The 61106-nt window shown below is 50.7% G+C and overlaps 1 protein-coding gene across 1 annotated transcript; it reads right to left on the bottom strand.

Annotated features, from left to right (window-relative positions):
- Positions 1-7566: 7566 nt before the first annotated feature.
- LOC145339442 (RING finger protein 112-like) lies at positions 7567-53179 on the bottom strand (the record flags this gene model as incomplete). Its single annotated transcript, XM_080183912.1, has 10 exons — positions 7567-7680; positions 13392-13522; positions 15889-16009; positions 16861-16947; positions 28381-28437; positions 31367-31417; positions 31880-31984; positions 40937-41074; positions 49452-49655; positions 52904-53179. Coding segments are annotated over 10 exons (1284 nt in total), but the record flags the coding sequence as incomplete, so codon positions are not given.
- Positions 53180-61106: the final 7927 nt, after the last annotated feature.

Raw genomic sequence — 61106 nt, 5'->3', positions numbered from 1 at the left:
GGTGTCTCTCAGTCCCCTCTCTGTCAGGGAGATATCTGTACACTGACTGGTGTCTCTCAGTCCCCTCTCTCTCTCACAGGGAGATATCTGTACACTGACTGGTGTCTCTCAGTCCCCTCTCTCTCTCTCTCAGGGAGATATCTGTACACTGACTGGTGTCTCTCAGACCCCTCTCTCTCTCTCTCAGGGAGATATCTGTACACTGACTGGTGTCTCTCAGTCCTCTCCCTCTCTGTCTCAGGGAGATATCTGTACACTGACTGGTGTCTCTCAGTCCTCTCTCTCTCTCAGGGAGATATCTGTACACTGACTGGTGTCTCTCAGTCCCCTCTCTCTCTCTCTCAGGGAGATATCTGTACACTGACTGGTGTCTCTCAGACCCCTCTCTCTCTCTCTCAGGGAGATATCTGTACACTGACTGGTGTCTCTCAGTCCTCTCTCTCTCTCTCAGGGAGATATCTGTACACTGACTGGTGTCTCTCAGTCCCCTCTCTCTCTCAGAGAGATATCTGTACACTGACTGGTGTCTCTCAGTCCTCTCTCTCTCTCTCAGGGAGATATCTGTACACTGACTGGTGTCTCTCAGTTCCCTCTCTCTCTCTCTCAGGGAGATATCTGTACACTGACTGGTGTCTCTCAGTCCCATCTCTCTGTCTCAGGGAGATATCTGTGCACTGACTGGTGTCTCTCAGTCCCATCTCTCTCTCTCAGGGAGATATCTGTACACTGGCTGGTGTCTCTCAGTCCCCTCTCTCTCTCTCTCAGGGAGATATCTGTACACTCTCTGGTGTCTCTCAGCCCCCCCTCTCTCTCTCAGAGATATATCTGAACACTGACTGGTGTCTCTCAGTCCTCTCTCTCTCTCTCAGGGAGATATCTGTACACTGACTGATGTCTCTCAGTCCCCTCTCTCTCAGGGAGATATCTGTACACTGACTGGTGTTTCTCAGTCCCCTCTCTCTCTCTCTCAGGGAGATATCTGTACTCTGAGTGGTGTCTCTCAGTCCCCTCTCTCTCTCTCTCAGGAAGATATCTGTACACTGACTGGTGTCTCTCAGTCCTCTCTCTCTCTCTCAGGGAGATATCTGTACACTGACTGGTGTCTCTCAGTCCCCTCTCTCTCAGGGAGTTATCTGTACACTGACTGGTGTCTCTCAGTCCCCTCTCTCTCTCTCAGGGAGATATCAGTACACTGACTGGTGTCTCTCAGTCCCCTCTCTCTGTCTCGCAGGGAGATATCTGTACACTGACTGGTGTCTCTCAGTCCCCTCTCTCTCTCTCAGGGAGATATCTGTACACTGACTGGTGTCTCTCAATCACCTCTCTCTCTCTCTCAGGGAGATATCTGTACACTGACTGGTGTCTCTCAGTCCCCTCTCTCTCTCTCAGAGAGATATCTGTACACTGATTGGTGTCTCTCAGTCCCCTCTCTCTCTCTCAGGAGATATCTGTACACTGACTGGTGTCTCTCAGTCCCCTCTCTCCCTCTCAGGGAGGTATCTGTCCAGTGACTGGTGTCTCTCAGTCCCCTCTCTCTCTCTCAGGGAGATATCTGTACACTGACTGGTGTCTCTCAGTCCCCACTCTCTCTCTCTCAGGGAGATATTTGTACACTGACTGGTGTCTCTCAGTCCCCCCTCTCTCTCTCTGGGAGATATCTGTACACTGTCTGGTGTCTCTCAGTCCCCTCTCTCTCTCTCAGGGAGATATCTGTGCACTGACTGGTGTCTCTCAGTCCCCTCTGTCTCTCTCAGGGAGATATCTGTACACTGACTGGTGTCTCTCAGTCCCCTCTCTCTCTCTCTCAGGGAGATATCTGTACACTGACTGGTGTCTCTCAGTCCTCTGTCTCTCTCAGGCGATATCTGTACACTGACTGGTGTCTCTCAGTCCCCTCTCTCTCTCAGGGAGATATCTGTACACTGACTGGTGTCTCTCAGTGCCCTCTCTCTCTCTCAGGGAGATATCTGTGCACTGACTGGTGTCTCTCAGTCCCCTCTCTCTCTCTCTCAGGGAGATATCTGTACACTGACTGGTGTCTCTCAGTCCCCTCTCTCTCTCTCTCAGGGAGATATCTGTACACTGACTGGTGTCTCTCAGTCCCCTCTCTCTCAGGGAGATATCTGTACACTGACTGGTGTCTCTCAGTCCCCTCTCTCTCTCTCTCAGGGAGATAGCTGTACACTGACTGGTGTCTCTCAGTCCCCTCTCTCTCCGGGAGATATCTGTACACTGACTGGTGTCTCTCAGTCCCCTCTCTCTCTCTCAGGGAGATATCTGTACACTGACTGGAGTCTCTCAGTCCCCTCTCTCTCTCTCAGGGAGATATCTGTACACTGACTGGTGTCTCTCAGTCCCCTCTCTCTCTCTCTCAGGGAGATATCTGTACACTGACTGGTGTCTCTCAGACCCCTCTCTCTCTCTCTCAGGGAGATATCTGTACACTGACTGGTGTCTCTCAGTCCTCTCCCTCTCTGTCTCAGGGAGATATCTGTACACTGACTGGTGTCTCTCAGTCCTCTCTCTCTCTCAGGGAGATATCTGTACACTGACTGGTGTCTCTCAGTCCCCTCTCTCTCTCTCTCAGGGAGATATCTGTACACTGACTGGTGTCTCTCAGACCCCTCTCTCTCTCTCTCAGGGAGATATCTGTACACTGACTGGTGTCTCTCAGTCCTCTCCCTCTCTGTCTCAGGGAGATATCTGTACACTGACTGGTGTCTCTCAGTCCTCTCTCTCTCTCAGGGAGATATCTGTACACTGACTGGTGTCTCTCAGTCCCCTCTCTCTCTCTCTCAGGGCGATATCTGTACACTGACTGGTGTCTCTCAGACCCCTCTCTCTCTCTCTCAGGGAGATATCTGTACACTGACTGGTGTCTCTCAGTCGTCTCTCTCTCTCTCAGGGAGATATCTGTACACTGACTGGTGTCTCTCAGTCCCCTCTCTCTCTCAGAGAGATATCTGTACACTGACTGGCGTCTCTCAGTCCTCTCTCTCTCTCTCAGGGAGATATCTGTGCACTGACTGGTGTCTCTCAGTCCCATCTCTCTCTCTCAGGGAGATATCTGTACACTGGCTGGTGTCTCTCAGTCCTCTCTCTCTCTCTCAGGGAGATATCTGTACACTGACTGGTGTCTCTCAGTCCCCTCTCTCTCAGGGAGTTATCTGTACACTGACTGTGTCTCTCAGTCCCCTCTCTCTCTCTCAGGGAGATATCAGTACACTGACTGGTGTCTCTCAGTCCCCTCTCTCTGTCTCTCAGGGAGATATCTGTACACTGACTGGTGTCTCTCAGTCCCCTCTCTCTCTCTCAGGGAGATATCTGTACACTGACTGGTGTCTCTCAATCACCTCTCTCTCTCTCTCAGGGAGATATCTGTACACTGACTGGTGTCTCTCAGTCCCCTCTCTCTCTCTCAGAGAGATATCTGTACACTGATTGGTGTCTCTCAGTCCCCTCTCTCTCTCTCAGGGAGATATCTGTACACTGACTGGTGTCTCTCAGTCCCCACTCTCTCTCTCTCAGGGAGATATTTGTACACTGACTGGTGTCTCTCAGTCCCCCCTCTCTCTCTCAGGGAGATATCTGTACACTGTCTGGTGTCTCTCAGTCCCCTCTCTCTCTCTCAGGGAGATATCTGTGCACTGACTGTTGTCTCTCAGTCCCCTCTGTCTCTCTCAGGGAGATATCTGTACACTGACTGGTGTCTCTCAGTCCCCTCTCTCTCTCTCTCAGGGAGATATCTGTACACTGACTGGTGTCTCTCAGTCCTCTGTCTCTCTCAGGCGATATCTGTACACTGACTGGTGTCTCTCAGTCCCCTCTCTCTCTCTCAGGGAGATATCTGTACACTGACTGGTGTCTCTCAGTCCCCTCTCTCTCAGGGAGATATCTGTACACTGACTGGTGTCTCTCAGTCCCCTCTCTCTCTCTCTCAGGGAGATAGCTGTACACTGACTGGTGTCTCTCAGTCCCCTCTCTCTCTCTCTCAGGGAGATATCTGTACACTGACTGGTGTCTCTCAGTCCCCTCTCTCTCTCTCTCAGGGAGATATCTGTACACTGACTGGTGTCTCTCAGTCCCCTCTCTCTCTCTCTCAGGGAGATATCTGTACACTGACTGGTGTCTCTCAGTCCTCTCTCTCTCTCAGGGAGATATCTGTGCACTGACTGGTGTCTCTCAGTCCCCTCTCTCTCTCTCTCAGGGAGATATCTGTACACTGACTGGTGTCTCTCAGTCCCCTCTCTCTCTCTCTCAGGGAGATATCTGTACACTGACTGGTGTCTCTCAGTCCCCTCTCTCTCAGGGAGATATCTGTACACTGACTGGTGTCTCTCAGTCCCCTCTCTCTCTCTCTCAGGGAGATAGCTGTACACTGACTGGTGTCTCTCAGTCCCCTCTCTCTCCGGGAGATATCTGTACACTGACTGGTGTCTCTCAGTCCCCTCTCTCTCTCTCAGGGTGATATCTGTACACTGACTGGTGTCTCTCAGTCCCCTCTCTCTCTCTCAGGGAGATATCTGTACACTGACTGGTGTCTCTCAGTCCCCTCTCTCTCTCTCTCAGGGAGATATCTGTACACTGACTGGTGTCTCTCAGTCCCCTCTCTCTCTCTCTCAGGGAGATATCTGTACACTGACTGGTGTCTCTCAGTCCTCTCTCTCTCTCTCAGGGAGATATCTGTACACTGACTGGTGTCTCTCAGTCCCCTCTCTCTCTCTCAGGGAGATATCTGTACACTGACTGGTGTCTCTCAGTCCCCTCTCTCTCCGGGAGATATCTGTACACTGACTGGTGTCTCTCAGTCCCCTCTCTCTCTCTCAGGGAGATATCTGTACACTGACTGGTGTCTCTCAGTCCCCTCTCTCTCTCTCAGGGAGATATCTGTACACTGACTGGTGTCTCTCAGTCCCCTCTCTCTCTCTCAGGGAGATATCTGTACACTGACTGGTGTCTCTCAGTCCCCTCTCTCTCTCTCTCAGGGAGATATCTGTTCACTGACTGGAGTCTCTCAGACCCCTCTCTCTCTCTCTCAGGGAGATATCTGTACACTGACTGGTGTCTCTCAGTCCTCTCCCTCTCTGTCTCAGGGAGATATCTGTACACTGACTGGTGTCTCTCAGTCCTCTCTCTCTCTCAGGGAGATATCTGTACAATGACTGGTGTCTCTCAGTCCTCTCCCTCTCCCTCTCAGGGAGATATCTGTACACTGACTGGTGTCTCTCAGTCCCCTCTCTCTCTCTCTCAGGGAGATATCTGTACACTGACTGGTGTCTCTCAGACGCCTCTCTCTCTCTCTCAGGGAGATATCTGTACACTGACTGGTGTTTCTCAGTCCCCTCTGTCTCTCTCTCAGGGAGATATCTGTACTCTGAGTGGTGTCTCTCAGTCCCCTCTCTCTCTCTATCAGGAAGATATCTGTACACTGACTGGTGTTTCTCAGTCCCCTCTCTCTCTCTCTCAGGGAGATATCTGTACACTGAGTGATGTCTCTCAGTCCCCTCTCTCTCAGGGAGATATCTGTACACTGACTGGTGTTTCTCAGTCCCCTCTCTCTCTCTCTCAGGGAGATATCTGTACTCTGAGTGGTGTCTCTCAGTCCCCCCTCTCTCTCTCTCAGGGAGATATCTGTACACTGACTGGTATCTCTCAGTCCCCTCTCTCTCTCTCAGGGAGATATCAGTACACTGACTGGTGTCTCTCAGTCCCCTCTCTCTCACTCAGGGAGATATCTGTACACTGACTGGTGTCTCTCAGTCCTCCCTCTCTCTCTCAGGGAGATATCTGTACACTGACTGGTGTCTCTCTGTCACCTCACTCGCTCTCAGGCAGATATCTGTACACTGACTGGTGTCTCTCAGTCCTCTCTCTCTCAGGGAGATATCTGTACACTGACTGGTGTCTCTCAGTCCCCTCTCTCTCTCTCTCAGGGAGATATCTGTACACTGACTGGTGTCTCTCAGACCCCTCTCTCTCTCTCTCAGGGAGATATCTGTACACTGACTGGTGTCTCTCAGTCCCCTCTCTCTTCTCTCAGGGAGATAGCTGTACACTGACTGGTGTCTCTCAGACCCCTCTCTCTCTCTCTCAGGGAGATATCTGTACACTGACTGGTGTCTCTCAGTCCTCTCCCTCTCTCTCTCTCTCAGGGAGATATCTGTACACTGACTGGTGTCTCTCAGTCCCCTCTCTCTCTCTCAGGGAGCTATCAGTATACTGACTGGTGTCTCTCAGTCCCCTCTCTCTCTCTCTCAGGGAGCTATCAGTACACTGACTGGTGTCTCTCAGTCCTCTCTCTCAGGGAGATATCTGTACACTGACTGGTGTCTCTCAGCCCCCCCTCTCTCTCTCAGAGAAATATCTGAACACTGACTGGTGTCTCTCAGTCCTCTCTCTCTCTCTCAGGGAGATATCTGTACACTGACTGATGTCTCTCAGTCCCCTCTCTCTCAGGGAGATATCTGTACACTGACTGGTGTCTCTCAGTCCCACTCTCTCTCTCTCAGGGAGATATCTGTACACTGTCTGGTGTCTCTCAGTCCCCTCTCTCTCTCTCAGGGAGATATCAGTACACTGACTGGTGTCTCTCAGTCCTCTCTCTCTCAGGGAGATATCTGTACACTGACTGGTGTCTCTCAGTCCCCTTACTCTCTCTCAGGGAGATATCTGTACACTGACTGGTGTCTCTCAGTCCCCTCTCTCTATCTCAGGGAGATATCTGTACACTGACTGGTGTCTCTCAGTCCCCTCTCTCTCTCTCTCAGGGAGATATCTGTACACTGACTGGTGTCTCTCAGTCCCCTCTCTCTCTGGGAGATATCTGTACACTGACTGGTGTCTCTCAGTCCTCTCTCTCTCTCAGGGAGATATCTGTACACTGACTGGTGTCTCTCAGTCCTCTCTCTCTCTCAGGGAGATATCTGTACACTGACTGGTGTCTCTCAGTCGTCTCTGTCTCTCTGGGAGATATGTGTACACTGACTGGTGTCTCTCAGTCCCCTCTCTCTCTCTCAGGGAGATATCTGTACACTGACTGGTGTCTCTCAGTCCCCTCTCTCTCTCTCTCAGGGATATATCTGTCCACTGACTGGTGTCTCTCAGTCCTCTCTCTCTCTCTCAGGGAGATATCTGTACACTGACTGGTGTCTCTCAGTCCTCTCTCTCTCTCTCAGGGAGATATCTGTACACTGACTGGTGTCTCTCAGTCCCCTCTCTCTCTCAGGGAGATATCTGTACACTGACTGGTGTCTCTCAGTCCCCTCTCTCTCTCTCAGGGATATATCTGTACACTGACTGGTGTCTCTCAGTCCCCCCTCTCTCTCTCAGGGAGATATCTGTACACTGACTGGTGTCTCTCAGTCCCCTCTCTCTCTCTCAGGGAGATATCTGTACACTGACTGGTGTCTCTCAGTCCCCTCTCTCTCTCTCAGGGATATATCTGTACACTGACTGGTGTCTCTCAGTCCCCCCTCTCTCTCTCAGGGAGATATCTGTACACTGACTGGGGTCTCTCAGTCCCCCCTCTCTCTCTCAGGGAGATATCTGTACACTGACTGGTGTCTCTCAGTCCCTGCAGTTTGTGCTGTGTTGATTTTTCTGCGATGAACACTGCCCATGACTCACCTGCAGTGGTGTTTCAATCTGCACTGAGTATTTCTCAATGGATTCGGAGAGAAGCTGTCGGCAAAAAGATGAACAGATCAGAATGAGCAGCAAATCGCATGATTCAATGAAACGTCACAGCAGTCCAAAGGATTGAAAGATTTCCTTGGAGCTTTCTCATCAGAAGCAGAGTCTCTGTCCTCTTACTGTGACCCAGTATCTCTCTCCCCTCTCACTGTGACCCAGTGTCTCTCTCCCCTCTCACTGTGACCCAGTGTCTCTCCCCTCTCACTGTGACCCTGTGTCTCTCTCCCCTCTCACTGTGACCCAGTGTCTCTCTCCCCTCTCACTGTGACCCAGTGTCTCTCTCCCCACTCACTGTGACCCAGTGACTCTCTCCCCTCTCACTGTGACCCAGTATCTCTGTCCCCTCTCACTGTGACCCAGTGTCTCTGTCCTCTCACTGTGACCCAGTGTCTCTCTCCCCTCTCACTGTGACCCAGTGTCTCTCTCCCCTCTCACTGTGACCCAGTGTCTCTCTCCCCTCTCACTGTGACCCAGTGTCTCTCTCCCCTCTCACTGTGACCCAGTGTCTCTCTCCCCACTCACTGTGACCCAGTGTCTCTCTCCCCTCTCACTGTGACCCAGTGTCTCTCTCCCCTCTCACTGTGACCCAGTGTCTCTCTCCCCTCTCACTGTGACCCAGTGTCTCTCCCCTCTCACTGTGACCCAGTGTCTCTGTCCCCTCTCACTGTGACCCAGTGTCTCTCTCCCCTCTCACTGTGACCCAGTGTCTCTCTCCCCTCTCACTGTGACCCAGTGTTTCTCTCCTCTCACTGTGACCCAGTATCTCTCTCCCCTCTCACTGTGACCCAGTGTCTCTCCCCTCTCACTGTGACCCAGTGTCTCTCTCCCCTCTCACTGTGACCCAGTGTCTCTCCCCTCTCACTGTGACCCAGTGTCTCTCTCCCCTCTCACTGCGACCCAGTGTCGCTCTCCCCTCTCACTGTGACCCAGTGTCTCTCTCCCCTCTCACTGTGACCCAGTGTCTCTCCCCTCTCACTGTGAACCAGTGTCTCTGTCCCCTCTCACTGTGACCCAGTGTCTCTCTCCCCTCTCACTGTGACCCAGTGTCTCTCTCCCCTCTCACTGTGACCCAGTGTCTCTCTCCCCTCTCACTGTGACCCAGTGTCTCTCTCCCCTCTCACTGTGACCCTGTGTCTCTCCCCTCTCACAGTGACCCTGTGTCTCTCCCCTCTCACTGTGACCCAGTGTCTCTCTCCCCTCTCACTGTGACCCAGTGTCTCTCTCCCCTCTCACTGTGACCCAGTGTCTCTCTCCCCTCTGACTGTGACCCAGTGTCTCTCTCCCCTCTGACTGTGACCCAGTGTCTCTCCCCTCTCACTGTGACCCAGTGTCTCTCTCCCCTCTCACTGTGACCCAGTGTCTCTCTCCCCTCTCACTGTGACCCAGTGTCTCTCTCCCCTCTCACTGTGACCCAGTGTCTCTCCCCTCTCACTGTGACCCAGTGTCTCTGTCCCCTCTCACTGTGACCCAGTGTCTCTGTCCCCTCTCACTGTGACCCAGTGTCTCTCTCCCCTCTCACTGTGACCCAGTGTCTCTCTCCCCTCTCACTGTGACCCACTGTCTCTCTCCCCTCTCACTGTGACCCTGTGTCTCTCCCCTCTCACTGTGACCCTGTGTCTCTCCCCTCTCACTGTGACCCAGTGTCTCTCCCCTCTCACTGTGACCCAGTGTCTCTCCCCTCTCACTGTGACCCAGTGTCTCTCTCCCCTCTCACTGTGACCCAGTGTCTCTCTCCCCTCTCACTGTGACCCAGTGTCTCTCCCCTCTCACTGTGACCCAGTGTCTCTCTCCCCTCTCACTGTGACCCAGTGTCTCTCCCCTCTCACTCTGACCCAGTGTCTCTCTCCCCTCTCACTGTGACCCAGTGTCTCTCCCCTCTCACTGTGACCCAGTGTCTCTCTCCCCTCTCACTGTGACCCAGTGTCTCTCTCCCCTCTCACTGTGACCCAGTGTCTCTCTCCCCTCTGACTGTGACCCAGTGTCTCTCTCCCCTCTGACTGTGACCCAGTGTCTCTCCCCTCTCACTGTGACCCAGTGTCTCTCTCCCCTCTCACTGTGACCCAGTGTCTCTCTCCCCTCTCACTGTGACCCAGTGTCTCTCTCCCCTCTCACTGTGACCCAGTGTCTCTCCCCTCTCACTGTGACCCAGTGTCTCTGTCCCCTCTCACTGTGACCCAGTGTCTCTGTCCCCTCTCACTGTGACCCAGTGTCTCTCTCCCCTCTCACTGTGACCCAGTGTCTCTCTCCCCTCTCACTGTGACCCACTGTCTCTCTCCCCTCTCACTGTGACCCTGTGTCTCTCCCCTCTCACTGTGACCCTGTGTCTCTCCCCTCTCACTGTGACCCAGTGTCTCTCCCCTCTCACTGTGACCCAGTGTCTCTCCCCTCTCACTGTGACCCAGTATCTCTCTCCCCTCTCACTGTGACCCAGTGTCTCTCTCCCCTCTCACTGTGACCCAGTGTCTCTCCCCTCTCACTGTGACCCAGTGTCTCTCTCCCCTCTCACTGTGACCCAGTGTCTCTCCCCTCTCACTCTGACCCAGTGTCTCTCTCCCCTCTCACTGTGACCCAGTGTCTCTCCCCTCTCACTGTGACCCAGTGTCTCTCTCCCCTCTCACTGTGACCCAGTGTCTCTCCCCCTCTGACTGTGACCCAGTGTCTCTCTCCCCTCTCACTGTGACCCAGTGTCTCTCTCCCCTCTCACTCTGACCCAGTGTCTCTCCCCTCTCACTGTGACCCAGTGTCTCTTACCTCTCACTGTGACCCAGTGTCTCTCTCCCCTCTCACTGTGACCCAGTGTCTCTCTCCCCTCTCACTGTGACCCAGTGTCTCTCTCCCCTCTCACTGTGACCCAGTGTCTCTCTCCTCTCTCACTGTGACCCAGTGTCTCTCTCCCCTCTCACTGTGACCCAGTGTCTCTCTCCCCTCTCACTGTGACCCAGTGTCTCTCTCCCCTCTCACTGTGACCCAGTGTCTCTCGCCCCTCTCACTGTGACCCAGTGTCTCTCGCCCCTCTCACTGTGACCCAGTGTCTCTCTCCCCTCTCACTGTGACCCAGTGTCTCTCTCCCCTCTCACTGTGACACAGTGTCTCTCTCCCCTCTCACTGTGACCCAGTGTCTCTCCCCTCTCACTGTGACCCAGTGTCTCTCTCCCCTCTCACTGTGACCCAGTGTCTCTGTCCCCTCTCACTGTGACCCAGTGTCTCTGTCCCCTCTCACTGTGACCCAGTGTCTCTCTCCCCTCTCACTGTGACCCAGTGTCTCTCTCCCCTCTCACTGTGACCCACTGTCTCTCTCCCCTCTCACTGTGACCCTGTGTCTCTCCCCTCTCACTGTGACCCTGTGTCTCTCCCCTCTCACTGTGACCCAGTGTCTCTCCCCTCTCACTGTGACCCAGTGTCTCTCCCCTCTCACTGTGACCCAGTGTCTCTCTCCCCTCTCACTGTGACCCAGTGTCTCTCTCCCCCCTCACTGTGACCCAGTGTCTCTCCCCTCTCACTGTGACCCAGTGTCTCTCTCCCCTCTCACTGTGACCCAGTGTCTCTCCCCTCTCACTCTGACCCAGTGTCTCTCTCCCCTCTCACTGTGACCCAGTGTCTCTCCCCTCTCACTGTGACCCAGTGTCTCTCTCCCCTCTCACTGTGACCCAGTGTCTCTCCCCCTCTGACTGTGACCCAGTGTCTCTCTCCCCTCTCACTGTGACCCAGTGTCTCTCTCCCCTCTCACACTGACCCAGTGTCTCTCCCCTCTCACTGTGACCCAGTGTCTCTTACCTCTCACTGTGACCCAGTGTCTCTCTCCCCTCTCACTGTGACCCAGTGTCTCTCTCCCCTCTCACTGTGACCCAGTGTCTCTCTCCCCTCTCACTGTGACCCAGTGTCTCTCTCCTCTCTCACTGTGACCCAGTGTCTCTCTCCCCTCTCACTGTGACCCAGTGTCTCTCTCCCCTCTCACTGTGACCCAGTGTCTCTCTCCCCTCTCACTGTGACCCAGTGTCTCTCGCCCCTCTCACTGTGACCCAGTGTCTCTCGCCCCTCTCACTGTGACCCAGTGTCTCTCTCCCCTCTCACTGTGACCCAGTGTCTCTCTCCCCTCTCACTGTGACACAGTGTCTCTCTCCCCTCTCACTGTGACCCAGTGTCTCTCCCCTCTCACTGTGACCCAGTGTCTCTCTCCCCTCTCACTGTGACCCAGTGTCTCTCTCCCCTCTCACTGTGACCCAGTGTCTCTCCCCCTCTCACTGTGACCCAGTGTCTCTCTCCCCTCTCACTGTGACCCAGTGTCTCTCTCCCCTCTCACTGTGACCCAGTGTCTCTCTCCCCTCTCACTGTGACCCAGTGTCTCTCTCCCCTCTCACTGTGACCCAGTGTCTCTCCCCTCTCACTGTGACCCAGTGTCTCTCTCCCCTCTCACTGTGACCCAGTGTCTCTCTCCCCTCTCACTGTGACCCAGTGTCTCTCTCCCCTCTCACTGTGACCCAGTATCTCTCTCCCCTCTCACTGTGACCCAGTGTCTCTCTCCCCTCTCACTGTGACCCAGTGTCTCTACCCTCTCACTGTGACCCAGTGTCTCTCTCCCCTCTCACTGTGACCCAGTGTCTCTACCCTCTCACTGTGACCCAGTGTCTCTCTCCCCTCTCACTGTGACACAGTGTCTCTCCCCTCTCACTGTGACCCAGTGTCTCTCTCCCCTCTCACTGTGACCCAGTGTCTCTCTCCCCTCTCACTGTGACCCAGTGTCTCTCTCCCCTCTCACTGTGACCCAGTGTCTCTCTCCCCTCTCACTGTGACACAGTGTCTCTCTCCCCTCTCACTGTGACCCAGTGTCTCTCCCCTCTCACTGTGACCCAGTGTCTCTCTCCCCTCTCACTGTGACACAGTGTCTCTCCCCTCTCACTGTGACCCAGTGTCTCTCTCCCCTCTCACTGTGACCCAGTGTCTCTCTCCCCTCTCACTGTGACCCAGTGTCTCTCTCCCCTCTCACTGTGACCGAGTGTCTCTCTCCCCTCTCACTGTGACACAGTGTCTCTCTCCCCTCTCACTGTGACCCAGTGTCTCTCCCCTCTCACTGTGACCCAGTGTCTCTCTCCCCTCTCACTGTGACACAGTGTCTCTCCCCTCTCACTGTGACCCAGTGTCTCTCTCCCCTCTCACTGTGACCCAGTGTCTCTCTCCCCTCTCACTGTGACCCAGAAAGACAAGGGGGGAGGCAGCAGACGCTTGGGGAACATCCACTGCCTGTACGTTCCCGCTCCGAGGCCCCCCCCACACACCATCCCGACTCTGGAACATATGTGCCGTTCCCCAGCTATCACTGGGGTCAGAATCCTCAACGTCCCTCCCTAACAGCACTGTGGGTGGACCTACATGACTGCAAGAAGATGTTTCATTCACCAGCACCTTAAGGGGCAACTAGGGATGGACAATAATTCTGGACCAGCCTGGAATGTGAAGGCAAGATGAGATAACTAAAAAGAAAGCCCATATTCACTGGACAGATACAGGAGCACACGTGAGCAACAAAAGAAGTGTGAGCTTAGTGTCAATATTGGCACTGATACACGGAAATGGAACGCAAGTGCTGAATCCAGTATCCCAAAGCAAAGGCAAATGAACAGCAAAGGAATATTCAGAGACAGAGAGTCAGACACAAACTCTCAAACTCACAAAGATAAACACACAGGAAACTAAAGAAATACCATTAGCTGATCAAACAACTGACTACAGGTCAGGGCCGATCCGGACATGTCCCTCCGTCCACTCATTGGCAGAGAATCCAAGATACAACGAAAGTAATCCACCAGGTAATGTTTGAATCGCGGTGTCATTTCTGAAGGGGAGCAGAGGGAAATTCATACACACTGTCCTTTCCCCTCTCTGTGACCGGGTGTCACAGTGCGTTAGATACACTGTCCTTTCCCCCCACTCTGGGACCGGGTGTCACAGTGCGTTAGATACACTGTCCTTTCCCCGTCTCTGGGACCGGGTGTCACAGTGCGTTAGATACACTGTCCTTTCCCCCTCTCTGGGACCGGGTGTCACAGTGCGTTAGATACACTGTCCTTTCCCCCTCTCTGGGACCGGGTATCACAGTGCGTTAGATACACTGTCCTTTCCCCCCTCTCGGACCGGGTGTCACAGTGCGTTAGATACACTGTCCTTTCCCCCACTCTGGGACCGGGTGTCACAGTGTGTTAGATACACTGTCCTTTCCCCCCTCTGGGACCGGGTGTCACAGTGCGTTAGATACACTGTCCTTTCCCCCACTCTGGGACCGGGTGTCACAGTGCGTTAGATACACTGTCCTTTCCCCCTCTGAGACCGGGTGTCACAGTGCGTTAGATACACTGTCCTTTCCCCCACTTGGGGACTGGGTGTCACAGTGCGTTAGATACACTGTCCTTTCCCCCACTTGGGGACTGGGTGTCACAGTGCGTTAGATACACTGTCCTTTCCCCCACTCTGGGACCGGGTGTCACAGTGTGTTAGATACACTGTCCTTTCCCCCACTTGGGGACTGGGTGTCACAGTGCGTTAGATACTCTGTCCTTTCCCGCACTCTGGGACCGGGTGTCACAGTGCGTTAGATACACTGTCCTTTCCCCCCACTCTGGGACCGGGTGTCACAGTGCGTTAGATACACTGTCCTTTCCCCCCACTCTGGGACCGGGTGTCACAGTGCGTTAGATACACTGTCCTTTCCCCCACTTGGGGACTGGGTGTCACAGTGCGTTAGATACACTGTCCTTTCCCGCACTCTGGGACCGGGTGTCAGAGTGCGTTAGATACACTGTCCTTTCCCCGCTCTGGGACCGGGTATCACAGTGCGTTAGATACACTGTCCTTTCCCCCCACTCTGGGACCGGGTGTCACAGTGCGTTAGATACACTGTCCTTTCCCCCCACTCTGGGACCGGGTGTCACAGTGCGTTAGATACACTGTCCTTTCCTCCTCTCTGGGACCGGGCATCACAGTGCGTTAGATACACTGTCCTTTCCTCCTCTCTGGGACCGGGTGTCACAGTGCGTTAGATACACTGTCCTTTCCCCCTCTCTGGGACCGGGTGTCACAGTGCGTTAGATACACTGTCCTTTCCCCCTCTCTGGGACCGGGTGTCACAGTGCGTTAGATACACTGTCCTTTCCCCCCCCTCTGGGACCGGGTGTCACAGTGCGTTAGATACACTGTCCTTTCCCCCTCTCTGGGACCGGGTGTCACAGTGCGTTAGATACACTGTCCTTTCCCCCTCTCTGGGACCGGGTGTCACAGTGCGTTAGATACACTGTCCTTTCCCCCCTCTGGGACCGGGTGTCACAGTGCGTTAGATACACTGTCCTTTCCCCTCTCTGGGATCGGGTATCACAGTGCGTTAGATACACTGTCCTTTCCCCCACTCTGGGACCGGGTGTCACAGTGCGTTAGATACACTGTCCTTTCCCCCCCTCTGGGACCGGGTGTCACAGTGCGTTAGATACGCTGTCCTTTCCCCCTCTCTGGGACCGGGTGTCACAGTTAGTTAGATACACTGTCCTTTCCCCCACTCTGGGACCGGGTGTCACAGTGCGTTAGATACACTGTCCTTTCCCCTCTCTGGGACCGGGTATCACAGTGCGTTAGATACACTGTCCTTTCCCCCACTCTGGGACCGGGTGTCACAGTGCGTTAGATACACTGTCCTTTCCCCCACTCTGGGACCGGGTATCACAGTGCGTTAGATACACTGTCCTTTCCCCCCTCTGGGACCGGGTATCACAGTGCGTTAGATACACTGTCCTTTCCCCCCTCTGGGACCGGGTATCACAGTGCGTTAGATACACTGTCCTTTCCCCCCTCTGGGACTGGGTATCACAGTGCGTTAGATACACTGTCCTTTCCCCCTCTCTGGGACCGGGTATCACAGTGCGTTAGATACACTGTCCTTTCCCCCCTCTGGGACCGGGTGTCACAGTGCGTTAGATACACTGTCCTTTCCCCCACTCTGGGACCGGGTGTCACAGTGCGTTAGATACACTGTCCTTTCCCCCCTCTGGGACCGGGTGTCACAGTGCGTTAGATACACTGTCCTTTCCCCCCTCTGGGACCGGGTATCACAGTGCGTTAGATACACTGTCCTTTCCCCCCTCTGGGACCGGGTATCACAGTGCGTTAGATACACTGTCCTTTCCCCCCTCTGGGAAAGTGCATTAAATCACTTGCCTTCCACGCGCCCTGTCGAACTGCGAGCAATCGCTTCTCCTGGGTGTGGAAGCAAATAGCACTGAGCCTTTGATAGTTCCTCCGCGATCAATGGCTGGGACTTCTTGGATTTTGCAACTTTCTGTAAGTAAAAATTTGTAAAGAATGAGACACTCTGACTCTCATTGCCCATCATCAATGCAGCTCCCTCACACTGTCACTCAGTAACCCCTCTCCGCCCCCCCAGCACCCTGTGTTACTGACTGTATCTGTACTGATGTTAATCCAGCTCCCTCACACTGTCACTCAGTAACCCCTCTCTCCCCCCAGCACCCTGTGTTACTGACTGTATCTGTACTGATGTTAATCCAGCTCCCTCACACTGTCACTCAGTAACCCCTCTCTCCCCCCCAGCACCCTGTGTTACTGACTGTATCTGTACTGATGTTAATCCAGCTCCCTCACACTGTCACTCAGTAACCCCTCTCTCTCCCCCAGCACCCTGTGTTACTGACTGTATCTGTACTGATGTTAATCCAGCTCCCTCACACTGTCACTCAGTAACCCCTCTCTCTCCCCCCAGCACCCTGTGTTACTGACTGTATCTGTACTGATGTTAATCCAGCTCCCTCACACTGTCACTCAGTAACCCCTCTCCCCCCCACAGCACCCTGTGTTACTGACTGTATCTGTACTGATGTTAATCCAGCTCCCTCACACTGTCACTCAGTAACCCCTCTCTCCCCCCCAGCACCCTGTGTTACTGACTGTATCTGTACTGATGTTAATCCAGCTCCCTCACACTGTCACTCAGTAACCCCTCTCTCTCCCCCAGCACCCTGTGTTACTGACTGTATCTGTACTGATGTTAATCCAGCTCCCTCACACTGTCACTCAGTAACCCCTCTCTCTCCCCCAGCACCCTGTGTTACTGACTGTATCTGTACTGATGACACGATTACTCTGTAACCCCATATCTAACAGCAGCTTTACCTTTAGTGTTCCATCCAGGTGTGTCCTTCCAGCCTGTTTCCCATGTGTCTCCTCTCTATCCCAGTCACGGATTAGAATGTCCAAATGCTGCTCCAAGAGGAAATGGATGGTTAAAATTTGTGTGAACACGATTTTTCACAGTGAAAGAAGGAATGGCCATTTTCAATCGCTCCCTGCATCAAACCACCTTTCGAATGGAAAGAAGTGAGTGTGTGAGAGAGAGAGAGAATGTGTACATGGTGAGGGAGAGACAGAGGCAGAATTCCTTCCATCTCCCCGCAGTCATTCACAGTGTTTGCTCCCCGCTCGCCTCTCCCAGCACTGGTGGGGAGTTGATATCACTGGAAATTGGCCGGGAGGTAGGGAAATCATTCAAATACACATGGATGGGATTGAATTTTATTTGCAGGTCTGGGACTGAAATCTGCATGACCACCCGTCTCTTCCTCCCCCCCTCAAAGAGGTTCACTGCAGCAGGGATAACTCACTCCCCACTTTCGGCTAACTCACTGTCTGTCCCCGCTGGAGAGAAGTGGGGGAACAATCAGGGATCCTCGGGTGACGGGGAGTGGGGGGGTGCAGTGTGCGGGTGCCCCCCTGGGTATTGGCACCTTGGCACTGCCACCCTGTTCCCCCTGGCAAGGAAGGAACATACTCGTGCCCAGGGGGTAGTTTGGCACTGCCCATCAGGTTTGGGGTTGGGCTGAAGGGCAGGGCTTCGAGGCTGGACCTGGTGGGCCAGTCGGTGGATGTGGGGCTGTCCCATTGACACTCTGCTTCGGGATTAGTGGAGGTCGGACCAGCGATTTTGTAGGTGGGGGGTTTGGGGACAGGATTGCAGGGGTGGCAGCGGGATTGAACTGAGCCCAGAAGTGGTCAGAGGGCCAGCGATCAGGCCATGGGGGAGTGACATTGCGTGGGTGTTAGTGCAGGACCCACTGCACATGCACCAATCTCAGCATTGACAGATCAGCACATGCGCAGTGGCCCCGCTCAGCACACTGATTTCATCCTCTCCGGTGGGAATAAGCCTCGTTCTCTGATATCTACTGATATTCATGCTGGTGGCCTCTGTAGTGCACAGAGTGAGGGAGATTCTAGTGTGAACTCCCACTGCAAAAAAACAGCAGGAATCACTCCAGTTTTCCTGCAAAGTCGACACTTTGAATTTTCTTTGGGAGAATTCCAGCCAGAGATTGTGGGGGAGAGACAGAGACACGTAGACAGAGAGAGAGACACACACACACACATACACATACACACACACACACACACACACACACACACACACACACACACAGGGTGACATCGAGAGGGAGGGACACAGGCACTATTTTAAATGTTCAATATAATTTATTTCCTTTTTCTAATTATAAAAATATAATATTGTGATCATACTGTGCCTTTAAGAAATGTTCTTCCGTTATGTTTCTGGTGTGGTGTATGTTTCAAATTTGGCTGTTTTTCACGGTGCCAATTTGTCTGCACCAGGCAGCCTACATGCTGAGAATGATTGATTTTATACTGTGGAGATGCTGGTGTTGGACTGGGGTGAACACAGTAAGAAGTCTCAGAACACCAGGTTAAAGTCCATCAGATTTATTTGGTATCACAAGCTTTCAGAGCACCGCTCCTTCTTCAGGTGAGTGAGACTTTTTCCTGTGATTTGAAGTCAGGAAAGGGTGAATGCATTTTGTCCCTGAAGGGAAAGGGTTAATGAATCTTGTACCTAGAATCTGTCATAAACATAACCCTTCATCGTGACTGATCTCCTTTAGCTTATACTGTTCCTGGCATTAATATAAGTTATTTGTTCATGTGTTACATGCTTTAACTTTCATTTGTATGGAGACAGATTGTTTAATGTGACTGTTATTTTGTAGACTTTGTGAATCTTACCTCTTTGTGTTAGTTGGACATTGTTACGATATCAGCTTTTAACAGGAAGAGTCCTGCTGGGACAGCCACGAACACACAAGTAACTTCAAAGGCAGGGATGCCGGTATCGCTGCAGAAAAGATTTGAATCGTGACCGTGTGTCACGACTGCAGCTGCCAGCTGGACTGTGAATCATGATTAAATCTGGGGCTGTATCACAACCCAGGAAGGAAGACCCGGAGTTCTGGCTGGAATGGGAAACTTGGAACTGTGATTGACACCAAGACTCATGATGTATAAATGCCCACTTGTGTTTGTGTTCTATGAGAAGTTTGGTAGTCCTACTTCTCCCAAAATTCTGGAATAAACCCCAGAGTTTTGAAATAAAAACCACTGTATTTTGACTCACTAACAGTCTCAGAGGTATTATTTTACCTACAACAGATTGATTTTAGTCAGGGATGTGTTTGCATTCATCTGAGTTAATGCAATTTTGTTGATTTGGGTTTTTTTCTGGATTTCCAGAGTAGGATTTTGATTTGATTGATTGATATAATTAGGTGCTTAAGGGGAGGAGCTAGGCTTACAGGCACAGTGGGTTAGCACTGCTGCTTCACAGCGCCAGGGACCTGGGTTCAATACCTGGCTCAGGTCACTGTCTGAGCAGAATGTGCACGTTCTCCCTGTGTCTGCGTGGGTTTCCTCCGGGTGCTCCGTTTCCTCCCACTGTGCTGGTTAGATGCATTGGCCATGTTAAACTCTCCCTCAGCGTACCCGAACAGGCACCAGAGTGTGGCAACAAGGGATTTTTGCAGTGACTTCATTGCAGTGTTAATGTCAGCCTACTTGTGACACGAATAAACTTGAAGCAAACAAAAGGTGTCTCTCTCTCTCGCGAAGTTGCTGTTTGGGACCTGCTGGGAGAAATAGGTCTCGTCCCCTGTCTACCTCCCCAGGGATGTTCGAGTGTCTTGTGGACAGGCAGCCCAAGTAGTAGTATGTAAGCCTGTGGTGTGAACCGATTTTGAAGAGGGGTTTCAAGTCCCTAAAAGGAATATTGCTTAAATTGGATCTGATAGAGGTAGGTCACGGGTGAGGTGACTGGAGATTGGAGAGTGGCAAATGTTGTGCCTTTGTTTAGAAAGGGCTGCAGGGAAAAGCCTGGGAACTACAGGGCGGTGAGCCTCACATCTGTAGTGGGTAAATTATTGGAAGAGACAGGATCTACAGGCATGTAGAGATGCAAGTACTGATTAGGGACAGTCAGCATGGCTTTGTGAGCAGAAAATCATCTCTCACAAATTTGATTGAGTTTTTTGAAGGGGTAACCAGGAAGGTAGATGAGGGCAGTGCGGTTGATGTTGTCTACATGGACTTAGGCCTTTGACAAGGTACCGCATGGTAGGTTATTGCATAAGGTTAAATCTCACAGGATCCAGGGTGAGGTGTCTAAATGGAGACAAAATTGGCTTCTTGACAGAAGCCAGAGGGTGGTTGTAGAGAGTTGTTTTTCAAACTGGAGGCCTGTGACCAGCCTCAGGGATCAGTGCTGGGCCCACCGTTGTCATTTATATTAATGATTTGGATGAGAATACAGAGGTCATGGTGAATAAGTTTGCAGATGACCCCAAGATTGGTGGCAGAGTGGACAGTGAAGAAAGTTCTCTCCAATTGCAACGGGATCTTGATCAGTTGGGCCAGTGGGCTGACAGACGGCAGATGCAGTTTAAGGTAGACAAATGCGAGGTGATGCATTTTGTTCGATCGAACCAGGACAGGACTTACTCAGTTAATGGTAGGGCGTTGGGGAGAGTTACAGAACAAAGAGATCTCGGGGTACAGGTTCATAGCTCCTTGAAAGTGGAGTCACAGGTGGACAGGGTGGTGAAGAAGGCATTCGGCATGCTTGGTTTCATCGCTCAGAACATTGAATACAGGAGTTGGGACGTCTTGTTGAAGTTGTACAAGACATTGGTAAGGCCACACTTGGAAATACTGTGTACAGTTCTGGTCACCCTATTATAGAAAGGATATTATTAAACTAGAAAGAGCGCAGAAAAGATTTACTAGGATGCTACCGGGGACTTGATGGATTGAGTTATAAGGAGAAGCTGGATAGACTGGGACTTTTTTCTCTGGAGCGTAGAGGGGTGATCTTATAGAGGTCTATAAAATAGTGAGGGACACAGATCAGCCAGATAGTCAATATCTTTTCCCCAAAGGTAGGGGAGTCTAAAACTAGAGGGCGTAGGTTTAAGGTGAGAGGGGAGAGACACAAAAGGGTCCAGAGGGGGCAGTGTTTTCACCCAGAGGGTGGTGAGTGTCTGGAACGAGCTGCCAGAGGCTGTAGTAGAGACGGGTACAATTTTTATCTTTTAAAAAACATTCAGACAGTTACGTGGGTACGATGGGTTTAGAGGGATATGGGACAAACGCGGGCAATTGGGATGAGCTTAGAAGTTTGAAAAAAATACAGGCGGCATGGAGAAGTTGGGCCGAAGGGCCTGTTTCTGTGCTGTAAACCTCTGTGATTCTAGGTCAGCAGTTACAATAAGAATTCACGTTGTTAAATAAAGTTTGTTTTGATAAAAGCTTCCTGGTGGGTCAGTAGAATCACACCTGGAGTGAAACACCTTCTCCTCACACTGATGCAAAAATAGAGAAACTGTGGGGGTCTCGTCAGGCTTCAAAACCGTTTGGGGTTTGTGATCTGTACCTTAACAGTACCTGTACTTTGTAGTCTGCAAGGGACAGCATTTGTTTTGCCCTGTTTTATGTCTGCCTGCGAGTAAGGGGGAAAATTATTAAACTTCGAAACCACAGCTTGTATGTTAACCCGTTCTAAATTGTTTAACAATCAATTTGTTTTATAATAAATCAGTCGATGGTGTGTTTACTGAAAGCCCGGTTTGAGATTTTTACAACACCAGGTTAAAGTCCAACAGGTTTAATTAATAACACAAGCTTGTCCTCAAGACACTAACACAGGCTCGTGCTACCAAATAAACCTGTTGGACTTCAATCTGGTGTTGTGAGATTTCTTCCTGTGTTTACCCCAGGTAACCGGCATCTCCACATCTTGAGTTTTTATGCAGGGAATGAAAGTATCAAAGGGTAAATAATTGGTGAGTTTGTGAGTTGAACATTTAAACTATTATTACAATCTGTGGAGCGAGAGTAGAGTGCACACTCTCCCATCACATTCTGTTACACAGGAGTACAGTTCACACGACTGCTCAACTCAGCGGGAGTTTGGTGAATACTTTATCATCTGCCAACTGCAGTGGGGGCAACATTGGTGATGGTAGGATGAAAGTTTGGTTCCTTTGTAAATATATTTCCACTTTCACAGGTTGATCCAATGTTGTTTGTACAGAATTGTTTCATATTTTCAAGTCATACAGTATTCCAGCTTCTGGCTTTATTCTGTGTATCATACAGAACTTGCTTTTTGCTTCAATAACAACTGTCATCTTTGCTGAGTAAGTCTCAAATCAATCTCTGTTGGGGGTTTCTCCTTTACCAAATGTTATTGACGCTGTTTCACAAAAGGACTGAACTCCCTAAAGTTTATAGCATCAACATGGCCATTTCTTGCTGAGTCTTTAGTGGACAGAGATCACTCGAGCACTAAGATTGTGTGGTATGTGATATATGAACATAGAAACCACACATACAAACTCACAAACAAGGTGCAGGAGGGGCCTTTCGGAGCAAGAGTAGGCCACTCAGCCCATTGAGTCCTGCTCCCCCATTCAGTAAGATTGTATCTGATCTGATTGTAACCTCAACCCCACATTCCTGCCAATCCCCTGAACAAATGGTGAATCTAGCTCTGCCTTAAAAATATTCAAAGACTCTGCTTCCACTGCCTTTTGAGGAAGATATGGCTGATGATACCTGTGCTGAGACAGAGTGCAGCAGAGATTTGTTCCAATGAGGTTTTAGAGCAGACAATCAGCATCCTGAAGGTATGGTTCCAGTGCCTGGACTGGTCAGGTGGATCCGTCCAGTATAACACCCAGACAGTTTCACACATTGTTGTGGTATTCTGCACCCTCCATAACCTGACCTCGCAACAGGGCGAGGGGCTGGCAGAGGAGGAGATGGACAAGTGGCACATCTCCTCTGATAAGGAGGGTGTCAAAGAGGACACTGAGGGGGAATCCCTGGTGTAGGGAGAGAAAGGCTGTCAGGTAAAGGAACACCGTTTCCTAAAGCTTGTGAGTTTACTATCACATAAACTGGTTGGACTCTAACCCGGTGTTCTGAGACTCCTTACTCTGTGTATCTCCCCTGTAACCAGTGAGGATACAAAGATTTCTCTCAAGGCCCCAGCAATTTCCTCCCTTGCCTCTCTCGGTATTCTGGGGTATATCCCCATCAGGGGACTTGTCAACCTTAATGTTTCTCAAGAACCCCAATACCACCTCCTGTTTGATCTCAACATGACTCAAACTATCTACACACCCTTTTCCAGACTCATTAAGTCCTTCTCTTTGGTGAATACTGATGCAAGGTACTCATTTGATACCTCGCCCATTCCCTCTGGCTCCTTGCATAGATTCCCTTCCTGTCGTTGAGTGGGCCAACCCTCCCCCTGGCAACCTTCTTGCTTTTTATATGTATAAAAAGCCTTGGGATTTTCCTTAATCCTGCTGGCCAGTATTTTTTTGTGACCCCTTTTAGCCTCCTTACTCTTTGCTTAAGTTTCTTTCTACGTTCCTTGTATTCCACACTTGCTTTGTGTGTTCCCAGCCTCCTAGCCTTGACAAAAGCTTCCTTTCTCTCTTTGACTCAGCTCACAATATCTCTCGTTATCCAAGGTTCCCAAAACTTGCCATACTTATCCTTCATCCTCACAGGAATGTGCCAGTCCTGAATCCCTATCAACTTCCACTTGAAAGCCTCCTACATGCCAGATGTTGAAGGCCTTCTGAAGTCAAGGTCACCACTGTGAGAATCATAGAAAATTTGAATATCCTTTTCCAGATTATTTCTGTGTGCTGGTGAAAAGAGATGAGCTGCTTGGAAAGTTGTGAGTACTGGGAGAAGCCTGCTGAGGAGACTTGCTGACAGATAAACGTTAAATGTTTTGACAAAGTCGGGTGATGTGAAGGGCCTGAATGGGACGGAGGATTTACCCCGATAGCATCTTGTTTCAATGTGACCAGGACCAGGATGGGCACTGAGGCTCAATGCAGGGTGGCCATTCCTGAAATTGCTGCCTACCAACCCCCGCTCCTTAGGTGACTCTGGTGGATATCGTCTGGACACCAAGGCCTGGAGACCCCAGCCTGCTTTCAGTTGCATGGCTGTGGGAGTATGTCTCTCCTCGGTGTGTGGGGCTGGGGCTCTATGGATCACAGAGAGAGGACACCCCCAGAGTGGAAGGCCCCAGGCTCTGCACCAGCTCAAAACTCCCTGGGTTTCTCCTTGGCCGAGAGGAGCTGCTGGAGTGAGATTTAGAATCCCCCTCCCCATCGTTGGCACTCATGGATGCCCACTAGTGCCTGCACCATACAGTTGATGCCCTGTAGTATGGAGTTCAGGGCCCTGCAGTGAACATAGCTCACATTGGAATGAACATCCTACACCAAGGTGTCTGCAGTGTTGGCCTGGTTGCCTCGAGTGCTAGCACCATCTCCTTGACAGACAGCATTGGGAATCGGTCTTGCAGTCCACGGAGAAATGTTGAAATTCCTTCCTGATGTTCCTAACTCTGTCTTTGTAGCTCCAGCTGCCGAAAGATAACTCAGTCCTGAGGCAAATCACCACATAGAGCTCAGCATTCTGGTGTGTGCTCTCTCTGAGAACCTCAAGGCAGCCGTAGCTTCCACCTGGGTGATGAGTTCATGTTATACTGAGATGGATGGGTCAGAGTGAGACCACCACAGGCACAGCAGCAAGCTCAGGAAAATCTTCAGTGTTTAAAAACGTGCCTGAAAATACGATGCGATATCTTGCTGGTAACACCAGGGGCAACTTGCTGCTTTTAGAACATAGAAAAACTACAGCACAAACAGGCCCTTTGGCCCATAAGTTGCGCCGATCCTATCCCTACCTACCAGGCCTATCTGTAACCCTCAATCCCATTAAATCCCATATACTCATCCAGAAGTCTCTTAAAAGACCCCAGCGAGTTCACCTCCACCAATGGCAGCCGATTCCACTCACTCACCACCCCCTGAGTGAAAAACTTACCCCCTGACATCTCCTCTGTACCTGCTCCCCAGCACCTTAAACCTGTGTCCTCTCGTAGCGACCATTTCAGCCCCGGGAAATAGCCTCCGAGAATCCACCCTATCTATTCCTCTCAACATCTTATAAACCTCTATCAGGTCGCCTCTCATCCTTCATCTCTCCAGGGAGAAGAGACCAAGCTCCCTCAACCTATCTTCATAAGGCATGCCTCCCAATCCAGGCAACATCCTTGTAAATCTCCTCTGCACCCTCTCAATAGCTTCCACATCCTTCCTGTAGTGAGGCGACCAGAACTGCGCACAGTACTCCAAGTGGGGTCTGACAAGGGTCTTATAAAGTTGCAGCATTACCTCCTGACTCCTAAACTCAATCCCTCAATTAATGAAGGCCAGTACACCATACGCCTTCTTGACCACATCCTCCACCTGCGGGGCCGATTTAAGAGTCCTATGGACTCGGACCCCAAGGTCCTTCTGCTCCTCAACACTGCTAAGTCTCCTACCCTTGATATTGTATTCCTTCATCCCATTGGTCCTGCCAAAATGGACCACTACACATTTATCCGGGTTGAAGTCCATCTGCCACTTCTCCGCCCAGTCTTGCATCCTATCTATGTCACACTGCAACTTCTGACATCCCTCCAGACCATCCACAACACCACCAACCTTCATATCGTTGGCGAACTTATTAACCCATCCCTCCACTTCCTCATCCAGGTCATTTATGAAAATGACAAACAGCAAGGGTCCTAGAACAGATCCCTGGGGCACTCCACTGGTGACTGACCTCCATGCAGAAAAAGACCCATCTACAACCACTCTCTGCCTTCTGTGGGCAAGCCAGTTCTGGATCCACAAGGCCAAAGCCCTTTGGATCCCATGCCCTCTCACCTTCTCAAGAAGTCTTGCATGGGGGACCTTATCAAACGCCTCGCTGAAGTCCATGTAAACCACATCCACCGCTCTTCCTTCATCAATGTGTTCAGTCACATTCTCAAAGAACTCAACTAGGTTCGTAAGGCATGACCTGCCCTTGACAAAGCCGTGCTATTTCTGATCATTCTAAACTTCTCTAAATGCTCATAAATCCTGTCCTTCAGAATCCTCTCCATCAACTTACCAACCACTGAGGTCAGACTCACCGGTCGGTAATTTCTCGGGTTATCCCTGTTCCCTTTCTTTAAAATAGGAACCACATCCTCAATCCTCCAATCCTCCGGAACCTCTCCTGTCTCCATCGACGATGCAAAGATCATTGCCAGAGGCTCTGCAATCACTTCCCTCACCTCCCACAGTAACCTGGGGTACATCCCATCCGGTCCCAGTGACTTATCCATCTTGATAGAATTTAAACGTTCCAACACATCCTCTTTCTTAATATCCACATCCTCAATCTTTTCAGTCTTCAGCAAACCTGCAGTACAACCCCCCAGATCACTTTCCACCAAGAATACTCTCCAGAGATAGCACTTTGCCCACAAAACAGAAAATTCTCTAAAAATCATTTCACATTTCAAAGCAGATACTCGAGAACAGAATCAAAGAATCCTGACAGTGCAGAAGGCCATTTGGTTCATTGAAACGACACAAACTCACCGACAGAGCATTTTACTCAGATCCTAGACCCATGGATCCATGTATAGACCTCGCTAATCCCCCGAACTACACATCTTTGGACACTAAGGGACAATTTAGCACGGCCAATCCCCCTAACCTACACATCTTTGGACACTAAGGGACAATTTAGCATGGCCAATCCCCCTAACCTACACATCTTTGGACACTAAGGGACAATTTAGCATGGCCAATCCACCCTAACCTACACATCTTTGGACACTAAGGGACAATTTAGCATGGCCAATCCCCCTAACCTACACATCTTTGGACACTAAGGGACAATTTAGCATGGCCAATCCCCCTAACCTACACATCTTTGGACACTAAGGGACAATTTAGCACGGCCAATCCACCCTAACCTACACATCTTTGGACACTAAGGGACAATTTAGCATGGCCAATCCACCCTAACCTACACATCTTTGGACACTAAGGGACAATTTAGCATGGCCAATCCACCCTAACCTACACATCTTTGGACACTAAGGGGCAATTTAGCATGGCCAATCCACCCTAACCTACACATCTTTGGACACTAAGGGACAATTTAGCATGGCCAATCCACCCTAACCTACACATCTTTGGACACTAAGGGACAATTTAGCATGGCCAATCCACCCTAACCTACACATCTTTGGACACTAAGGGACAATTTAGCACGGCCAATCCACCCTAACCTACACATCTTTGGACACTAAGGGACAATTTAGCATGGCCAATCCACCCTAACCTAAACATCTTTGGACACTAACGGACAATTTAGCATGGCCAATCCACCCTAACCTACACATCTTTGGACACTAAAGGACAATTTAGCATGGCTAATCCACCCTAACCTACACACCTTTGGACACTAAGGGACAATTTAGCACGGCCAATCCACCCTAACCTGCACATCTTTGGACACTAAGGGGCAATTTAGCATGGCCAATCCACCCTAACCTGCACATCTTTGGACACTAAGGGGCAATTTAGCATGGCCAATCCACCCTAACCTACACATCTTTGGACACTAAGGGACAATTTAGCACGGCCAATCCACCCTAACCTGCACATCTTTGGACACTAAGGGGCAATTTAGCATGGCCAATCCACCCTAACCTACACATCTTTGGACACTAAGGGACAATTTAGCTTGGCCAATCCACCCTAACCTACACATCTTTGGGCACTAAGGGACAATTTAGCACGGCCAATCCACCCTAACCTACACATCTTTGGACACTAAGGGACAATTTAGCACGGCCAATCCACCCCAACCTACACATCTTTGGAACGTGGATGGAAACTGGAGCACCCAGAGGAAACCCACACAGACACGGGGAGAATGTGCAGCCTCCACACAGACAGTGACCCAAGCTGGGAATTGAACCCAGGTCACTGGTGCTGTGAGGCAGCAGCGCTAACCCACTGTGCTATTGTGCTGTCTGTCAATCAATGGAATGGAACAAATTCAGTTTTAACCTTCAAACATTTAAATCATTGACTAAAAGTGGACAGGAAGGTTTCCCACCACATCTTGCAACAGTTTCGAATGTCTGAGATTTCTTGCTCCATTAGGAAAGGTACTGTAATGTTAACACTTACACACTGTTGATTCATGTAATGGTCAACTTACCTTTTCAGGGCAGAGCCCGATGGAGAATCATTGCATTAGAAAGGATCTAAACCATCTAATTGTGGCATTTGAGTGTCAAAACATTGAAGATTTATCTGCCAGCAAGTCCCTGACTCCTCAGTAGGCTCCTGTTTTTATGTGTCTCCCTCTCCCACTCTCTCCCTGTCACCTAACAGTTCAATGAAACAATGAAGGATCCGATACCTGAATGGGGTCCAAGTTCAGAACCTTTCCAACCTTTTGCGCCACATCCAGAAACAACTGGAATAAAAGCAGAAAGAAGATGTCAGTCGTCCCTGTGACAAGGTTCTCTCACTCTGCCCCCATTCGCCCCATTAACCCCAATGATCCCATGCTTCAGTCTGGGTTGTACAAACACTGATTGTCAACCCAGTGAGACTGACTGTCAAGGGAATGGCCCTGATTCCACACAGGGACATCTATTGTCCTGTCTTTCAAGAAGAGCCAGTGGGGAGACTGTTCCTGGAAGTCTTAATCCAGAGATTTGACCAGGACAGTTCCTGGAAGTCTTAATCCAGGGATTTGAGCAGGACTGTTCCTGGAAGTCTGAATCCAGGGATTTGACCAGGACAGTTCCTGGAAGTCTGAATCCAGGGATTTGAGCAGGACTGTTCCTGGAAGTCTTAATCCAGGGATTTGAGCAGGACTGTTCCTGGAAGTCTTAATCCAGGGATTTGAGCAGGACAGTTCCTGGAAGCCTGAATCCAGGGATTTGAGCAGGACTGTTCCTGGAAGTCTTAATCCAGGGATTTGAGTAGGACTGTTCCTGGAAGTCTGAATCCAGGGATTTGAGCAGGACAGTTCCTGGAAGTCTTAATCCAGGGATTTGAGCAGGACTGTTCCTGGAAGTCTGAATCCAGGGATTTGAGCAGGACAGTTCCTGGAAGTCTTAATCCAGGGACTTGAGCAGGACAGTTCCTGGAAGTCTTAATCCAGGGATTTGAGCAGGACTGTTCCTGGAAGTCTTAATCCAGGGATTTGAGCAGGACATTTTCTGGAAATCTTAATCCAGGGATTTGACCAGGACAGTTCCTGGAAGTCTGAATCTAGGGATTTGAGCAGGACTGTTCCTGGAAGTCTTAATCCAGGGATTTGAGTAGGACAGTTCCTGGAAGTCTGAATCTAGGGATTTGAGCAGGACTGTTCCTGGAAGTCTGAATCCAGGGATTTGAGCAGGACTGTTCCTGGAAGTCTGAATCCAGGGATTTGAAAAGGACTGTTCCGGGAAGTCTTAATCCAGGGATTTGAGCAGGACATTTTCTGGAAGTTTTAATCCAGGGATTTGAGCAGGACTCTTCCTGGAAGTTTTAATCTAGGGATTTGAGCAGGACTGTTCCTGGAAGTCTTAATCCAGGGATTTGAGCAGGACTGTTCCTGGAAGTCTTAATCCAGGGATTTGAGCAGGACAGTTCCTGGAAGTCTTAATCCAGGGATTTGAGCAGGACAGTTCCTGGAAGTCTTAATCCAGGGATTTGAGTAGGACAGTTCCTGGAAGTCTGAATCCAGGGATTTGAGCAGGACAGTTCCTGGAAGTCTGAATCCAGGGATTTGAGTAGGACTGTTCCTGGAAGTCTGAATCCAGGGATTTGAGTAGGACTGTTCCTGGAAGTCTTAATCCAGGGATTAGAGCAGGACTGCTCCTGGAAGTCTGAATCCAGGGATTTGAGTAGGACTGTTCCTGGAAGTCTTAATCCAGGGATTTGAGCAGGACTGTTCCTGGAAGTCTTAATCCAGGGATTTGAGCAGGACTGTTCCTGGAAGTCTTAATCCAGGGATTTGAGCAGGACAGTTCCTGGAAGTCTTAATCCAGGGATTTGAGTAGGACAGTTCCTGGAAGTCTGAATCCAGGGATTTGAGCAGGACTGTTCCTGGAAGTCTTAATCCAGGGATTTGAGCAGGACTGCTCCTGGAAGTCTGAATCCAGGGATTTGAGTAGGACTGTTCCTGGAAGTCTTAATCCAGGGATTTGAGCAGGACTGTTCCTGGAAGTCTTAATCCAGGGATTTGAGCAGGACTGTTCCTGGAAGTCTGAATCCAGGGATTTGAGCAGGACTGTTCCTGGAAGTCTGAATCCAGGGATTTGAGCAGGACTGTTCCTGGAAGTCTGAATCCCGGGATTTGATCAGGACTGTTCCTGGAAGTCTTAATCCAGGGATTTGAGCAGGACTGTTCCTGGAAGTCTGAATCCAGGGATTTGAGCAGGACTGTTCCTGGAAGTCTGAATCCAGGGATTTCAGCAGGACTGTTCCTGGAAGTCTTAATCCAGGGATTTGAGCAGGACTGTTCCTGGAAGTCTGAATCCAGGGATTTGAGCAGGACAGTTCCTGGAAGTCTTAATCCAGGGATTTGAGTAGGACAGTTCCTGGAAGTCTTAATCCAGGGATTTGAGCAGGACTGTTCCTGGAAGTCTGAATCCAGGGATTTGAGCAGGACTGTTCCTGGAAGTCTGAATCCAGGGATTTGAGCAGGACTGTTCCTGGAAGTCTTAATCCAGGGATTTGAGCAGGACTGTTCCTGGAAGTCTGAATCCCGGGATTTGATCAGGACTGTTCCTGGAAGTCTGAATCCTGGGATTTGATCAGGACTGTTCCTGGAAGTCTTTATCCAGGGATTTGAGCAGGACTGTTCCTGGAGGTCTGAATCCCGGGATTTGAGCAGGACTGTAAGTCTATCATTCAGCAGACAGAGGCATTTTGACAATGGCCCTGTCATTGTCAGATTCATCAGTAGCCTTCAGTGTGTGTTTAAATCCTGCCGTAAGGTTATTCGTGTGACCTGAGTCAACTCTGGCAATGTCCAGGCCTGGCCCAGCTCAGTGGGTAGAAGTGATCTCCTGCTCTGTGTGGGAATGACAATCAGTCTCACTCTGGGAGAATTTAAACTAACTCAGTGCAGACACCAGGAATGATGCAGGAAAAATCCTTCTCACGCTGTCAAAGAAGGCAGGAATGAAGCCTGGAGTTCCCCACTGCCCTCCGTGGGGTTGAGAAGATTTGTTTCAGTGAATAACTGAACTATTTTAACGAGAAGACTTTGAATGAATCCAGTCGCCTGCTCAGTCAAACCCCCAGCATTGAAGAACTGGGCAGAAAGGTGCTTTTATTGGAAAATGGGAGAGAAATCACAATAAATTCATTCTTTCAACAGTGAAAGGATATTAAAAACTAACCTCTAAAAATTCCAGATCAGTTTGTTTAATCTTTGAAGCAATATTAAATATCTAAAAGATAAAATGGGAGAGGAAGAAAACACAAAGCACAATTATCATGAATGAGCAGAAGGTCTACCAAATGGTGATTCTCGAGTAGAAGTTTATACTACACCCCGAGAGTCACTCTGTTACCCGAGAGTCACTCTGTAACCCCGAGAGTCTCTCTGTAACCCTGAGAGTCACTCTGTTACCCCGAGAGTCACTCTGTAACCCCGAGAGTCACTCTGTTACCCCGAGAGTCACTCTGCTACACCGAGAGTCTCTCTGCTACACCGAGAGTCTCTCTGTAACCCCAAGAGTCTCTCTGTAACTCCGAGAGTCTCTCTGTTGCTTCGAGAGTCTCTCTGTAACCCTGAGAGTCACTCTGTAAACCCAAGAGTCACTCTGTTACCCCGAGAGTCACTCTGTTACCCCGAGAGTCACACTGAGTATCTACAGTGACTGTAAAATGTCAGGGAGAGATGCACTCACCATGTAGGAGCTCAGTAATATGCTGAGTGCTGACAGTTGGATACTGATGTTTTTCTCTCTCTCAAAAGTATTGCATCCTTCTGTATCCAGCAAGAAAATTGCCATCTGTTAAACACAAGAGAAAACTAATGGAAGTGTTTACAGTCATTCAGGTTGCACAAAGTAAAGCTTTTCACTGTCTTATCAAAATGGTGACACCATCTCATCATTCACACACACAGAGCTTTAACAGAACTGTCAATATATTAATCCTGTGCTGGTCCTTTTAATCTGTCCCTTGTTCGAGGAAGAGTTGGAATAGGGGTCATCACTTCTTTGCCTTTATCCCACACTTTCCCCGTGTCCCTTTGCGACTGCTTGAATAAAACTGAATAATTGAAGGGAAACTGATTGCAGAAACACAAAGACAATGAGCTGACATAAAACCTGACCAAGAAATTGGCCTAACAGCAAGGTATGCTGGGATGACCTCAGTCCAAACAAGAGACAAGTCTGCCTGGAGAAAGGCCCATTACAAGATTCCAGATTCCACAATTAAAAACCAAAGGAGCAGCAGGACACATCAGCACGTGTAAAAGGCCAGATATACATTTCCTGAGAAACAACTCAGCAACAGATACATGGGGGCAAACCCCCATCGGTGAAACAAAAGATTTGATGGATATTAGAAGCTGAAACTAACCATCCAGCACACAAACACACAGGGGCAAGAATAAATACTCATTAACATCCATTGAAAACATCAACATGATGAGAAAATAATCAGACCTGACCACTGACAGACCAAATCCGCAGAAGATTCTGGAAGGTAGCCAGAAAGACAGAAGAAACCTGGGTAAGCAGCACCCAGATTAGAAACTGAGATTAGCAGCACCCAGATTAGAAACTGAGATTAGCAGCACCCAGATTAGAAACTGAGATTAGCAGCACCCAGATTAGAAACTGAGATTAGCAGCACCCAGATTAGAAACTGAGATTAGCAGCACTCAGATTAGAAACTGAGATTAGCAGTGTCCAGATTAGAAACTGAGATTAGCAGCACTCAGATTAGAAACTGAGATTAGCAGTGTCCAGATTAGAAACTGAGATTAGCAGCACTCAGATTAGAAACTGAGATTAGCAGTGTCCAGATTAGAAACTGAGATTAGCAGCACTCAGATTAGAAACTGAGATTAGCAGTGTCCAGATTAGAAACTGAGATTAGCAGCACCCAGATTAGAAACTGAGATTAGCAGCACCCAGATTAGAAACTGAGATTAGCAGCACCCAGATTAGAAACTGAGATTAGCAGCACCCAGATTAGAAACTGAGATTAGCAGCACTCAGATTAGAAACTGAGATTAGCAGTGTCCAGATTAGAAACTGAGATTAGCAGTGCCCAGATTAGAAACTGAGATTAGCAGCGTGCAGATTAGAAACTGAGATTAGCAGCACCCAGATTAGAAACTGAGATTAGCAGCACCCAGATTAGAAACTGAGATTAGCAGCACCCAGATTAGAAACTGAGATTAGCAGCGCCCAGATTAGAAACTGAGATTAGCAGTGAACAGATTAGAAACTGAGATTAGCAGCGCCCAGATTAGAAACTGAGATTAGCAGTGTCCAGATTAGAAACTGAGATTAGCAGTGTCCAGATTAGTAACTGAGATTAGCAGTGTCCAGATTAGAAACTGAGATTAGCAGCACCCAGATTAGAAACTGAGATTACATAAGAACATAAGAAATAGGAGCAGGAGTAGGCCATCTAGCCCTTCGAGCCTGCCCCGCCATTCAATAAGATCATGGCTGATCTGTCGTGGCTCAGTTCCACTTTCCCGCCCTCTCCCCATAACCCTTAATCCTCTCTCTTATCAAAAACTCATCAACCCGCTTCTTAAAAATATTTAGCGAGGTAGCCTCCACCACTTCAACGGACAGAGAATTCCAGAGATTCACCACCCTTTGAGTGAAGAAGTTCCTCCTCAACTCCGTTCTAAACCGCCTCCCCTTTATCTTGAGGCTGTGCCCCCTAGTCCTACTGTCTTTTTTGAGCGGGAAGAGTCTCTCCACCTCTATCCTATCCATCCCATTCATCATCTTATGTCTCAATGAGATCTCCCCTCATTCTTCTAAACTCTAACGAGTACAAGCCTAGTTTATTCAGCCTCTCCTCATAGCTCAACCCCCTCAACTCCGGTATCAGCCTAGTAAACCTCCTCTGCACTCCCTCCAAGGCCAAAATATCTTTGCGCAGGTGCGGCGCCCAAAACTGCACACAGTACTCCAGCTGCGGCCTCACCAATGCCCTATACAGCTGCAGCAAGACCTCCCTACTTTTATATTCAATCCCCCTCGCTATGAAGGCCAGCATCCCATTCGCCTTCCTGACCACCTGCTGCACCTGCAAGCTGGGTTTTTGCGACTCATGCACAAGGACCCCGAGGTCCCTCTGCACCGTCGCCTGCTGCAGTTTTTCGCCACATAAGTAATAGTCCTTCCTACCATTCTTCCTACCAAAGTGGACCACCTCGCACTTGCCAACATTAAATTCCATTTGCCATTTCCTGGCCCATTCGCCCAGCCTATCTAGATCCTTCTGCAGACTCTCCCCTCCCTCCGCACAATTTGCCTTTCCCCCAATCTTGGTGTCATCAGCAAAATTGGTGCTGGAGTATGGGGATTTTCACAGTAATTTCACTGCAATGTTAATATAAGCCTACTTGAGACATGAATAAATAAGCTTAAACTTTAAATCATCTGGACAAAGCAGCCCATTAGATTGGCACCACCTCCACTCCCTTCATCATCGTGCTCTGTGGTAACAGTGTGTACTATCTACAAGATACACTGCAGAAATTCAAAGATTCTTAAATAGCACCTTTCAACCCATAACCACATCCATCTAAAAAGGACAAGAGCAGCAGATACATGGGAATACCACCACCTGCAAGTTCCCCTCCAAGCTAGTCACCATGATTTATCGTCACCATTCCTTCCCAGTCGCTGGGTCAAAATTCTGGAATTCCCACCCTCTCAGCACAGTCAACCCACAGCATGTTGACTGCAGCATTTCAAGCAAGCAACTCACCACCACTAATGCTGGCCAGCCAGCAACACCCACATTCCACGATTGACTAAAAGGAAATCTTATAACTTGTAGATCATGAACAAGACTAGCAGCGCCCAGATTAGAAACTGAGATTAGCAGCGCCCAGATTAGAAACTGAGATTAGCAGCGCCCAGATTAGAAACTGAGATTAGCAGCGCCCAGATTAGAAACTGAGATTAGCAGCACCCAGATTAGAAACTGAGATTAGCAGCACCCAGATTAGAAACTGAGATTAGCAGCACCCAGATTAGAAACTGAGATTAGCAGCACCCAGATTAGAAACTGAGATTAGCAGCGTCCAGGAAAGGTACAGAGTGAGAGAGTGTTACACAGAGAGAGGGAATTGAGCTCTCACCTACCTTCCCCTGCCCTGTGTTCATCAGGAAAGGTACAAAGTGAGAGAGTGTTACAGAGAGAGGGAATCGAGCTCTCACCTACCTTCTCCTGCTCTGTGTCCATCAGGAAAGGTACAGAGTGAGAGAGTGTTACAGAGAGAGGGAATCGAGCTCTCACCGACCTTCCCCTGCTCTGTGTCCATCAGGAAAGGTACAGAGTGAGAGAGTGTTACAGAGAGAGGGAATCAAGCTCTCACCGACCTTCCCCTGCTCTGTGTCTCTCAGGAAAGGTACAGAGTGAGAGAGTGTTAGAGAGAGAGGGAATCGAGCTCTCACCTACCTTCCCCTGCTCTGTGTCCATCAGGAAAGGGAGAGAATGAGAGAGTGTTAAAGAGAGAGGGAATCGAGCTCTCACGTACCTTCCCCTGCTCTGTGTCCATCAGGAAAGGTACAGAGTGAGAGAGTGTTACACAGAGAGGGAATCGAGCTCTCACCTACCTTCCCCTGCTCTGTGTCCATCAGGAAAGGTACAGAGTGAGAGTGTGTTACAGCGAGAGGGAATCGAGCTCTCACCTACCTTCCCCTGCTCTGTGTCTATCAGGAAATGTACAGAGTGAGAGAGTGTTAGAGAGAGAGGGAATCGACCTCTCACCTACCTTCCCCTGCTCTGTGTCCATCAGGAAAGGTACAGAGTGAGAGAGTGTTACACAGAGAGAGGGAATCGAGCTCTCACCTACCTTCCGCTGCTCTGTGTCCATCTGGAAAGCACACAGTGAGAGAGTGTTACACAGAGAGAGGGAATCGAGCTCTCACCTACCTTCCCCTGCTCTGTGTCCATCTGGAAAGCACACAGTGAGAGAGTGTTACACAGAGAGAGGGAATCGAGCTCTCACCTACCTTCCCCTGCTCTGTGTCCATCAGGAAAGGTACAGAGTGAGAGAGTGTTACACAGAGAGAGGGAATCGAGCTCTCACCTACCTTCCCCTGCTCTGTGTCCATCAGGAAAGGTACAGAGTGAGAGAGTGTTACACAGAGAGCGGGAATCGAGCTCTCACCTACCTTCCCCTGCTCTGTGTCCATCAGGAAAGGTACAGAGTGAGAGAGTGTTACACAGAGAGAGGGAATCGAGCTCTCACCTACCTTCCCCTGCTCTGTGTCCATCAGGAAAGGTACAGAGTGAGAGAGTGTTACACAGAGAGAGGGAATCGAGCTCTCACCTACCTTCCCCTGCTCTGTGTCCATCAGGAAAGGTACAGAGTGAGAGAGTGTTACAGAGAGAGGGAATCGAGCTCTCACCTACCTTCCCCTGCTCTGTGTCCATCAGGAAATGTACAGAGTGAGAGAGTGTTACAGAGAGAGGGAATCGAGCTCTCACCTACCTTCCCCTGCTCTGTGTCCATCAGGAAAGGTACAGAGTGAGAGAGTGTTACAGAGAGAGGGAATCGAGTTCGCACCTACCTTCCCCTGCTCTGTGTCCATCAGGAAAGGTACAGAGTGAGAGAGTGTTACAGAGAGAGGGAATCGCGCTCTCACCTACCTTCCCCTGCTCTGTGTCCATCAGGAAAGGTACAGAGTGAGAGAGTGTTACAGAGAGAGGGAATCGAGCTCTCACCTACCTTCCCCTGCTCTGTGTCCATCAGGAAAGGTATATAGTGAGAGAGTGTTACACAGAGAGAGGGAATCGAGCTCTCACCTACCTTCCCCTGCTCTGTGTCCATCAGGAAAGGTACAGAGTGAGAGAGTGTTACAGAGAGAGGGAATCGAGCTCTCACCTACCTTCCCCTGCTCTGTGTCCATCAGGAAAGGTACAGAGTGAGAGAGTGTTACACAGAGAGAGGGAATAGAGCTCTCACCAACCTTCCCCTGCTCTGTGTCCATCAGGAAAGGTACAGAGTGAGAGAGTGTTACACAGAGAGAGGGAATCGAGCTCTCACCTACCTTCCCCTGCTCTGTGTCCATCAGGAAAGGTACAGAGTGAGAGAGTGTTACACAGAGAGAGGGAATCGAGCTCTCACCTACCTTCCCCTGCTCTGTGTCCATCAGGAAAGGTACAGAGTGAGAGAGTGTTACTGAGGGAGAGGGAATCGAGCTCTCACCTACCTTCCCCTGCTCTGTGTCCATCAGGAAAGGTACAGAGTGAGAGAGTGTTACGCAGAGAGAGGGAATCGAGGTCTCACCTACCTTCCCCTGCTCTGTGTCCATCAGGAAAGGTACAGAGTGAGAGAGTGTTACACAGAGAGAGGGAATCGAGCTCTCACCTACCTTCCCCTGCTCTGTGTCCATCAGGAAAGGTACAGAGTGAGAGAGTGTTACACAGTGAGAGAGGGAATCGAGCTCTCACCTACCTTCCCCTGCTCTGTGTCCATCAGGAAAGGTACAGAGTGAGAGAGTGTTACAGAGAGAGGGAATCGAGCTCTCACCTACCTTCCCCTGCTCTGTGTCCATCAGGAAAGGTACAGAGTGAGAGAGTGTTACAGAGAGAGGGAATCGAGGTCTCACCTACCTTCCCCTGCTCTGTGTCCATCAGGAAAGGTACAGAGTGAGAGAATGTTACACAGAGAGAGAGGGAATCGAGCTCTCACCTACCTTCCCCTGCTCTGTGTCCATCAGGAAAGGTACAGAGTGAGAGAGTGTTACACAGAGAGAGAGGGAATCGAGCTCTCACCTACCTTCCCCTGCTCTGTGTCCATCAGGAAAGGTACAGAGTGAGAGAGTGTTACACAGAGAGAGGGAATCGAGCTCTCACCTACCTTCCCCTGCTCTGTGTCCATCAGGAAAGGTACAGAGTGAGAGAGTGTTACAGAGAGAGGGAATCGAGCTCTCACCTACCTTCCCCTGCTCTGTGTCCATCAGGAAAGGTACAGAGTGAGAGAGTGTTACACAGAGAGAGGGAATCGAGCTCTCACCTACCTTCCCCTGCTCTGTGTCCATCAGGAAAGGTACAGAGTGAGAGAGTGTTACACAGAGAGAGGGAATCGAGCTCTCACCTACCTTCCCCTGCTCTGTGTCCATCAGGAAAGGTACAGAGTGAGAGAGTGTTACACAGAGAGAGGGAATCGAGCTCTCACCTACCTTCCCCTGCTCTGTGTCCATCAGGAAAGGTACAGAGTGAGAGAGTGTTACAGAGGGAGGGAATCGAGTTCTCACCTACCTTCCCCTGCTCTGTGTCCATCAGGAAAGGTATAGAGTGAGAGAGTGTTACTGAGGGAGAGGGAATCGAGGTCTCACCTACCTTCCCCTGCTCTGTGTCCATCAGGAAAGGTACAGAGTGAGAGAGTGTTACACAGAGAGAAGGAATCGAGCTCTCACCTACCTTCCCCTGCTCTGTGTCCATCAGGAAAGGTACAGAGTGAGAGAGTGTTACACAGAGAGAGGGAATCGAGCTCTCACCTACCTTCCCCTGCTCTGTGTCCATCAGGAAAGGTACAGAGTGAGAGAGTGTTACAGAGGGAGGGAATCGAGCTCTCACCTACCTTCCCCTGCTCTGTGTCCATCAGGAAAGGTACAGAGTGAGAGAGTGTTACTGAGGGAGAGGGAATCGAGGTCTCACCTACCTTCCCCTGCTCTGTGTCCATCAGGAAAGGTACAGAGTGAGAGAGTGTTACACAGAGAGAGGGAATCGAGCTCTCACCCACCTTCCCCTGCTCTGTGTCCATCAGGAAAGGTACAGAGTGAGAGAGTGTTACAGAGAGAGGGAATCGAGTTCTCACCTACCTTCCCCTGCTCTGTGTCCATCAGGAAAGGTACAGAGTGAGAGAGTGTTACACAGAGAGAGGGAATCGAGCTCTCACCTACCTTCCCCTGCTCTGTGTCCATCAGGAAAGGTACAGAGTGAGACAGTGTTACACAGAGAGAGGGAATCGAGCTCTCACCTACCTTCCCCTGCTCTGTGTCCATCAGGAAAGGTACAGAGTGAGAGAGTGTTACAGAGAGAGGGAATCGAGCTCTCACCTGCCTTCCCCTGCTCTGTGTCCATCAGGAAAGGTACAGAGTGAGAGAGTGTTACAGAGAGAGGGAATCGAGCTCTCACCTACCTTCCCCTGCTCTGTGTCCATCAGGAAATGTACAGAGTGAGAGAGTGTTACACAGAGAGAGGGAATCGAGCTCTCACCTACCTTCCCCTGCTCTGTGTCCATCAGGAAAGGTACAGAGTGAGAGAGTGTTACACAGACAGAGGGAATCGAGCTCTCACCTACCTTCCCCTGCTCTGTGTCCATCAGGAAAGGTACAGAGTGAGAGAGTGTTACAGAGAGAGGGAATCGAGCTCTCACCTGCCTTCCCCTGCTCTGTGTCCATCAGGAAAGGTACAGAGTGAGAGAGTGTTACAGAGAGAGGGAATCGAGCTCTCACCTACCTTCCCCTGCTCTGTGTCCATCAGGAAATGTACAGAGTGAGAGAGTGTTACACAGAGAGAGGGAATCGAGCTCTCACCTACCTACCCCTGCTCTGTGTCCATCAGGAAAGGTACAGAGTGAGAGAGTGTTACACAGAGAGAGGGAATCGAGCTCTCACCTACCTTCCCCTGCTCTGTGTCCATCAGGAAAGGTACAGAGTGAGAGAGTGTTACAGAGAGAGGGAATCGAGCTCTCACTTACCTTCCCCTGCTCTGTGTCCATCAGGAAAGGTACAGAGTGAGAGAGTGTTACAGACAGAGGGAATCGAGCTCTCACCTACCTTCCCCTGCTCTGTGTCCATCAGGAAAGGTACAGAGTGAGAGAGTGTTACAGAGAGAGGGAATCGAGCTCTCACCTACCTTCCCCTGCTCTGTGTCCATCAGGAAAGGTACAGAGTGAGAGAGTGTTACAGAGAGAGGGAATCGAGCTCTCACCTACCTTCCCCTGCTCTGTGTCCATCAGGAAAGGTACAGAGTGAGAGAGTGTTACACAGAGAGAGGGAATCAAGTTCTCACCTACCTACCCCTGCTCTGTGTCCGTCAGGAAAGGTACAGAGTGAGAAAGTGTTACACAGAGAGAGGGAATCAAGTTCTCACCTACCTTCCCCTGCTCTGTGTCCATCAGGAAAGGTACAGAGTGAGAGAGTGTTACAGAGAGAGTGGGAATCGAGCTCTCACCTACCTTCCCCTGCTCTGTGTCCATCAGGAAAGGTACAGAGTGAGAGAGTGTTACAGAGAGAAAGGGAATCGAGCTCTCACCTACCTTCCCCTGCTCTGTGTCCATCAGGAAAGGTACAGAGTGAGAGAGTGTTACAGAGAGAGGGAATCGAGCTCTCACCTACCTTCCCCTGCTCTGTGTCCATCAGGAAAGGTACAGAGTGAGAGGGTGTTACACAGAGAGAGGGAATCGAGCTCTCACCGACCTTCCCCTGCTCTGTGTCCATCAGGAAAGGTACACAGTGAGAGAGTGTTGCACAGAGAGAGGGAATCGAGCTCTCACCGACCTTCCCCTGCTCTGTGTCCATCAGGAAAGGTACAGAGTGAGAGAGTGTTAGAGAGAGTGGGAATCGAGCTCTCACCGACCTTCCCCTGCTCTGTGTCCATCAGGAAAGGTACAGAGTGAGAGAGTGTTAGAGAGAGTGGGAATCGAGCTCTCACCTACCTTCCCCTGCTCTGTGTCCATCAGGAAAGGTACAGAGTGAGAGAGTGTTAGAGAGAGTGGGAATCGAGCTCTCACCTACCTTCCCCTGCTCTGTGTCCATCAGGAAAGGTTTGTTCCAGATGAAAACACCCTGGGTTGTACTGTCTGTTCCAGGCCTGCATTTGAATCCTTGCAGATCTTCGCCTTTTGCTCCCATCCAATCCTGGTCTCTGCAATCCTGAGGGAATTGGACAGGAGATTCACATAGGCACAATGTCCACAGCAGTCTTCCCAGGAATCTGTCCTCCCTCCCAAGTAGCAGAATATCGCCAAGACTGACCATCTCAGCTTGGGGATGCATCAGAGTGTTTGAGGTTAGTTTCGGGAGACAAGTGCAAGGTCTCCCTCCCAATTTGATTGGCAGCTCCTTCAGTGAGGTGTAGACATGATGCAACAGCAACTTTGTGATTTTGGAATTGTGACCCCAAGGTCCCTACTAATATCATAGAATTATTGAATCCCTGCAGTGTAGAAGGAGTCCATTCAGCCCATCGCATCTGCTCCGACCACTATCCCACCCTCGCACATAATCCTATTTGTTTACTCAGCTCATTGCTCTCACATCAAGGGACAATTTAGCACGGCCAATCCCCCCTAACCTACACATCTTTGGACACTAAGGGGACAATTTAGCACGGCCAATCCCCCCTAACCTACACATCTTTGGACACTAAGGGACAATTTAGCACGGCCAATCCACCCTAACCTACACATCTTTGGACACTAAGGGGCAATTTAGCACAGCCAATCCACCCTAACCTACACATCTTTGGACACTAAGGGACAATTTAGCACGGCCAATCCCCCCTAACCTACACATCTTTGGACACTAAGGGACAATTTAGCATGGCCAATCCACCCTAACCTACACATCTTTGGACACTAAGGGGACAATTTAGCATGGCCAATCCACCCTAACCTACACATCTTTGGACACTAAGGGACAATTTAGCACGGCCAATCCACCCTAACCTACACATCTTTGGACACTAAGGGACAATTTAGCATGGCCAATCCACCCTAACCTACACATCTTTGGACACTAAGGGACAATTTAGCATGGCCAATCCACCCTAACCTACACATCTTTGGACACTAAGGGACAATTTAGCACGGCCAATCCACCCTAACCTACACATCTTTGGACACTAAGGGACAATTTAGCATGGCCAATCCCCCCTAACCTACACATCTTTGGACACTAAGGGACAATTTAGCATGGCCAATCCCCCCTAACCTACACATCTTTGGACACTAAGGGACAATTTAGCATGGCCAATCCCCCCTAACCTACACATCTTTGGACACTAAGGGACAATTTAGCACGGCCAATCCACCCTAACCTACACATCTTTGGACACTAAGGGGACAATTTAGCACGGCCAATCCACCCTAACCTACACATCTTTGGACACTAAGGGACAATTTAGCATGGCCAATCCACCCTAACCTACACATCTTTGGACACTAAGGGGCAATTTAGCACGGCCAATCCACCCTAACCTACACATCTTTGGACACTAAGGGGACAATTTAGCACGGCCAATCCCCCCTAACCTACACATCTTTGGACACTAAGGGACAATTTAGCATGGCCAATCCCCCCTAACCTACACATCTTTGGACACTAAGGGACAATTTAGCATGGCCAATCCCCCCTAACCTACACATCTTTGGACACTAAGGGACAATTTAGCATGGCCAATCCCCCCTAACCTACACATCTTTGGGACACTAAGGGACAATTTAGCATGGCCAATCCACCCTAACCTACACATCTTTGGACACTAAGGGACAATTTAGCATGGCCAATCCACCCTAACCTACACATCTTTGGACACTAAGGGACAATTTAGCACGGCCAATCCACCCTAACCTACACATCTTTGGACACTAAGGGGCAATTTAGCATGGCCAATCCACCCTAACCTACACATCTTTGGACACTAAGGGACAATTTAGCATGGCCAATCCACCCTAACCTACACATCTTTGGACACTAAGGGGCAATTTAGCATGGCCAATCCACCCTAACCTACACATCTTTGGACACTAAGGGACAATTTAGCATGGCTAATCCACCCTAACCTACACATCTTTGGACACTAAGGGACAATTTAGCATGGCTAATCCACCCTAACCTACACATCTTTGGACACTAAGGGACAATTTAGCACGGCCAATCCACTCTAACCTACACATCTTTGGATGTGTCTGGAGCACCCAGAGGAAACACATGCAGACAAGAGGAGAACATGCAGACTCCGCACAGACAGTGGTCCAAAGATGGAACTGAACCTGGATGCAGCAATGCTCACTCACTGTACCTCATTCTGCATTGTCGGGATTTTAGGATTCTATGAGCGGTGCACAGACTTGTTAAAAAAAACCTGACATTGTCATCCTCTGAGAATCGTAGACTGCAAAAAATTCCCCTGACACCACCATCACCTTTCCTGAGTCTATCCTGTCCCATCGGAAGGACAGAACCAGCAAAGTTCGCAGCACTGTGGTATCCTGGGAATCCTCAATGATTAACCCCAAACCCCATGAAGCTTCATGGCATCAGGTCAAACATGGGCAAGGATATCTTCAACTGCTGAACAAATACCATCCCTCCTCAGCTCATCAATTAGTTCTCCTGAAAGCTGAACACCACTTGAAGGAAGCACTGAGGGTGACAAGGGTGCAGAATGTATTCTGCTGGGGGACTTTAATGTCCATGACCAAGAGTGGCTCAGAACAGCACCATCACAGACTGAGCTGGCAGGATCTGAAAGGACATCGCTGCTAGACTGGGACTGCAGTCGGTGACCTGGGAAACAGCAAGAGCGAATAACATACTTGACCTTACCCTCACCCAACCTGCCACAGATACATTTGTCCCTGACAGTATCAGTCAGAGTCATCATTGTACAAATTGATAAGAATTTAACTCTCAGTAAAAATGAGCTAGAGGAGACTATTCGGCCTCTCGATTCCTGCCACTCATCCGAAAAATATGGCTGATTTGACTGTAACTTTTACTGTCCATCCCCTACTCCCCACCCACCACCACCCCCACTCCCGTGCACCCCAGTAACCTTCCACCCCCACATCAATCAGAAATCTGTCCAACTTGGCCTTGATGGATTGAGTTATAAGGAGAGGCTGGATAGACTGGGACTTTTTTCTCTGGAGCGTAGAGGGGTGATCTTATAGAGGTCTATAAAATAATGAGGGGCACAGATCAGTGAGATAGTCAATATCTTTTCCCCAAAGGTAGGGGGGTCTAAAACTAGAGGGCAGAGGTTTAAGGTGAGAGGGGAGAGATACAGAAGGGTCCAGAGGGACAATTTTGTTCACCCAGAGGGTGGTGAGTGTCTGGAACAAGCTGCCAGAGGCAGTAGTAGAGGCGGGGACAATTTTGTGTTTTGACAAGTGTTCAGACAGTTACATGGGTACGATGGGTATGGAGGGATATGGGGCAAATGCGGGCATTTGGGATTAGCTTCAGGGTTTGAAACAAGAAAAGGGTGGCATGGACAAGTTGGTCTGAAGGGTCTGTTTCCCTGCTGTAAATCTCTATGACTCTATATGATCAACCAGCCCAGCCCCCACTACTCTGTGTATGTGTATGTGGGGTGGGAGGGGGACGGGTGGAATTCCACAGATTAATGACTTCAATGGGAGGTCCCCCCCCCCAGTTGTAGATTCAACATTTACCTGACAAGGCGATTCTCTCAGCATCCACCCTGTCGAGTTCCCCAGTACCCCTCACAATCAGATATGTTTCAATGAGATCACCTCTTGTTCTTCTAAACTCAAATGGGTGAGGGTCTGAATTTCCTCAACCTTTTCCTCATTAGACCAATCCATTCTGCAACCCACTTCATCCCCAGTGAATCTTCTCTGAATGGCCTCCAATGCGAGTCTATCCCTACTGGAGTAAGGAGACTGAAACTGGACCCAATGCTCCAGGTACGATCTCCCCAATGCCCTGAGTTCAGCTCTTTTGTCCATGTTTACAAGGCTGTAATGAGGTCAGGGTGATGTGTGCCTCTGCTCGAACACAAACTGATGTCAATATCTTTTTAATGATATCAATGTCAATGACATTGTTGAAGAGGTGATGTGTATTTCTACGCCATAAGTAGGAATAGTGAGGGGGTTTGCAGTGTGACTGCTCCTCTCCCCAGTTATATTCACATCTGGATGTCCCTGAACAGCTGTCTGCTGGCAACATCAAGGCCTTCCATCTCCAGCTGGCACCACTGGCCACATTTTGGTTTCATATTTTACATTTTCTTGGTGAATTGTTTTGTTTGATGCAGCATGCTTCTTTGATTTCTCTGTTCGTTTGTTAAATTTAGTTTAATTGTTAAGTGTGTAAATTGGGAGAGTGTGGGGGTTGTCTGACATAACTCTTTGTCTCTCTGCTGCAGCTACAGTCATGGCAGTGCCCTCAGACAGGGAGCTTGTGGTGTCTGCCAGCTTGATTTGGGCACTTGGGTCGGGGGGGGGAACTTTACCTGTAATTTTAATTGTAGTTTCCTTTGGGATTTATCTTGCTTTGATCCACTGTCCCTTATGGTCTGACTGTAATTTGTTAACTCAGTTTTACCGATGTACCACAAAACTAAACATATTGGCATCAACGGTATCTTCCGGAATCGGATTTGTTTAGGAGTAAGCTGGGATAACACCAACAACACCAATATTCCATGAAAACAATTCAGGAAACAACCAAAAGAAAGTTGGAGAGGGAGACAGACTTTAATGGATTGCAGAAGGAAGAATGGGAAAAACAAGGGTTTGGAGAAGGATGAGCAAGACCAAGGATTCAGACAGAGAGGAAAAGAGAGAGAAATCTAGAGGAACTGAGGGGCCGGAGAGGGAGGGGCAGAAAGATCGAGGGGCCAGAGAGGGAGGGGCAGAAAGATCGAGGGGTCAGAGAGGGAGGGGCAGAAAGATCGAGGGGTCAGAGAGGGAGGGGCAGAAAGATCGAGGGGTCAGAGAAGGAGGGGCAGAAAGATCGAGGGGTCAGAGAAGGAGGGGCAGAAAGATCGAGGGGTCGGAGAAGGAGGGGCAGAAAGATCGAGGGGCCGGAGAAGGAGGGGCAGAAAAATCGAGGGGTCAGAGAAGGAGGGGCAGAAAGATCGAGGGGTCAGAGAAGGAGGGGCAGAAAGATCGAGGGGTCAGAGAGGGAGGGACAGAAAGATCGAGGGGTCGGAGAGGGAGGGGCAGAAAGATCGAGGGGTCAGAGAAGGAGGGGCAGAAAGATCGAGGGGTCAGAGAGGGAGGGACAGAAAGATCGAGGGGTCAGAGAGGGAGGGGCAGAAAGATCGAGGGGTCAGAGAGGGAGGGGCAGAAAGATCGAGGGGTCGGAGAGGGAGGGGCAGAAAGATCGAGGGGTCAGAGAGGGAGGGACAGAAAGATCGAGGGGTCAGAGAGGGAGGGGCAGAAAGATCGAGGGGTCAGAGAGGGAGGGACAGAAAGATCGAGGGGTCGGAGAGGGAGGGGCAGAAAGATCGAGGGGTCGGAGAGGGAGGGGCAGAAAGATCGAGGGGTCAGAGAAGGAGGGGCAGAAAGATCGAGGGGTCAGAGAGGGAGGGACAGAAAGATCGAGGGGTCGGAGAGGGAGGGGCAGAAAGATCGAGGGGTCAGAGAAGGAGGGGCAGAAAGATCGAGGGGTCAGAGAGGGAGGGGCAGAAAGATCGAGGGGCCGGAGAGGGAGGGGCAGAAAGATCGAGGGGTCAGAGAGGGAGGGGCAGAAAGATCGAGGGGCCGGAGAGGGAGGGGCAGAAAGATCGAGGGGTCGGAGAGGGAGGGGCAGAAAGATCGAGGGGTCAGAGAGGGAGGGGCAGAAAGATCGAGGGGTCAGAGAGGGAGGGGCAGAAAGATCGAGGGGTCGGAGAGGGAGGGGCAGAAAGATCGAGGGGTCGGAGAGGGAGGGGCAGAAAGATCGAGGGGTCGGAGAGGGAGGGGCAGAAAGATCGAGGGGTCGGAGAGGGAGGGGCAGAAAGATCGAGGGGTCGGAGAGGGAGGGGCAGAAAGATCGAGGGGTCGGAGAAGGAGGGACAGAAAGATCGAGGGGTCGGAGAGGGAGGGACAGAAAGATCGAGGGGTCAGAGAAGGAGGGACAGAAAGATCGAGGGGTCGGAGAGGGAGGGGCAGAAAGATCGAGGGGTCAGATAGGGAGGGACAGAAAGATCGAGGGGTCAGAGAAGGAGGGGCAGAAAGATCGAGGGGTCAGAGAGGGAGGGGCAGAAAGATCGAGGGGTCGGAGAGGGAGGGACAGAAAGATCGAGGGGTCAGAGAGGGAGGGGCAGAAAGATCGAGGGGTCGGAGAGGGAGGGGCAGAAAGATCGAGGGGTCGGAGAGGGAGGGGCAGAAAGATCGAGGGGTCAGAGAAGGAGGGACAGAAAGATCGAGGGGTCGGAGAGGGAGGGGCAGAAAGATCGAGGGGTCAGATAGGGAGGGGCAGAAAGATCGAGGGGTCGGAGAGGGAGGGGCAGAAAGATCGAGGGGTCGGAGAGGGAGGGGCAGAAAGATCGAGGGGTCGGAGAGGGAGGGGCAGAAAGATCGAGGGGTTGGAGAGGGAGGGGCAGAAAGATCGAGGGGTTGGAGAGGGAGGGGCAGAAAGATCGAGGGGTCGGAGAGGGGGGGCAGAAAGATCGAGGGGTCGGAGAGGGAGGGGCAGAAAGATCGAGGGGTTGGAGAGGGAGGGGCAGAAAGATCGAGGGGTCGGGGAGGGAGGGGCTGAAAGATTGAGGGGTCGGAGAGGGAGGGGCAGAAAGATCGAGGGGTCAGAGAGGGAGGGGCAGAAAGATCGAGGGGTTGGAGAGGGAGGGACAGAAAGATCGAGGGGCCGGAGAGGGAGGGACAGAAAAATCGAGGGATCGGAGAGGGAGGGACGGAAAGATCGAGGGGTTGGAGAGGGGGGGCAGAAGGATTGAGTGGTTGGAGAGGGAGGGGCAGAAAGATCGAGGGGTTGGAGAGGGAGGGGCAGAAAGATCGAGGGGTCGGGGAGGGAGGGGCTGAAAGATTGAGGGGTCGGAGAGGGAGGGGCAGAAAGATCGAGGGGTTGGAGAGGGAGGGGCAGAAAGATCGAGGGGTTGGAGAGGGAGGGGCAGAAAGATCGAGGGGTTGGAGAGGGAGTGAGAGATTGGAAGTTTTGAGGTGGTGAGGGAGAGACAGTGAGGAATTGAAGGTGGAGAGAGAGAGAGAGAGAGAGAACTGGTGGAACTGGAGGGAGAGAGGATAAAGGATTGAAGATGGAGAGAGAGAGAGAGACGGAGAGAGAACTGGTGGACCTGGAGGGAGAGAGGATAAAGGATTGAAGATGGAGAGAGAGAGAGAGACAGAGAGAGAACTGGTGGACCTGGAGGGAGAGAGGATAAAGGATTGAAGATGGAGAGAGAGAGACGGAGAGAGAACTGGTGGAACTGGAGGGAGAGAGGATAAAGGATTGAAGATGGAATGAAACAACCGGTGAGAGATTGGAGATGGAGGGAGGGAAAAGTTGGGGAATTGGAACTGGTGGGAGACAGACAGGGAGGGAGAGGAGATGGAATTTTTCCACATCGACTTCAGGAAGTGGAGTGCAAGACATGCTCCTGTTTCCCTCAATGGGGACGAGGTAGAAATGGCCGTGAACTTCACATTTTTAGGTGTCCAGATCACCAACAACCTGTCCTGGTCCCTCCACGCTGACACTATAGTTAAGAAAGCCCCACCAATGCCTCTACTTTCTCAGGAGGCTAAGGAAATTTGGCATGTCCGCTACAACTCTCACCAACTTTTACAGATGCCCCATAGAAAGCATCCTTTCCGGATGTATCACAGCTCGGTCTGGGATCCTGCTCTGCCCAAGACCACAAGGAACTACAAAAGGGTGGTGAATGTAGCCCCAATCCCATCACACAAACCAGCCTCCCATCCATCGACTCCGTCTACACTTCCCGCTGCCTCGGGGAAAAGCAGCCGGGATAATTAAGGACCCCCCCCACACACACCCCGGACATTCTCTCTTCCACCTTCTTCCGTCGGGGAAAAAGATACAAAAGTCTGAGGTCCCGTACCGACCGACTCAAGAACAGCTTCTTCCCTGCTGCTGTCAGACTTTTGAATGGACCGACCTCGCATTAAGCTGATCTTTCTCTACACCCTCGCTGTGACTGTAACACTACATTCTGCACCCTCTCCTTTCCTTCTCTATGAACGGTATGCTTTGTTAGTATAGCGTGGAGGAAACAATACTTTTCACTGTATCCCGATACACGTGACAATAATAAATGAAATGGTGGTAGAAGGAGGGTGAGAAACTGAAGGTGGAGAGAGAGAGAGAGAGGGAGGGGGAGGGTTTGGAAGTGAAGGGAGAAACATCCAGGCATGAAAGATCCTGGGAGATAAAGGAAGATGAGAATTGGATCAGGGGGAGAGTTTGAACAAATCAGAAGTGGCTGTGAAGATTCATGTACCAATAGAACGACAAGACAGTGAGCGTTGACAAGCCAGTAAAGGTGATTTTTCTATATAACACTCAGACCTACGAAAGAGCAGAGCTTACTGACCAGGTTCCTCAGTCTGCGAAGGAGATAGTTGAGTAAGAATGATTTCCCCTTCCTCTCCTCACCGATAATGGAAATCAGACAAACAGGCAGGTCCTTCACATCGTTGTTTAAAAGGCAGTGACTTAAAGCAGAATTATTGACACGAATCGAATCATCAGCAAACTCCACCAACTGCAAGGCTTTACCAAGGCCTGAGAACATTTCCTTCAAGCAGAACAGAGAGGTTATTTCAGTAAAACCTCAGGAACGAACTGACAAAGACGGCACGAAAACAGCAAAACACCAACGAAGAACAGGCTGGAACAGAGCATCCAAGGAACTGCGACACCCGGTCCCAGAGAGGGGGAAAGGACAGTGTATCGAACACACTGTGATACCCGGTTCCAGAGGGGGGGAAAAGACAGTGTGTCGAACACACTGTGATACCCGGTCCCAGAGGGGGGGAAAAGACAGTGTATCTAACGCACTGTGACACCCGGTCCCAGAGGGGAGAAAGGACAGTGTATCTAACGCACTGTGACACCCAGTCCCAGAGAGGGGGAAAGGACAGTGTATCGAACACACTGTGATACCCGGTCCCAGAGGGGGGGAAAAGACAGTGTATCTAACGCACTGTGACACCCAGTCCCAGAGAGGGGGAAAGGACAGTGTATCGAACACACTGTGATACCCGGTCCCAAAGGGGGGGAAAAGACAGTGTATCTAACGCACTGTGACACCCGGTCCCAGAGTGGGGGAAAGGACAGTGTATCTAACGCACTGTGACACCCGGTCCAAGAGTGGGGGAAAGGACAGTGTATCTAACACACTGTGACACCCGGTCCCAGAGAGGGGGAAAGGACAGTGTATCTAACGCACTGTGACACCCGGTCCGAGAGGGGGAAAGGACAGTGTATCTAACTAACTGTGACACCTGGTCCCAGAGTGGGGGGAAGGACAGTGTATCTAATGCACTGTTACACCCGGTCCCAGAGTGGGGGGAAAGGACAATGTATCTAACGCACTGTGACACCCGGTCCCAGAGGGGGAAAGGACAGTGTATCTAACGCACTGTGACACCCGGTCCCAGAGTGGGGGAAAGGACAGTGTATCTAACGCACTGTGACACCCGGTCCCAGAGTGGGGGAAAGGACAGTGTATCTAACGCACTGTGACACCCGGTCCCAGAGTGGGGGAAAGGACAGTGTATCTAACACACTGTGACACCCGGTCCCAGAGAGGGGGAAAGGACAGTGTATCTAACGCACTGTGACACCCGGTCCCAGAGGGGGGAAAGGACAGTGTATCTAATGCACTGTTACACCCGGTCCCAGAGTGGGGGGAAAGGACAATGTATCTAACGCACTGTGACACCTGGTCCCAGAGGGGGGAAAGGACAGTGTATCTAACGCACTGCGACACCCGGTCCCAGAGGGGGGAAAGGACAATGTATCTAACGCACTGTGACACCCGGTCCCAGAGAGGGGAAAGGACACTGTATCTCACGCACTGTGACACCCGGTCCCAGAGTCGGGGAAAGGACAGTGTATCTAACGCACTGTGATACCCGGTCCCAGAGTGGGGGAAAGGACAGTGTATCTAACGTACTGTGACACCCGGTCCCAGAAGGGGGGGAAAGGACAGTGTTTCTAACGCACTGTGACACCCGGTCCCAGAGTGGAGGTAAGGACAGTGTATCTAACGCACTGTGACACCCGGTCCCAGAGTGGGGGGAAAGGACAGTGTATCTAACGCACTGTGACACCCGGTCCCAGAGGGGGGAAAGGACAGTGTATCTAACGCACTGTTACACCCGGTCCCAGAGAGGGGGAAAGGACAGTGTATCTAACGCACTGTGACACCCGGTCCCAGAGTGGGGGGAAAGGACAGTGTATCTAACGCACTGTGACACCCGGTCCCAGAGAGGGGAAAGGACAGTGTATCTAACGCACTGTGACACCCGGTCCCAGAGTGGGGGAAAGGACAGTGTATCTAACGCACTGTGACACCCGGTCCCAGAGTGGGGGAAAGGACAGTGTCTCTAACGCACTGTGATGCCCGGTCCCAGAGGGGGGAAAGGACAGTGTATCTAATGCACCGTGACACCCGGTCCCAGAGTGGGGGAAAGGACAGTGTATCTAACGCACTGTGACACCCGGTCCCAGAGAGGGGAAAGGACAGTGTATCTAATGCACCGTGACACCCAGTCCCAGAGGGGGGAAAGGACAGTGTATCTAACGCACTGTGACACCCGGTCCCAGAGAGGAAAGGACAGTGTATCTAACGCACTGTGACACCCGGTCCCAGAGAGGGGAAAGGACAGTGTATCTAATGCACCGTGACACCCAGTCCCAGAGGGGGGAAAGGACAGTGTATCTAACGCACTGTGACACCCGGTCCCAGAGTGGGGGAAAGGACAGTGTATCTAACGCATACACTATCCCCATTCAAACACTCCCAGGACAGATTCAGCACGGGGTTAGAAACAGGGTAAATCTTCCTTGGCATTGTCAAATTGAGTAAAAAGTCTGACAAAACCAGGTTTTAGTCCAACCGATTTATTTGATAATACTCACAAGCTTTCGAGGGGATTCCCTCTTCGTCAGGTGAATGGAGAGTTCTGGCCTCAGACGGAGCATATAAAGCACAGACAGTTTACAGATTACTGATTAGAATGTGAATCCTTACACCGAACCTGCTGTTCAAGTCTTAAAGAGGCGACAATGTGAGTGGAAGGAGCACTGATCACAGGTGACTTGCCTGGGTTTGCAAAACCTCACTGACTGTGCTGTCTGGAGACAGTACACACCTCTTTAACCTGTGATCAGTGCTCCTTCCACTCACGTTGTCACCACTTTAAGACTTGAACAGCAGGTTCGGTGTAAGGATTCACATTCTAATCAGTAATCTGTAAACTGTCTGTGCTTTATATGCTCCGTCTGAGGCCAGAACTCTCCATTCACCTGACGAAGAGGGAGTCCCCTCGAAAGCTTGAGAGTTTACTGTCAAATAAATCAGTTGGACTAAAACCTGGAGTTGTCAGACTTCTCACTGTGTTTACCCCAGTCCAACGCCAGCACACCCACATCATTGTCACATTGACACAGTGACATTGGGTGGCATGGTGTTACAGTGGATCGCACTGCTGTCTCACAGTGTCAGGAACACGGGTTCGTATTCCCTGCTTGGGTCACTATCTGAGTGGAGTTTGCACATTCTCCCCATGTCTGCGTGGGTTTCCTCCAGCTGCTCCGGTTTCCTCCCACCTTCCAAAGATCAGTGCGTTAGGTGGATTGGCCATTCTAAATTGACCCTCATGTTTAGGGGTTCAGCACAGTAACGGTGAGAGTTTCTCTGACTGGGGCCTGGGTGGGATTTGGGTCAGTACAGAAACAATGGGCTGAATGGCCACCGTCCCTCCAGTCGGGAGTCTATGATTCTGTGTCTCTCACTACGACATTGATCTGATGTACCTGTTCCTTATCATCATCCAGAACCTCTTCCACATTTCCCCTCTTCAGTTCCTCAACTGCCAATGTGAACACAGTTTGATAATCCTGACAGAAGCTCTCCAGTTCATTCTCCAACACCGTGTCCAACTCAGCATCTTCTGTCGTTTGATCCCCCTCGCTCACTCTCACATTCTTCTGAAAATCATCCATCAGCGCAATGGCTTTCTCCATCAGGACACTCTGAATGGAACGTGGACGAGTCTTCACTCTCTCCAAGACACCCTCTGTATCTCGCTTCTGGAAAACACAAATCAGTGTGAGAGACAATACAGCTCCCTCGATACTGTCCCCATCAAACACTCCCAGGACAGGTACAGCACGGCGTTAGATACAGAGTAAAGCTCCCTCTACACTGTCCCCCCCATCAAACACTCCCAGGACAGGTACAGCACGGGGTTAGATACAGAGTAAAGCTCCCTCTACACTGTCCCCCCCATCAAACACTCCCAGGACAGGTACAGCACAGCATTAGATACAGAGTAAAGCTCCCTCTACACTGTCCCCCCATCAAACACTCCCAGGACAGGTACAGCACGGGGTCAGATACAGAGTAAAGCTCCCTCTACACTGTCCCCCCATCAAACACTCCCTGGACAGGTACAGCACGGGGTTAGATACAGAGTAAAGCTCCCTCTACACTGTCCCCATCAAACACTCCCAGGACAGGTACAGCACGGGGTTAGATACAGAGTAAAGCTCCCTCTACACTGTCCCCCCATCAAACACTCCCAGGACAGGTACAGCACGGGGTTAGATACAGAGTAAAGCTCCCTCTATACTGTACCCCCATCAAACACTCCCAGGACAGGTACAGCACGGGGTTAGATACAGAGTAAAGCTCCCTCTACACTGTCCCCATCAAACACTCCCAGGACAGGTACAGCACGGGGTTAGATACAGAGTAAAGCTCCCTCTACACTGTCCCCATCAAACACTCCCAGGACAGGTACAGCACGGGGTTAGATACAGAGTAAAGCTCCCTCTACACTGTCCCCATCAAACACTCCCAGGACAGGTACAGCACGGGGTTAGATACAGAGTAAAGCACTCTCTTGTTGATGCAGCATGGTCTTTGCCGCATTCACAACATTCTCCCTAATCTTCTTATATTGGTGTTTGTCTTAATTTTGATCTGCTGTTTGGTGGACATTGCACCAGTCAGTCCAAGATTCATGCTCAGCAACGTTTTGTCAGCGGTTTATCCGCAGGCTCCAATTTCATTGGCAGGCTATTCAATTCACCACCCAATGTCTGTCAAGAAATATATTCCAGCCTTAAAATGTCATTCACCATCGGATGAATCAATGTTAACGAAGATTGACCAATCTTATCTCTCAATTTGAAGATGTCTGTACAATGATAGATTTCCATGGGCCCAATCAGGACATAAATCTCTGGACAGACATCGCTGCAGAATATCAGGGAGATATCTGTACGCTGACTGCTGAGGGAGTCCCGCACTGTGGGAGGGTCGGTGCTGAGGGAGTCCCGCACTGTGGGAGGGTCGGTGCTGAGGGAGTCCCGCACTGTGGGAGGGTCAGTGCTGAGGGAGTCCCGCACTGTGGGAGGGTCGGTGCTGAGGGAGTCCCGCACTGTGGGAGGGTCAGTGCTGAGGGAGCGCCGCACTGTGGGAGGGTCAGTGCTGAGGGAATCCCGCACTGTCGGAGGGTCAGTGCTGAGGGAGCGTCGCACTGTGGGAGGGTCGGTGCTGAGGGAGTCCCGCACTGTGGGAAGGTCAGTGCTGAGGGAGTCCCGCACTGTGGGAGGGTCGGTGCTGAGGGAGTCCCGCACTGTGGGAGGGTCAGTGCTGAGGGAGCCTCGCATTGTGGGAGGGTCGGTGCTGAGGGAGTCCCGCACTGTGGGAGGGTCGGTGCTGAGGGAGCCCCGCACTGTGGGAGGGTCGGTGCTGAGGGAGTCCCGCACTGTGGGGAGGGTCAGTGCTGAGGGAGCTCCGCACTGTGGGAGGGTCGGTGCTGAGGGAGTCCCGCACTGTGGGACGGTCGGTGCTGAGGGAGTCCCGCACTGTGGGAGGGTCAGTGCTGAGGGAGTCCCGCACTGTGGGAGGGTCGGTGCTGAGGGAGTCCCGCACTGTGGGAGGGTCGGTGCTGAGGGTGTCCCGCACTGTGGGAGGGACAGTGCTGAGGGAGTCCCGCACTGTGGGAGGGTCGGTGCTGAGGGAGTCCCGCACTGTGGGAGGGTCAGTGCTGAGGGAGTCCCGCACTGTGGGAGGGTCAGTGCTGAGGGAGCGCCGCACTGTGGGAGGGTCAGTGCTGAGGGAGCGCCGCACTGTGGGAGGGTCAGTGCTGAGCGAGTCCCGCACTGTGGGAGGGTGTGTCCTGAGGGAGTCCCGCACTGTGGGAGGGTCAGTGCTGAGGGAGTCCCGCACTGTGGGAGGGTCAGTGCTGAGGGAGCGCCGCACTGTGGGAGGGTCAGTGCTGAGCGAGTCCCGCACTGTGGGAGGGTGTGTCCTGAGGGAGTCCCGCACTGTGGGAGGGTCTGTCCTGAGGGTGTGACCCAGTGTCAGAGTGACGGGACTGATTTATTGTTGTGTTTTCTCTCAGGGTCGTCTGGAATCACTGTCCACACCAGGAGCACAGTAAAAAGTCTGACAACACCAGGTTTTAGTCCAACCTATTTATTTGATAATATTCTCACTAGCTTTCGAGGGGACAGCCTCTTCGTCAGGTGAATGGAGAACTCTCCATTCACCTGACGAAGAGGCTGTCCCCTCGAAAGCTAGTGAGAATATTATCAAATAAATAGGTTGGACTAAAACCTGGTGTTGTCAGACTTTTTACTGTGTTTACGCCAGTCCAACGCCGGCATACCCACATCATACCAGGAGCCTCAGCAAGCTCAGGGTGTTATTTCCAGAGTTTGAGATTGTGTGACTGGGTTCGGGTCAATGTCACAGTGAGACGGACAGACCCTGTCGGGATTGTGTGATCTCCATTCCCGTCATTCCCAGGTATCAGCACTCCATACGATCTCACTCAGTGAGTGGGAAACAGTGGGATTTTCCTGAGCTCTCAGCAATGAAGCAGGAAGATGTATCTGGAAAATCCCAGATCTAATCCCCTCTCCCACCCTGTCCAGCCTCTCACCAGGAGAGAGAATGTTCCAGGAAGCCCTGAGTGAAGGTGTTGATGTCACTTTGATCAAGGCTCAGTCCAGTGACAGATTTTACTCATGATTGCAGGGATGCCAGTCCCTGAGTCAGGTTTATCAGAAATCAGGCACCCCTCCCACTGTTTGTTCACTTTGAAGATGACATTCTGCACTGTTTGTGAACCTTCACACAGCCCAGGAAATTCTCACCTTCTCCCATCAGCACAGATTATTATCCATGTCTTTACCCACCCACCCTGGGAGGGATTTTATCTCCTTATTGCTCCCTGTCGAGGGTCCTGAACCCAGTTTATAGAACCCTCCTCATAATCAACACCGTCCAGACCAGGAGACATCCTGGGGAAGCCTGTCCGAACTCAGGTTCTCACCGGCGAGGGACAGACATTCTCCCCTTGAACGGGGAACAGTCAACTTAGCCTCGTCGGCGGAACCAGAGGCCGTTCAGTGGTCCCCGGGGAGGCCGAGGGCAAGGGGAGCGAGCACTTTTGCATTGGCACACTGGCACTTGGGTAAAGTCCAACGGGGGGAGGGGTTAGTATGGGGAGGGACAAATGGGTGGAGGGGGTTCCTGCTGCCACTCTGCAGGGATTGTGGGGGGGGAGGGAAGTAGAGGGGTTCCTGCTGCCACTCTGCAGGGATCGGTGGGGGGAGGGAGGGAGAGGGGGTTCCTGCTGCCACTCTGCAGGGATTGTGGGGGGAGGGAGAGGGGGTTCCCGCTGCCACTCTGCAGGGATTGTGTGGGGGGAGGGAGAGGGGGTTCCCGCTGCCACTTTGCAGGGATCGGTGGGGGGGGGAGGGAGAGGGGGTTCCCACTGCCACTCTGCAGGGATCGATAGGGGGAAGGCAGCGGGTCCACAATCAGTTGTGGGGGAGGTCCACAATAAATCTAGGTGGCTGGTGGGGGGAGGGGGGATGGGTGGGTCAGCAGGAGCTGCATCTCAGGCTGTGGACCCCCACGATTGTGGGAATGGGAGAGCTGTTTTGTGTTGCCTGCAGCAGCAGGGGCCAGACAGCTCTCTGTTTGTCTCTCAGAGCCCTGCTACTGCTGTTGTGCATGTGCAGCATTAGGGAACTGCACATGCACAATGCACATGCGCAATAGCTCCCTGTGCAGGGTTTCGGGTGCATTAAGCTCCACCCAAAGGCTTCTGCAGCGAGCAACAGACATGCTCAGTATTGTGCAGGCAGAGTGTGCATTGGGGAGGTGGGGGGTTGGGGGGGAGCGTGCGGGGTACCTGAGAACACGTTGAAAAGACAGAGTTGAAACTCCCAGTGTCAGCCCAGCACTTTGAACAAAAATGGTAAAATCCCCCCCACGGTGTACACAGTGCACTGGGAAATGTGACCCCTCCAATCGCTGCCTTGGACGTTGCTCCCACTTTCCTGCTGCACCCCCCACCCTTCCCCCCCCTACAACAGCCATCTCAGCTGCTGCCGATCGCCCCCTCCCCCGATGGTCACCCTGCCTGCTCCTGATCCAGCCGATCCCCACCACCCTGATCACAGGCCAAGGCCACTCCCAATCTGGCACAATGTCACACCCCCAATTCCCAAGGGACACTGCCTTGTCCTGTCCCCAAGGCTTCAATAGCCTCCAATCCCACCAGTGAGGTGGTCACTTCTGGTCCCCCTTAGTGAGGACCCCCACCAGCGAGGTCACTAAGGTAAGTGAGCTTGGGCGATAGAATCCGGGACTCACTAACAAATTCACTCCAAAAGATTGAAATCAGCTTCACGCCCAAATTTTGCCGGCAATTCAGTTCTGGGAACATCGTGAGAGGCGAGAAAGCGGATTCATTCCTGATTTTTCCACCAAGCCCGTAAGATCTCCCCCAGACAGAGAGAAAGGTAAACTGAGGCAGTGACAAAGACAGAGATTGACAGAGAAACAGAGAATGGGAAGTGATGCTTTCTGATGTTACACACAGGTACAAACCTCAAACTACACACAATAACAAATGAAGAGAACCCCCAGTGGAACACAAACCTCCACCATACTGTTAACACTGGGTAATGTTACAACATATCTGCCCTTCCAGCAAACCTTTCATCCTCTGAAAGGAAAAATGGATTCAGCCTGGAACATTATTTAGAAAATACTTCTCAAATGTGATTTTCCAGTCACGTTGCCTGCTTCTGCCCATCTTCAGTGTTTTCAAGCTTATTTATTAGTGTCACAAGTAGGCTTACATTAACACCGCAATGAAGTTACTGTGAAAATCCCCTAGTCACCAAACTCCTGTTCAGGTTACACTGAGGAAGAATTTAGCACGGCCAATCCCCCTAACCTACACATCTTTGGACACTAAGGGACAATTTAGCATGGCCAATCCCCCTAACCTACACATCTTTGGACACTAAGGGACAATTTAGCACGGCCAATCCACCCTAACCTGCACATCTTTGGACACTAAGGGACAATTTAGCATGGCCAATCCACCCTAACCTACACATCTTTGGACACTAAGGGACAATTTAGCATGGCCAATCCACCCTAACCTACACATCTTTGGACACTAAGGGACAATTTAGCATGGCCAATCCACCCTAACCTACACATCTTTGGACACTAAGGGACAATTTAGCATGGCCAATCCACCCTAACCTACACATCTTTGGACACTAAGGGACAATTTAGCATGGCCAATCCACCCTAACCTACACATCTTTGGACACTAAGGGACAATTTAGCACAGCCAATCCACCCTAACCTGCACATCTTTGGACACTAAGGGACAATTTAGCACGGCCAATCCACCCTAACCTGCACATCTTTGGACACTAAGGGACAATTTAGCACGGCCAATCCCCCCTAACCTACACATCTTTGGACACTAAGGGACAATTTAGCATGGCCAATCCCCCCTAACCTACACATCTTTGGACACTAAGGGACAATTTAGCATGGCCAATCCACCCTAACCTACACATCTTTGGACACTAAGGGACAATTTAGCATGGCCAATCCCCCCTAACCTACACATCTTTGGACACTAAGGGACAATTTAGCATGGCCAATCCCCCCTAACCTACACATCTTTGGACACTAAGGGACAATTTAGCACGGCCAATCCACCCTAACCTACACATCTTTGGACACTAAGGGACAATTTAGCATGGCCAATCCCCCCTAACCTACACATCTTTGGACACTAAGGGACAATTTAGCATGGCCAATCCACCCTAACCTACACGTCTTTGGATACTAAGGGACAATTTAGCACGGCCAATCCACCCTAACCTACACATCTTTGGACACTAAGGGACAATTTAGCACGGCCAATCCACCCTAACCTACACATCTTTGGACACTAAGGGACAATTTAGCATGGCCAATCCCCCCTAACCTACACATCTTTGGACACTAAGGGACAATTTAGCACAGCCAATCCACCCTAACCTACACACCTTTGGACACTAAGGGACAATTTAGCACGGCCAATCCACCCTAACCTACACATCTTTGGACACTAAGGGACAATTTAGCACGGCCAATCCCCCCTAACCTACACATCTTTGGACACTAAGGGACAATTTAGCATGGCCAATCCACCCTAACCTACACATCTTTGGACACTAAGGGACAATTTAGCACGGCCAATCCCCCCTAACCTACACATCTTTGGACACTAAGGGACAATTTAGCATGGCCAATCCACCCTAACCTACACATCTTTGGACACTAAGGGACAATTTAGCACGGCCAATCCACCCTAACCTACACATCTTTGGACACTAAGGGACAATTTAGCACGGCCAATCCACCCTAACCTACACATCTTTGGACACTAAGGGACAATTTAGCACGGCCAATCCACCCTAACCTACACATCTTTGGACACTAAGGGACAATTTAGCATGGCCAATCCACCCTAACCTACACATCTTTGGACACTAAGGGACAATTTAGCACAGCCAATCCACCCTAACCTGCACATCTTTGGACACTAAGGGACAATTTAGCACGGCCAATCCACCCTAACCTGCACATCTTTGGACACTAAGGGACAATTTAGCACGGCCAATCCCCCCTAACCTACACATCTTTGGACACTAAGGGACAATTTAGCATGGCCAATCCCCCCTAACCTACACATCTTTGGACACTAAGGGACAATTTAGCATGGCCAATCCACCCTAACCTACACATCTTTGGACACTAAGGGACAATTTAGCATGGCCAATCCCCCCTAACCTACACATCTTTGGACACTAAGGGACAATTTAGCATGGCCAATCCCCCCTAACCTACACATCTTTGGACACTAAGGGACAATTTAGCACGGCCAATCCACCCTAACCTACACATCTTTGGACACTAAGGGACAATTTAGCATGGCCAATCCCCCCTAACCTACACATCTTTGGACACTAAGGGACAATTTAGCATGGCCAATCCACCCTAACCTACACGTCTTTGGATACTAAGGGACAATTTAGCACGGCCAATCCACCCTAACCTACACATCTTTGGACACTAAGGGACAATTTAGCACGGCCAATCCACCCTAACCTACACATCTTTGGACACTAAGGGACAATTTAGCATGGCCAATCCCCCCTAACCTACACATCTTTGGACACTAAGGGACAATTTAGCACAGCCAATCCACCCTAACCTACACACCTTTGGACACTAAGGGACAATTTAGCATGGCCAATCCACCCTAACCTACACATCTTTGGACACTAAGGGACAATTTAGCATGGCCAATCCACCCTAACCTACACATCTTTGGACACTAAGGGACAATTTAGCATGGCCAATCCACCCTAACCTACACATCTTTGGACACTAAGGGACAATTTAGCACAGCCAATCCACCCTAACCTACACACCTTTGGACACTAAGGGACAATTTAGCATGGCCAATCCACCCTAACCTACACATCTTTGGACACTAAGGGACAATTTAGCATGGCCAATCCACCCTAACCTACACACCTTTGGACACTAAGGGACAATTTAGCATGGCCAATCCACCCTAACCTACACATCTTTGGACACTAAGGGACAATTTAGCACGGCCAATCC

The sequence above is a fragment of the Carcharhinus amblyrhynchos genome, unplaced genomic scaffold, assembly GCF_965287045.1.
Source record: "Carcharhinus amblyrhynchos unplaced genomic scaffold, sCarAmb.v2.hapA scaffold_466, whole genome shotgun sequence".
Taxonomy (NCBI): Eukaryota; Metazoa; Chordata; class Chondrichthyes; order Carcharhiniformes; family Carcharhinidae; genus Carcharhinus; species Carcharhinus amblyrhynchos.
This window is presented reverse-complemented; position numbering and strand designations above follow the sequence as displayed.